General features: G+C 44.0%; 3 protein-coding genes and 1 non-coding gene across 5 annotated transcripts in view; 3 read left to right on the top strand and 1 right to left on the bottom strand.

The window, feature by feature from the left end:
- Positions 1-8,899, top strand: part of HEATR9 (HEAT repeat containing 9) — a 16,503-nt gene extending 7,604 nt beyond the window's left edge. Inside the window, exons 9-15 of the mRNA XM_075559624.1 lie at positions 4,908-5,090; positions 5,401-5,493; positions 5,590-5,709; positions 7,051-7,124; positions 7,508-7,559; positions 8,187-8,273; positions 8,450-8,899. Of these exons, the coding sequence (XP_075415739.1) occupies positions 4,908-5,090; positions 5,401-5,493; positions 5,590-5,709; positions 7,051-7,124; positions 7,508-7,559; positions 8,187-8,273; positions 8,450-8,899 (1,059 nt within the window). The remainder of the gene's footprint in view (positions 1-4,907; positions 5,091-5,400; positions 5,494-5,589; positions 5,710-7,050; positions 7,125-7,507; positions 7,560-8,186; positions 8,274-8,449) is intronic.
- Positions 8,900-12,607: 3,708 nt separating this feature from the next.
- On the bottom strand, positions 12,608-44,590 carry TAF15 (TATA-box binding protein associated factor 15). Of its 2 annotated transcripts, XM_075561419.1 has the most exons (16): positions 44,490-44,590; positions 38,040-38,079; positions 36,592-36,643; positions 36,421-36,505; positions 36,235-36,337; positions 33,390-33,577; positions 32,416-32,536; positions 26,208-26,242; positions 25,582-25,614; positions 24,273-24,382; positions 20,859-20,988; positions 16,017-16,109; positions 15,313-15,394; positions 15,114-15,202; positions 14,441-15,005; positions 12,608-12,936 (listed from the first exon to the last, which is right to left on the bottom strand). In XM_075561419.1, the coding sequence occupies exons 1-16, from the start codon at positions 44,494-44,496 to the stop codon at positions 12,897-12,899; spliced, it is 1,773 nt and encodes a 590-aa protein (XP_075417534.1). In that variant the 5' UTR covers positions 44,497-44,590; the 3' UTR covers positions 12,608-12,896. The 2 variants fall into 2 exon arrangements, with proteins under 2 accessions (XP_075417534.1, XP_075417535.1); XM_075561420.1 differs by lacking the exons at positions 36,235-36,337; positions 36,421-36,505 and having other exon boundaries at positions 44,490-44,537.
- LOC142460564 (small nucleolar RNA SNORA9) lies at positions 17,175-17,309 on the top strand. Its single transcript, XR_012786744.1, has one exon. It is a non-coding gene; the product is annotated as a small nucleolar RNA SNORA9 (small nucleolar RNA).
- Positions 44,591-62,508: 17,918 nt separating the features above from the next.
- MMP28 (matrix metallopeptidase 28) overlaps positions 62,509-71,697 on the top strand; it is a 31,209-nt gene continuing 22,020 nt past the window's right edge. The window contains exon 1 of the mRNA XM_075561418.1: positions 62,509-62,834. Within this exon, the coding sequence (XP_075417533.1) occupies positions 62,721-62,834 (114 nt within the window). The 5' untranslated portion in view covers positions 62,509-62,720. The remainder of the gene's footprint in view (positions 62,835-71,697) is intronic.

Raw genomic sequence — 71,697 nt, 5'->3', positions numbered from 1 at the left:
CGTATTAACCACCTTCAATACGCAGATGGCACAGCTTGCTGAAAGTGAGGAGGACATGGATTCCCTGCGGATGGCGATCAAGGACTGTAGCCTTCAGTGTGGATGACAAGTCAATGTAAAGAAAACCAAAGTCCTCACAACAGGACCACTAGGTAACACCATGATAAATGGAGAAAAGGAGGCTGGAGTTGTTTTGGATTTTTATCTTGCTTAGATCCACAATCAATGCTCATGGAGGCAGCAGTCAAGAGATCAAAATCGATGTATTGCACTAGGTCAATCTGCTGCAAGACCTCCTTAGAGTACTGAAGAGCAGGGACAGTACTTTGAGGCCTAAGGTGTGCCTGACCCAAGCCATGGTATGATCCACTGCACCGTATTGCATGTGAAAGTTGGACATTGAACCAGGAAGACCATAGAAGAACAGTGTATTTGAATCGTGGTGCTGGAGAAGAACATTGAAAGCACCAGGGACTGCTAAAAGGACAAGCCGATCTGTGTTGGAAGAAGTAAGGCCAGAGTGCTCCTTCGAGGCCAGGATGACAAGACCTCACCTTACCTACTTTGGACATGTCGTCTGGAGAGACCAGTCCCTGGAGAAGGGCATCATGCTTGGTAAAGTGGAAGGCACTCAGAAAGATGGATTGACACAGTGACTGCATCAGCGAGGACCAATTGTGAGGATGGTGCAGGGCCGGGTGTTGTGCACAGGGTCACTATGGGTCGGAGCCAGTTCAATGGCACCTCACAACATCATCTGTCCAGTACTGTTAGAGACCTTTGGGGTCTATCAGTGCAAAGACAAAGCGCCTGCCCTGCGGGGCTTATATTGTAATGGAGGAAACACACAATACCAAGTAAGAATAAACACATCGGATCAGTCATGTCTACAGAGAAATCTGTGAGAGCTGGAACTTGTTGGCGCTGCCTTGCTTTTCTGGGTCTCACAAGTTGTCTGCTTTTGACAAGGCGCAGCCTGACCATTGTTCAAGTGCTCCTTCTAGTTGACTATATGTGAGTTTCCCTTCTTTGGCATGCGTCTACCTTATACAGGTTGCGGCTTTTGCGAGTCTCGCTGCAACGTTAGAAGTGAGACGTGGCACCTGCAATGGGAGAAACTAGGTAGCAAAGTGAGTGCCGAGCAACAGGGGCTAACATCAGGAAGGGTCAAGGGGAGGGTCATCAGGAAGGCTGCGTGCGGATGGGAATGGACTGCAACTTTTAACCATGGTGGTGCCACTTTAAACCAAGAAGGCTCCCTTCAGAGAGTGACAACTGAGCAAGAGCAGATGCGTGCTGGGCCTGGTCCAGGAACAGCAGGAAGACCAGTGCTCCTACAGGGGAGTGGGGCCAGAAGCCTGGGGACACGCAGCCAAATCCAAGAAGCTCACGGTGGACTTCTGGGTGGTTTTCAACATCGGGGCTTTTAGTTGGAGTGGAACAGGGAGCTGCTAGAGCAGTGGGTCTCAATCTGTGGGTCATGACCCCTTTGGGGGGGTGTTGAACGACCCTTTCACAGGGGTCACCCGATTCATCACAGTAGCAAAATGACAGTGATGAAGTATCAACGAAAATATTTTTATGGTTGGGGGTCACCATCACATAAGGAGCTGTATTCAAGGGTTGAGGCATGAAGGTTGAGAACCACTGCGCTAGAGGTTCTTGAGCAGAACAGTGGCATGATCGAACTTGTATTTCAAAAGGTTCTCTCTGAGGGCTGAGTTGGTGGGGAATGGAGTGGGGTGATGGCCAAGAGTAGCAGCAAGGAGGTCAATTAGGGGCTCCTGAAACAACGTGGGGAGAAACGGCGAGGCTTCCCCAGAGGGGAGCTGTGCGAGGTGACTCCGTGCTGGAAGACTCTCCTCGGAGAGAGGGCTGGAAAAGGACGTGTTGAAGCGCGATGACACCGCGGGGCTTTGTTTGTTTTGTCTTGTTGACAACAGAGAAGACGAAGTTGTCATCAACGAACATGGAAACCGAAGGTCTAAGTGGAATTGGTTTGGAGGTCATGTCAGAAGTTCAACTCCAGACAAGTTATGTGTGAGCTCTCTATTGGGCTTCCCTGGAGATGAACAAGGAAGTCATCGGATACACAATCCATGGCCTAGGAGGGATGTCCAAACGAGAAATCGCAATTTGGAAGTTGTCAGACTACCGACGGGCTGTACGGTCATGTCTCTGGACAGCATCGCAAGAAGAAGACTCAAGCTTGGGGACCCCAGTGTGCAGAGAGCGGGCAGAAGCGGCAGCGACAAACACTTCCTTTCTGACCGCAGCCCAGGCATGGGACTAGCTCTGCTCTCGTGCAGAGGGCATTGGAAAGCGGAGTACTGCAGGTGCAGTCAGGTGAACGTTTAACGCCTATCATTTGCTCTCCTTTCGATCCATTTTAAACGTGTCCTAGTTTTTCATATTGTCTGCTTTTTCGGGTTTTTTTCTCTGTTTTATTGTGCTATTGCTCTTGTTGCTTGGTTTTGGTTTTTTACAGGTTTTTGTTACGTTTGGAGGAGGGTCCTATGTTTTCTGCATATGAAATCCAAGTTGGGTCAATCTAGAAAGACAGTAACTGGAGTAATGGTTTCTTGGGCACAGCAAGGGAGGGGGAGGAAACATGTAGTTAATAAAAATAAGCACAATAAAGAAGATGTTCTAAGTGTCTGTGGTAATGCCACTTCTTCCTGATCTGACTGAACTGTTGAATTGCATGATATATGGATTAGATGCCAATGAAATTGTTTTTTGGTCTTTTTTGTTTTTAAATCATTTTATTGGGGGTTCCTACAAGTCTTATCACAATCCATACATATATCCATTCTGTAAAGCACATTTGTACATTTGTTGCCCTCATCATTCTCAAAACATTTGCTCTCCACTTAAGCCCTTGGCAGCAGCTCATTTTCCCCCCTCCCTCATGAACCCTTGATAATTTATAAATTATTTTATCATAACTTATACTGTCTGACATGACCCTTCACCCACTTTTCTGTTGTCCATTCCCCAGAGAGGAGGCTTTATGTAGATCCTTGTAATTGGTTCCCCCTTTCCACCCCACCCTCCCAGTATCACCACTCTCACCACTGCTCCTGAAGGGATCGTCTGTCCTGGATTCCCCGTGATTCCAGTTCCTATCTGTACCAGTGTACATCCTCTGGTCTAGCCAGATTTGTAAGGTAGAATTGGGATCCTGATAGTGGGGAGGAGGAAGCATTTAGGAACTAGAGGAAAGTTGTATGTTTCATCATTGCTACACTGTACCCAGCCTGGCTCATCTCCTCCCCGCAGCCAATGAAATTGTTTAAAAAAGAGACACTAAAGCAATTCTTTAAAAAAAAAACAAAAAAAGCCAGCAAATACTGTGTAGTGGCCCAGGAGGAAGGAAAGCAACCAAGAATGTGGTAGTCTGAAAATCAAGTGAAGAAAATATCCAGAGAGGAATGAACTGTATCAAATAATACAAGGGCTGATCCTTGCTAAGTGGATTTAACAACATGGAAATCATCGATTGCTTTAACAAGATCACATTCATTGGGTATTGGGATGCAGGCATGTTTGGAGTTGGAGACTTCAAGGATGGATAGCTTTTCAAGGGGGGTTTCTTGGAACGGGTAGCAACTGGCAGCCACGGTGATTCTGAGAGTGAAAAAGTACGTGTGTTGTGATGCTAGGGACCAATGATTGTGAAGAGTGGGAAGCGTTGCTGTCGTAATGTGCTGAGTCACTGAGGGGTGGGGGGAGATCTGATGTGCACGTGGGCAGGCTCGCCTTAGCCAGATAGGTGGCCAGAGCCCACAACAGCCACTGGACAAGCAGCTCGTATGAACGCAGGTGTTCATATTGCTAGAGATGGTGATGTCTGTGGGATTTCTTTCCTAGCGGCTTTTATTTTCTTGGTGAACAAGGTGATCAACTGTCCTTGGGAGCCTCTCCGAGGGAGAGGAGAGGAAAGAGTGGGCCGGGGAGAGGGACAGAGATTTGCTCTGGGCGCACAGGATGAATGCCAGGCAGCAGCAGGGAGGGTCTGCAGAAGCTTGGTGCTCAAGTATGTAAAGCAAAAGCGATTGCCACGCCTGTAGGTGTTTTTTCCCAGGAGTCCGGTCACAGAGTTGGATGTAACCCAGATTGTGGTTTGGTCAAGGGGACAACGATGAAGCAAGAGGGGGTAAAGGCACTGAGAGTGAGGCAAGGGGGGAGTCCTAGCAGGACCTGGGAACTGAAGCTAGGCGAAGAGGGAAAGAAGGTGAGGAGCGCTGGAAAGGTGGAAGGACCCTCAGAATGTCAAACAATTGTTAGTGTCCAGATACTGCAGGTGACCTGCACAGATAAGCCCTGAAGGTCAAAAACTAAGGTCCATGAAATGGGGATTAGGGAGAACTGGCAGTTAGAAGTTCTCTCTGTGAAAATTAATGGCTGAAATCAGTCATTTGAGAAGCGTTGAATCAATTTCTCATGTGTGTGTGTGAGTGTGTGTGTGTGTGTGTGTGAGTGAGTGTGTGTGAGTGTGTGTGAGTGTATGTGTGTGTGAGTGTGTGAGTGTGTGTGTGAGTGTGTGTGTGTGAGTGTGTGTGTGAGTGTGTGTGTGTGTGAGTGTGTGTGAGTGTGTGAGTGTGAGTGTGTGAGTGTGTGAGTGTGTGTGTGTGTGTGTGTGTGTGTGTAAGTACCTGGAATTAAAACAGGGCCCTAAAGAATAACAGGAGATAAAATCATAGCGAAATGAGGAGTTGTGGGCTGAGGAGCCAGGAGGTGTCAGCAAAAATAAGGGGGTGGATGGAATCAAGCAATGATATGAGATTGTTTAGGGAGGAAGGAAAAGGGTCAGAGGCAAGTGAATGGCCCTTTTGTCAAGTACAAAGCCTGGCTGGGGGCAGAGCCCGCATCCCGCCGCTGTTTCTCCTCTGTCTCTCCTTCAGAGGACTCCTGTGGGGGATGAAGGGAAGCTGGTGTGTCTGCTGCAGATGCTGATGAGAAGGTTGCCCAACGAGGCGGCTCTGGAAGCAGCCCTGTGCTTGGGCTTCCTGAGGCCCTGCAACACGGAAGTCCAGGAGTTCTTGCTCCGGTGCCTGGGCCAAGGACCTAAGACCCAGCGGATGAAGGTGGGTAAACGGAGCTCAGTGCTGCCCTAGATAGGTCCAGACCCTGCCATCCTCACTTCAAGGGGAGCACACTGTGTGTGTCCATATAAGCAAGCAGGAGTAGGAAGTCGTGTGGACAAGTGTCTGTGTTTATCTGAAACGTATGGAGGCTCCTTTGTCTATGTGCCCCTCTGGGCACACCAAGCCTGTGCTCGCCCTCAAAAGCCCAAGAGGCAAGAGAAAGACCCCCCACCTGCTCCTCCCACCAGCTCTCAGCTTAGCCCTCAAGGCCCTTCTCTTGGCCCTGCCCGCCCTCGTGCTGCCCCCACAGGCACTGACCATGCTGGTCTGGAAGCTGCATGTGCACTCAGCCGAAGTCATCAGGGCCATCCTGGAGCAGCTGTGTTCTTCCAGTGTCCTGGAGGTAAGCTCTGGGCTGCCCTGTGACCTCCTTCCTCCAGCACTCGGGCAGGGTTGAGGAGTAAGCAAGGGCCTACCCCTTTCCCACCCCGGCCCTCAGCACCGCTTGGAAGCCACCAAGATGCTCAGGATGATTGGGCTGGAAAAGATCCAGGCACAGGGGCTGCAAAGACTCACCTTCGACCTGCTCAGGAAGAAGATACATAATGAACCCTTCGTGGTGAGTGCCCCAGGCCTGCCTCCGCTCCCTCCCCGGCTGAGCTCTCCTCCCCACAGTACCACATTCATCCTGATGCAGAGGCGCTGCTTCCCATGTTACATGGGAGCCACTCCTCCCTCCTCTGCAAGGTAAAAACCTCCCGCAGGATTGCACCCGTCCTGGGTGGTAACCCTCTCTCCTCCTGTTAAGATACCATTGCTCCTTGGAGACCTATCCAAATGCCACCTCCTCTGGGCAGCCTTCCCGAATTGACAGTCAGAATGGGGTTCCTTTTGGTTCCTGAGCCTTGACCTTTATTAGAACTTGTTACAGAACCAGTCACAGCCCTTCCAGAGACATCCTTCTGAAACTTCCATCAGAATGTGCCTCAGCCCTGCATGAAACTTTTCAGTGGCTCCCTAATACCTGCTCACCATCTTACACTTAGGGCAGCTATGTCCTGACAGGCACCTCTTCTTGAATTTACGTATTGACCTGCTAACCACAAGGTCAACCATTTGAACTCACCAACCACGCTGCAGGGTAAACACGACACTTTCTGCTCCCGTGAAGATTTAGTCTTGGAACCTCCACGAGGACAGTTCCACTCTGCTCTGTAGGAGATTGCTCTGAGTCAGAATTGACTCAATGGCGATGATTGAGTTTGCTGCACAATTTTGTCCCTCTCTGCCCCCTGGTGGTGGTGTCAGGAAGTGTTGGACAGCTCACTGCAAGGTCAGCAGTTCAAACACTCCGGCTGCTCAGAGCAGGCAAAAATCTGAAGATTTACAGCCTCTTTGCGGGGTTTGAGAAGTTGTTTAAATTGAATATAACGATGATCTGAAATGTAAACCCTCACCAAATTCACAAGGAAACTTTTTTTAGGGGAAAAAATCCAAAGGCTCAGAAACATTAGGTAGGGCCGACATGGGTCGGCTCGGAATCAGCTCATTGGCGGTGGGTTTGGTTTAGGATTGGTTTTATTTTATGCTGCCTCTCAGCTCCAGACTTTTGCTCATGCTTTCTCCCACCCCCACCCCTAAAGCCCTCCACCTGGTTAACTTGCACTCACTCTTCAAGATGCAGCTGTAGGGCCCCCTTTTCCAGGAAACCTCCCTGGTTCCCAAAGCTGAGTCACAAGACGCTCCGACGCTCCAACACTCCATCGCTCCCCCTGCCCCTGCTTTAGCTGCAACACTCACACAGTACTCTAACGCTGTACTGATCTGTTTCCTCACCCGCACCATCAGCACCAGTCCAGTCAAGGCAGGGACCGCATGCCCACCAAGTCTTCAAAATAGGTTTGGGACACACACTTCATGCGCTCTCACTCTGTCGTCACGCGCCTTGCTCCCCCTGCAGGCTATGAGGCAGACTGTGGCTGAGACGGTGGAGCAGCTCAAGATGAAGCCTATGATGATGAACTTGGTTGAGGAGTGAGTGGCCTGGGTTTGGGAACTGCCAGGGCCAAACCCCCAGCTGTGGGAAAGGAGGAGTGCCAGGAGTGCTGAGAGCCTGCTGCCTATGTCCCTGGGCAAGTGACCCTTTATCCCTGGGCTTTTCTTCGTCCACCAAACAGGTTTGCTCATGAGGCCCTCCACTCACGGTTGCTATACACTGAGGTCATGAAAAGGGTTCGTAAACGGACAGATGGGAATCCTGATTATCATTCAGTGCCTCCTCCTGCAGGGCCCCCTTCCAGACCCAAGAAACAAGAGGGGGAGATGAGTGACATGAGCATCCCTCACTGCCACTGTGCTTGTGAGAAGTAGCAATCAGCCATGCAACCTTTAATTGGACGGCACTCTCTTCTGCACAGGCAACTGAAAAGCCACAGTGTCGCTGCACGCCAGGAAGCTGTCGTCTCCTTGGTAAGAACTGCCAGCACGCTCTCTCTGACGGGCTGATGGCAGGGGGCAGAGAGCTGGGCAGAGTTCTAGGGAAAAGCAAGGGCTGCGATGTGGAGGGAGGGTGTTCACCTGGGCTTTCTGTTTAGTTGCCAACCCTGCCAAGGATTCCTAGTCACCTTTTCTTCAGGATTGGGGTGGGGGGTAGGATGAAAGGCAGGGGCGGGCGGGTGGCGTCTTGCCATTGACATTACAGAAATGATCTTGCAGAGGCCTAGCAAGGAAGGCGATTGCATGTAGGAGCAGGGAAAGGTAGTGGGTGCTCTCCTAAGGGTCTCCAGGCTGCAGGGTCTCTGCCACGGAACAGGAACGACCAGGCACAGGAACGACCAGGCACAGGCAGGGCATCTTCCTGGAGCTGGCTGCTAAGGCACTCTTCCGGTGTGCCTGCACATGGCCAGGCGGCCTTGAAGTTAGCAGGATGTTCTTTGCATCTTAGTTTTCCACCAAGTTTTGGGAGCCCCCTGGCCAGTGCACACACACATGAACCTGAGCTCCCACTCAGGAGGCCAGGAAGTGGAACCCCACCAACTCCCTCACCACTTCTAAGCTCATCTCTCAGAAGTCTGCCTCTCTGCCTGCCTCTGCCAGGGTGTGCTGGGGGTCCGCAGCCCACGGGTGTACCACTTACTCCTGGACATGCTTGATGCAGAAAAGAGCCAGGAGATGAGAGAGAATGTAAGCCATGCCTCTTCCTCCTCTCCCACCACTAGCTCCTTGCCATGAGTGAAGTGGGGAATGAACTCCCAGACGCTGGCCCTTGGCCTCATCCCTGGGAGCTCTTCTTCCGGTGAGCCCTGCTCTCCCATCCTAACCCTGAAATACGTCAACCAAGGGCCTTTGATTCACTGCAGCTAAAGAAGACATTAATCCTTTTGGCCTCGACTAACCCCTGGGTCCGAAAAAGACTGAAGAACAAGGTTCTCTTTGTACATGAGGAGCCTCCGACCAATGTGAAGCCAGAGCCTATGAGGTTCTGGGCAGAGCCCGAGAGCCCTGAAGAGTTAACTACCCAAGACTTGCAACATGTGCAGCTGAGACCCTTTTTTATTGCCCAGTGCAGCACCAAGATGGACCAACAGACCAAGCTGACGGCCCACGACAGATCTGACTCACACTTCCCCATCAGCCCCCATGCTGCCCCATCCCGTTTCTCTAAAGCAGTAAAAGCTCTACTACAGGCTAATGGGCCCTGTGAGCCGGAGCTCAGGAGACAACCCAAGAGCCTTGTCAAAACCTCCAAACAGATCATATCTGCATGCCGAACTTTCACTGATAAAGCAATCCATACCCTTTTCCCCTGAATAAACATGCTGCTCCACCCCGCCCCCACTCCTCTGAATCACTGTCTCGGCTGTGTCCTGCATCTTGTCACACTGCAGGGGCGTCGCTGAACACATCTCCTCGCTCCCAGTGGGGTGATCTTTCCACCCAACCACAAGGCCTTTCACCAAGGAAAACAGGGAAGGCCAGAGCCAGCCACCCTAAATCAAGTAGTTGTCTAGGCCCAGAATTGGATGACAAGCTAGATGGAGCTGCTGATAGAAAATTAGGAGGAAATCCTGTGAAACTTGGCTTTGAACCCCACCCCTACCCAGTTCCCTGTCAGCCAAATCAGTATCCAGTCTGGAACTAATGAAGCAATAACCAGGACCAACTCTCCTCTCTGCAGCCTCTTCTCACACACCTTTCTACTTGAAGGATCTTACTCCACAGTGCAGTGCTGTTCAGGGCTTCCTTCATCCGGCTCTGCTAGCCACAGCTTTAAAAGGAGCCCTGCTAAGCTCAACAGCAGCTCCACGTGAGGTTTTCTACTCGAGGCTCAGAAACCCCCAAGGGCACTTTTACTGCCCTACAGGGTTGCTGAGTCAGACAGTGAGGTTTTGAGCCATAGACTGTAAATCCAACCAACAGGGTGGAACCATGCAGCTTGGGTGTATTTCCTGTTCCCGATGGCTGTAGGGAAATGGCCAGGTGGGGAAATATCAATGACTCGGTTGTGAATGAAGCCTATGGTGGAGCAGCTGTTGGGCAGCACCCCAGAGCTCCGTAACACGTGGGTTCAAACATGGTCACTGTAGGGATGGCACAGGGCCCGGGCAGTGGTTGGTTCTGTGGTCAGAACCCACTGGATGGCACATAGCTAACATACACAATACATGCAAACTGAAAAATTAACAATACAACCTAGGTTGTGTATCTCATCTAATCTGAATGGAGGGTGGAGACACTGAAGTGGGTAAAATAAGTGGCAGAGGATGGATCAAAAGTTCTACTCATCCTCAAAACACCATCACTGAGTGGACTCGGACTCACAGCAGCCCTACAAGAGTGCAACCACTTGGTAGTGTTTCAGGAAGCAGACTGCCTGCCTCACCTTTCTCCCGCGGAGCAGCTGGTGCAGTCCAACCACCAACCTTCCCAATAACAACACACACCTAATTCACACTAAAACTCAGACAGTCACTGCCCTGAGTTTCCTAGGCTATAAATCTTTGAGTAGAAAACATCTTTCTCCAGAGGAGCAACTGGTGGTTTAGAACTGCTAACTGTATAGTTACCAGCCACAGGAGTAACACACTGCCACCAGGCCTCCTACCACACCCCTAGGACTCCTTAAATGCACTGCCATTGGAGTCCATTTGGACTCGAGTGGCAGTCTCAAGGCAAGGCTGTCTTTATGGAAGCAGATGACCTCATCTTTATCCTTTGAAGGTGCTAGTGACTTTGAACTGCCAACCTTACAGACCCAATGCCTAACCCACAGTGCTACCAGGGTTCCTTACTAACCCAACCAAAGCCATTGCCATCAAACTGATACTCACAGTGACCATATCTAAGATTTCTGCTAACACTCTATATGGGATGGACTTTTTAAAAAAATATATTTAAACTATTGGGGGAGTGGATCTTTACAGGAGCAGTCTCATCTCGGGGTGAGTGGTGGGTTTGAACCTTCAATCTTACAGCTAGCAGTCTAGGGCTTACCCAACAGGGTCACCACAGCTTTCTAATGAAAGATGAGGCTGTCCCCTAAAGACTGACATGCTTCAGAAACCCTATTCAGGGTCACTCCGAGTCAAAACCAACTTAGTGGCACTAGCAACTGGATATAATCCAAACCTAAGGATAGGTCAGGGACTAGGCACAAAGATGTGGTAGTCATCACTTACAGTAAACGATATTCAAAGCCATAGTCTGAATGAGATCACGGGGGAGGGGGAGAGGATCTGAGCTCAGGCTAATGTCATCTCGCACATGACTTACCATTCTGTCCGTCCTCTCAATTTCACTATCCACAAAGGAACCATACGTCTTCCAGCCATGCCACTCAAATCAGAGCAGGCCTCTCCCTGCTAACAATCTTATAGCGACTCAAAAGGCTGGTGGTTCAAATTCACTGCGGCAACAACAATCTGCTTCTCAAAGACAAGTTATTGAAGCCTATAGAGCACTTTTTTTCTTAACTTTCATTAGTTTTAATTTTAAGTTTAATTTACTCCTGAGTCATGTTTTTGCTGCTTCGGTTTCTTCTGAGATAATTTTTCTTCTGTGCAAGCTCCTCTGGTTTAGGAACAAGTGGCTCCTTTCCCATCAGGCTCACCTCAATGTGGCAGGGTGAGCTCACTAAAGAGTTGATCGGACTGCAAGTTCTCCAAGTCCAGGGCTTTTTCTCCTGGGATTTGCTCACTGATCTGGGAATCTGAATTCTTAGATTCAACATTAGTTTCTGCATTTTTAAGCATGTGCAGCAAAAGTTCCACTTTTGGGTCCATCGATCCTGGGCCCAACCCGTTTGGCCTGGGTACAGTACACCTCCCAACTCTCCCACCCCTAATACTGGGATGGTACATTTCCTCTTGAGAGACATCTTTCAAGTACTTGGTGGCTTTCTGGATATGCATACCCTTAATGGCCTGGGCTGTTTCACAAGTGTTCTTAAAATGGCCCTACCGCTTTGACTCGCTTGACTTGCACGATCCTAGATTCGACTCTCTTGACTTGCACGATTTTGTGGGGGTTTTCTGAGTAGAGTAACAAAACGTTTTAGGAGTCCACCACGGGCCATTCCAGCAAGAGTGCAGTTCTATTCTGAAGCACATGGGCTTGCCATGAGTCAGGATTAACTAACTCCATGACAACTGGTTTACTGAGTTCGGAGGGAGGGTAAAAATAAGACCATATATGACTGCTCACTTCTCCATTTCTTTTACATGCAAACCTCTGAATCCTTTCCAGTAACTGACCTCTATGCAGTCTTCCAACCGTGCAGAGCCCGCTCCCCACTCCTGATCTAGTCAGGTCATTCCTTTCCTGCTGCAAGCAGCATTTCCTTAGCCCAGCCCCCTTTGTTTGGCGAATTCTTACCTAGTCTTCCCTCAAGACTCAGTGATCCCAAAGTGACCAGAGAAAGTGCTCTCAAAGCACCTTATACTTCTCCTTATTGGAGCATGTATCAAACGATTTTATTATCTATTTACTTTATCAGTAATGTACCAGCATCTGGTCTTGTGCCTTACTCACAAGAAAAGGTTATGTAGTTTTTTAATGACACGAAGTACAATGCTACCTTAACCCTGGCTTGTGGAATCCTTACCTTTCCTATCTAGCCCTTAGACCTTCATTCTCTCAGCATCTAGGACAGTGACCTGAATAAATGGCTCTCAAAGTAAACCAGTACTAAACTGACTGTGTTGTAATCCCCTGGCCAGCTTGCCATAAATAACAGGTCTCATCAGCCCTCCCTCTCCACCTCCCACGAGGATTCTGACTCCACACACCTGAGGTGACGCCCAGGACTGCATCAGTTAGCAAACAAGTGATTCTGATTTGCAGTAATTCTTCAGAATAATCTAAACATAGTAGGAGCTCAATAAACAACGCCAAGAGTAACAGTTCCATGTACTGGATTGGCACATTACTGGGCTCATTTCCTAATTCATCAGGGTTAGGGCTTGTACTATCCGAGTCCCGAGTATGACAGAACAATGCACTCATGTGTAGCTAGGAAGTCCACAAAAACAAGCAGCCTTTATTGCAGTATTACAAAACACTTTCCATTTTGGCAATATTTTACAACGCACTCAGCTTTTCAAGGAGTGGGAAGGAAAAGATTTAAAACTAAGAGGAAATTCCAACGGACATTTCTAAAAGAAAAACCGCCCCAACCCTCCCGCCCAAATAAAAATCCAAGTGTCACTTAATTTTACTACCCAAGAAGAGGCCACGAGGAAAGCAGCAGGCAAAACTCTGGCAGTTTCACTATGGATGTCAGAGACAAAGGGACATTCAAAACAGTCATCAGTACGGTCGATTGCGCTGATCATTTCTGTAGTCGTTTCTAGGAATGAAAAATAAAGAGCCCAGCTAAATTCTACTTTTCTATCAAAGAAGCATTAGACCTTTCTTCAGGGTGCCTAATGATTGGCATCCACGAGACAATGAATTACTTTAAGGTTAAGCCCATGCCTTTAAATTACTATCATTAACTCAACGTTTTCCCACCTAGAATAGGAACGACAACCCACGGAGGTGTTACAGAAAGTCAAAGATGGTGGCCATTCGAGCAGTGTGAATAGTAGGATGAGCAAGAATACACTCGCGTGTGTAAACTCTGAATCTACCACTACCTATGTAACCTGGGGAAGATTATTTAGCACGTATGAGTCTGTAAACTGGGAAGTCCCATCTACCTCATAGAGTTAATAGAATACTAAACGGATATACACATTATTTGCCACACAGTAAGTGTTCAATAGATGGTAGGCTATTTAATAGTTAATAATAGCTAACAATCACATAGTGCTAATTACAGGCCAGCAAAACTGATAGCAATTTAACTTCCAAAGGTTTTACTATTATTAGTGGCCTCATTTTTCAAGTGAGAATACTGATGCTCTGAGGGATTAAGTTACTTGCCTAAAGTCACTCAGTTAATATGTTATGGAACCAGAAATGAACAGTCTAGCTCTCGATACCATGCTCTCAAGCATATGCGATACAAATTCTCACTGTCCTACAATGTATGCAATGTTTACTTCCATAACTGAAGTGCTTTTACATTTTTCTCTTTTACAGAAAAGTTGGTTCTTCAACTTTGTCTGCCTCTATATCGTGTGCACAACACACCAGTATCATCAGTGATTTTTATCAGGAAAGGTACTACTACACTCTCCAAAACACCTCTGGGCTAGCACACATCATTTAATGGAGAACCCCTATGGAAGATGTCTCCTTCCCTCATTTTGAATACTGATCCCTGATTTAAACAGTTTTTATTTTTTTTTATTTTAACAATTTATTGGGGGCTCATACAATTCTTATCACAGTTCATACATATACATACATCAATTGTATACAGCACATCTGTACAGTCTTTGCCCTAATCATTTTTTTCTCTTTTCTTCTTTTACATTCCATTAGGGACTCAAACAACTCTTATCACAATCCATACATATACATACATCAATTGTATAAAGCACATCCATACATTCCCTGCCCCAATCATTCTCAAGGCATTTGCGCTCCACTTAAGCCCCTTGCACCAGGTCCTCTTATTTCCCCCCCCTCCCTCCTCATTCCCCCCTCCCTCAGATTTAAACAGTTTTATAAAGTTATTTCATCTCAAATACTTCTAGCTTTGAGGGAAAATCATACATACAGACACCTAAATATAAATATTTATGAATAAGAATTTTCACACAAAAATTTGCTACCTTCTCCATCCTAACTAAGGCAGTTGGATTCAAGTTCCAAAGAGTCAGACAGAAATAACCATGACAAATAAGGCACAGACCCTAAAATCTAAGAGCAGTAATATAAAAAAATTACCAAGTTAGACTCACCTTCCTCCCATTTTGCCTCCGTAGCCTCCTCGGTCTCCTCCATAGCCCCCACCTCGATCTCCTCCATAGCCACCACCTCGGTCTCCTCCATAGCCTCCACCTCGGTCTCCTCCATAGCCTCCACTTCGGTCTCCTCCATAGCCCCCCCCACTGCGGTCTCCACCATAGCCGCCTCGGTCTCCACCATAGCCACCTCCTCTGTCTCCTCCATAGCCTCCTCGGTCTCCACCATAGCCTCCTCGGTCTCCTCCATAGCCGCCACCTCTGTCTCCGCCATAGCCACCTCCACCTCGATGGTCTCCACCATAACCACCTCCTCTGTCCCCGCCATAGCCTCCACCTCTGTCCCCACCATAACCACCGCCTCTGTCCCCACCATAGCCACCCCCACTTCTGTCCCCGCCATAGCCACCCCCACTTCTATCTCCTCCATAGCCACCACCACCACTTCTGTCTCCACCATATCCGGCCCCACTTCTGTCTCCGCCGTAGCCGCCTCGGTCTCCACCTCTGCCCCCACGACCTCTGTAGCCCCGCTCTCCACCATAGCCTCTCCCCCGGAAATCTGCAAAGGAGAAATGCAAATGGATGAGCGCCACAGAACATTGTAAAACCCCCTGAGTGGCGGCAGCAGACCAGCACCAGGTGGGTGCTGTTCAGAGAGCTAACCCACCTCCTCCAGAGGGGCGAGAGTCCTCTGGCCTGGGCTCATTGCACTGATTGCAGGAATTCCTTCGAGCAAAGTTCATATTTCCACATGCCCTAAGAAGAAAAAGAATGCTCGTAGAGTTTACAAAGATACAGAACCCAGTCTTTCACCCCTCCAAGCCCAATCACCACCCAGCTCCTACCAAAGTCAGTGGTATGCTTACGGATTAGGGCAAACCCAGTCCCCACTTTTAGGGTCTCCTCCTCTTCCTTGAAAGCCTCCACGACCTCTATATCCTCCACGGCCTTGGGGGAAGGGAAGGGAAAGTGGAAAAGGTGGGAATATCAGCAGCAGATATGAAAGCAGAGGAAAAGCTCAAATGGAAAAAGTACCAAATAATAATTAGGAAGCTCTGAAAAACACTTTATGATGAAAGTTTATAATTCTTTGATGGGAGGCTTTACTTAGTAAATGGAGGAAAAAGCCCCCGTTATAGTACAAATTATGCACTTTAAAAAACAAAAGTCCATTCTATCTACTCAGTGTGTGAATAAATGATAGAAGATATATCCCAAATTGTAGGAACTAGGACCAAAAGAAATAAGCTAGCAGTAACCCTGATTAGGGCATTTACAAGCTGGTCAGGCTAAGGCAGGAAAGTAGGTATCATTCAAACAACAGACTCCTGATTTCCAGGTGAACAACAAATTGTTCATATGTAGCTTTCCAAATAAACTTCTGGGACCATCTCCCAATACTTCCTCATATACCTGACTATTCAGTACCCCAAAACATCTGTTCATGGAAGACTTAAAAAGACCTAGAGAGAACAGGGGATAGGATAGAATTGCACACAAGCAAGTGCAGGACATGCACTCAAACTGAAGCAGCCCTGTGAAGGACGCAGGCCTGTGACACACGTCTTACCTCGCCGTCCACCTCCACTTCCCCCACCTCTTAGGAACTCAGGTCTCCTGGTGGCAAAAGACACTTTAATGATATTGCCATGGAATTCTTTTCCTAAGAAAACAGAAACGGTTTTGAAGAAATGTTGTTGAAATTCCTACTCCACACCCCTTCATCCCAATAAGACATCTTGGAAATTTTAAGTTTCAAAGAATTAAGGCATACTGACATTTCCTCAAAGAAATGCCAAATATGCTAGTGCTCAAGGAGTCAAAGTAGCAGTATAAAAAATGGCATCTATCAAAAAAAGCAGGTAATTCCCTGGAAAAGCCACTTCTTCCTAGACTTACATATTTCCTTCAAAAGGAAAGCTAAGGATATTGCGTGTACTGTTAACACTTATTTTTCAAAGGTAGCATGCGTACAACTTCCAGTATCTGTTAATTCCACTTTTCTACAACTTCATTTATTTAATTATTTGTCATAAGGGAGAGCAAGAATAGTTGAGGACTTATCAAGGAAGACTGACCCACATCCATCAAAATTTGCTTCCATCCACAGTCCTTTTTGAAGCCCTTTTGTGTATTAATGTTGTATGTGGCCTGCCCTACCACTGTCCTTACTTCTGAGGGGAACTGAAATCCTTGACGGTCAAAGGCGGAAAGGACCCGTAAGTAAAGTTAAGAAGGCAGAGAGAGGAAGGAAAACTAAGTGAGCAGAAAAAAGTCAAGGTGGAAATGGGGATTACAACCAATATGGCGGAATAGCTGTTTAAAACAGTTGAACGGGAGACAAATTTGCTCCACAAAATTCCACCTAAACCACAACAAAGCTTTTTTTCCCCCCAAAGGTAGAAAGAAAACTCGTTCATTTTATCTTTCATACCATTTCAATTGTTTATCAAGCAAATATCTGAAATATGTATATAATTAAATACATGCACACACATATACCCTATTAACAAAAGGAATTCTTTTCACTTTATTAAACAAGAGAACCGATATACTAGTATAAGGAAAAGGTGCCCAAGTATTTGTAAAATAATTATAAATCCAGGAGCATTAGCTCCTAACCAAAACCCTAAATGCCCTTGGCTGGCAACGTCTCATGATGCAGATGGGATGGCAAGCACTTTGACATAGGAAACAACTCAGAGATAACAACAAAAACAAACTTGTGCTGCAAGCCTCCAGCATGTCTGGGTCTGGAGTGACCCTGTGCATTCCTACAGTGCTTGCAAGAACAGTGTTGAAACGGTTTGAGGCCTTGCTCTGCACCCTCTCCAGAGCAAGGTTATAGAAATTTCAGACAAACGGAAAAAAAAAACAAAAAAACTTGCTCCCACTGAGTCAATATCAATGGGCATAGTGACCCTTTAAGACAGGGTAGAATTGCCCCTGTAAGCTTCCAAGCTCTTCTTGCTCCCGGGCTCATGGGTAAGTACCCTAAAAACTGTAAGAACTGGAAATAACTATGAAGTTTAAGAGGCTCATTTATTTATAACCTGTGGGCAAATGCCACAAATTTTTTAACTTCTTACTGTGCTTTGGATGAGAATTTGAGCAAATCGGTTTTCCATTCAATGATTTATACTCATCTTATTTCATGACAGTAGTTACAATCCCCATAATGTAACAGCACACTTCCCACTTCTTCCCTGTGTTCCCCATTTCCACTCATCTTTCTTTCCTGCCTTCCGAGTTTGTACCTCAGATGGCTTAGTGTTCTAAACAATCCGCACACCTCCCTAGGCTAACTGTTAACTTTATAACCTTGTTTACTGTTTGCCTAAAAGTTGACCCCATAGCAGGGTTCAATTCCAGGCTTGAAAGATATCTAATGGCCAGTCCTGGAGACACAATACTGTAACATTCTGTGAGCAAAAGGAGTATTTATGATTCACAAAAACTATGACAGAAAAGTACACATCAGTCTTCAAGAACAAAGTGAGGGGGTTTAATCTTAGTACGAACAAGTAAAGAAAACCGGGAGGACAGACAAGGCATCACTACACATCTCTGAAGAAGTAAACAACCGTACTTGTTTTGGGAAGACACATGCACAACCATCTTCTACATGGAAGAATCCACAAACCCTGTCAACCCAGCAGTTATTTACTTTAGAGCCACTGGAGCTACCCAGCCGGAGTTCCGAGTCTGACTGCTATTGACTCTGCAATCTTGGAAGGTTTTCTAAGCCTGTTTCATCATCCGTAAAATGAGGATCAATAGGGCACACAACTCGGGGTTACGGTCAAGACTGAGTTAGCATATGTAACACTTAGAAACCTGCTGTAATATAGTGTTAGTTATTATGAAATTAGGGTATAAAATATTTTTAGGATGTAACAAAAATGACATGTAATAGCACTGGAATTCCCTGCATTAAAATGTTTAGTAAAAAAAAGCACAAAACCAGCGCAAAGAAGCCCCGAAGGAGTACCAAAAATAGACTTTGGCACCATAACACTCCTAAAGGCCAACAAACACACCTTGAACTATTTACAGGCTTTTCTTTTTTGTGTCATTGGTTTTTTTGTTGTTGTTTTCTTTTGTTGCTTTGTTTTGCTGTCTTCTTTTGTGCACATTATTATCTCTGCAGGTCTATCTAAATAAGATAGGCCGGATAAATAATCTAGAGGAGAAAACAATGGGACTGAAAGTTCAGGGGGGGAAATGGGAGAGGGGGAGGTGGGGAAAGGAAGTGGTGTAAACAACCCCAGGGAGAGGGAACAACAAATGATCCAAAAGAAGTGGCCAGGAGGGTGTAAGAGGCCTGGTGGGGATTGATCAAGGGCAATGTACTGAAACCCAAATGAAGGAAGAGCATGATAGTGGGACAAGAGGAAAGCAAAAGGAAATAGAAGAAAGAACTGGGAGGCAAAGGGCATTTATATATAGGTTTAAATATAGGTATGTATATATGTAAATATATTTATATATGAGGATGGGGAAATAGATCTATGTGCATATATTTATAGGTTTAGTAAAGTAACAGATGGATATTGGGTCTCCACTCAAGTACTCCCTCAATGCAAGAACACTTTGTTGTATTAAACTGGCATTCCATGATGCTCACCTTCCTGACACAATTGCTGAAGACAAAGCGGGTGCATAAGCAAATGTGGAAGAAACTTGATGGTGCCCGGCTATTAAACGGTATAGCGTTGGGGTCTTAAAGACTTGAAGGTAAATAAGCGGCCATTTAGCTCAGAAGCAATAAAACCCACATGGAAGAAGCACACCAGCCTGTGTGATCACGAGGTGTCGAAGGGATCAGGTACCAGGCATCAAAGAACAAAAATCCTATCATTGTGAATGAGGGGGAGTGCAGAATGAGGACCCAAAGCCCATCTGTAGGCAACTGGACATCTCCTTACAGAAGGGTCGCAGTCAAGAGGAAACGAGACAGTCAGGGTATAGGGTAGCAACAATGAAACACACAACTTTCCTCTAGTTCCTAAATGCTTCCTCCCTACCCCACCCCCACTATCATGATCTCAATTCTACCTTACAAATCTGGCTAGACAAGAGCATGTACACTGGTACAGATAGGAAATGGAAACAAAGGGAATCCAGGACAGATGAACCCCTAAGGCCCAGTGGTGAGAGTGGCAATACTGGGAGGGTGGGGTAGAATGGGAGAACCAATTACAAGGATCTACATATAACCCCAGCCCTGGTAGACGGACAACACCAAACTGGGTGAAGGGAGATGTCGGACAGTGTAAGACATGGCAAAATAATAATTTATATATTATCAAGGGTTCATGGGCTGGGGGGGTGCAGGGAAGAAGGGGAAAATGAGGAGCTGATACCAAGGGCTCAAGTAGAAAGAAAATGTTTTGAGAACTACGATGGCAACAAATGTGCAAATGTGCTTGACACATGGATGATGTATGGATTGTGATGAGTTGTACGAGCCCCCAATAAAATGAATAAAAGAAAAAAGCACAAAACAGAACTGTGTTTGTAAAGTATAAACCATATTAAAATACATTTTAAAGGCTGAAGGAAAAGTTAATGAACTATTAACAGTGGCTATCTCTGAGTAGAGGACTAGGGATACTTTACCCCTTTCTTCAACTTAAGTCTCCTTATTTCTTCTAAGAATGCATTAACTTATTTGAAAAAAATTCATCTAGATCTTAAAAGACTAGAATTACTGGAGGGGCCTGCTCCACTTGCCAGAGAGGGACCCAGGACCCTTTCCTCCCCCATTTTGGCTTAGGAAAGAGGAGCACAGACCAGCCTTCCCTACCCCCACCTTCCCTAAACTGTAACTGCTCAGGGCCTTCCATTGCCCAGGTGTGTGCTGCCACCTGCAGGTTTGAGTCCTCCATTGCCGAGGGGAGTTGGGAACAGAACCAGGAAACATCTGTCTTCGTTTGCTCTTACTGCCTTTTAAAATTTCTATCCTTTGTGTTCTCCCCCAAGCCCGATTCGCCACTTTAGATTTCTATTTGTGTTGAACTTGCTGCTTTTTTTCATATTGAAAAGATGACATTACCCCAAGAGCCAAAAATAAAACAGGCATTGAAAAATGGGGGGAAAAAAAAAGACTAGAATTAAACATGCCAACCCTCTACACCTATGCTAAGAACCTCATGCAACAGATATGATATTGGGGAGTATTCTAGGGTAGAGTTAAAATAATTTCTAATGGTACAGAAAAACTTAGGCCTAAAAAGACAAACCAAATAGAAAAAATAAAGAAGAGAAAAACTTGGGCCTGTACACATAGCAGAAGTACTGCAAAGCAACTTGGAGAACCAACCCCCTAGAGTCCAGAACACACTCTGACCGCAGCCCTCGAGAACGTATTAACTGACTCGTATCTTGCAGACTAGATGGTAAGGCGTACCGTCAAACCAGTCAATGGCTGCCTTCGCTGAAGGAGGGTCATCAAATGACACTGTGGCCTCCCCTTTTGGCTTCCCTGTGTCCTTGTCTGTGTAAAGATTTATCATAGGTTTTCCAGTCTTCTTGTTTGTCTGAGGAAAAAAACAAGTTGGTGTCAGACAGCACTGTACAGGTGTATGATTATATACCATTTAGGTAACTTGTAATTAAAAATATTATGCCCCTAATATAAAAATAATCTATAGGGGTTGACGAGGAAAATTCCCCAAGCTATCTGAAAACCCCAGCTATAAAAATAATACAGTGACTATCTTAACTGTGTATCATTCAAACACATACACAAAATGATTTTTTTAAATAACCATCTATCCTGTAAACGACATCGAAGGTCCGGAAGGATTTTGACTAATAAGCAAACCAACAAGTAACCACTAGAGACACTGGAATTTGGCTGGGATGGGAGTAGAGGGAGAATTTTTACTAAAAGACCTATGTGAACTTTTATATTATTTCTTATGTAATTGATATTTTCAGACATTATAACTCAAGAAAGAAAAATAATAAATAGCACAGACACCAAAACAAGGAAAATTGCAATCTGATCTGACAACTCCTACAATCTACTAATCCTGCTCTGATGCTTTCTAATGAAGAGCTGAAAACGTATACCTATCAGAGACTGTGTACAACAGTTTTATTGTGCGGTGCCATCAAACTGGTTCCAATAGAGAGCAACTGAGTACAACAGAACAAAGCACTGCCCAGTCCTGTGCCAACCTCACAATCACCATTATGTCTGAGCCTATTGTTGCAGCCACTCTGTCAACCCATGTCCTTGTCCTTGACAGTCTTTCTCTTTTTCACTGACTTTCTACTTCACCCAACCTTGCTGTCCTTTTCCAGGGACTGGTCTCTCCTGATTAACATGTCCAATTCCAGGTCTGTTAGGACAGTCTCGATCTCCTTGCTTCGCAGAGGGATTCAGACTATACTTCTACCGAGACACATCTGTTTGTTCTCCTAGCACTTCCCGGTAATTTGAACATTCTTCACCTACACTCCACAATTCAAATGAATGGACTGATTCTTCTGTGGTCTTCGTCTTCCTTATTCCCTTCATGCACACGAAGCTATTGAAGATATCATGGTTTAGCGATGGAAAGTGGCTGCTGCAGATGCAGTTAGCACCTTTATTACATGATCTCCCTTATGATCCATTTAAATTTGTTCTGGTTTTTAGTATTTTCAAACTTTCCTTTTGATTTCGGTTTTTATCAGTTTTACTTTGTTATTATTAAAATGTTTTTCTGTATATGAAACTCATGCTACATAATCTGGATTCATGGCTCCTTGGGGATATGGCAGGGAAAGTTGAGGGCTAATAATGAGCATAAGGATAGAGACACTCTTTTAAATTGACCGTGGTGATGCTTGTACAGCTCTTGATGTGATTGAATTAATTGTAGGTTTCCAAAATACACAAAGAGACGGCAAACTCCCCAAATCAGTTTATGAAGTCAAAATTGATGTGCATATGTGAATTATATATCAATAAAACTGTGGGGGTGAAGGGACACATTTGATGGTGAACAAAAAAATATTGCTACCCCAAACAGAAAAATACCACGGTTTAAGTCAGGTGTACCGTAGTCTTCAAAGTGATATCATTACTACTCAATACTTTAACGAGATCTTGTACAACATACTGGCCCAATACAGCACCTTGTTTGACTTCTTGACGGCTGTTCCCATAAGAACTGATAGTTGATCCAGTAAAATGAAAGCCTTTACAACGTCAATCTTTTCTCCATTTAGTACAGTATTATCTATTGGTCCAGTTGTGAAGAATCGTTTTCTTTACATTGACTTACAATTCCTATTAAAGGCTGTAGTCCTTGATCGTCATCAGCAAGTGCTTCAATACTGTTATCACTTGCAGCAAGCCAAGGGTGGGTCAACTGCACAATACAGGTTGTGGATACGCCTTCCTCCCATCTTGATGCCGTGCTCCTCATATACCCCGGTTTCTTAAGAGTATTTGCTCTGCATAGACTGAATGACTATGGTGAATGGGCAGTCATTTCCTGGTTTTTAAACTATGCACTATTCCCTGCACTATGCACTGCTTCTTGTTCCAGGTACACATTCTGCATGTGCACAATTAAGTATTCTACACTGCGATTATCTTAATGTTCTCCATAGTTCTGATCTACAATCAAATGCTTTTGCACAGTGAATAAAACACAAGTAAACATTGTCTATCGTTCTGCTTTCACCCAGATCCATTTGACACCAACAATATTCCCTTGTCCCATCCACAGCCTCTTCTGAATCTGGCCGAAATGACTGGCAGACCTCAAGGAGTCAGGGTACTGCTGCAACCATTGTTGAATGGTCATAAGCAAAACTTTACTTGCTTGTGATGGTATTTTTGATAACTTGTCATATTATCTTTGGAAGAGACAAATGGGGATCTTTCCAGTCAGTTGACCAGGTAGGTGTGCTCTGAACTTCTTGGCATTGAAGAGCGCTTCATTAGATGCTGTCACACTTTGAGTGTGTTTTTTTTGTTTTGGACAAGTGTCATCAGTGCAGCTTGGGCACCTTCCTTCAATACCGTCAGTGCTTCATGGTATGCTACTTGACATGGTTGAAGGTCAGTTACTTTGCTACAACGGCCTTAATCTATTTCTTCCATTGTCTTTTTTTTTGTGGGTTTTTTTCTTTCTTTTTTTCCTTCCATTATCTTTTAAAACTTCCTGCATCATTCAATATTTAACCCATAGAATCCTTTAGTATTACAACCAAGGCCTGAATTTTGTCTGCTCTTTCACTCTGAGATATGCTGAGTGGCTGAGCATATTATTTCTCTTTTCTTTCTAACACTAGGTCTTTGTAATTTCAATATAAAACTTGTTTTCTCAAGCTGCGCACTGAAATTTTCTACTCAGCTCTTTTATTTCATCATTTCTTCCATTTGCATAAGTAACCACCCCAAAAAATTAGGAAATAAAACATGTATTATGCTAATGTATAGCATAGTGTAATTTTTAAATATCCCCCCCACCCCACTAAAAAAGGTTTGTAGTAACAATCTGAGTTTATACATATGGTTTGGCACAAAATATGCTTATAACTTCATTTGCTTTTGCACAATTCTAGCAGATGGGAAAAGACTATATTTAGGATCTCGGATAGAAAGCTAAAGAGTAAGGCTATAGGCAAGTAAACAAAAGCAAGGGGGAAATTTGTTAGCAAATTAACACGGTCTATTGACATGGGTAAGCATGTACATTAAACAATTTTAAGAGACAAGTCTTCCATATTATATACAGTATAGGTTTATTATGTAATCTATGTATTTTAACAAGAATATGACAATAATTATGAGCTTTTCAACAAAAGCCACTCTTACCTTGATAATTCCTATTTGCTTAAAGAACTCCCCCACTTGATCAGTAGATACACCCTCCCCAAGTCCTTGCACAAAGATTGTGTTGTTATCTGAATTATCAGATTCTGAATCTAAAAGGAAAACAAGTTAGGGTTAATTTTACATATTCCTTGGCTTTACTACATCCTGTTCGGTACTCAAGAACAATGATTTAGACACTCAACTGTTCCCATAACCATAAGGAATATAAAGACTAATATCAGAGCCTTAACAAGACATGCAAAGTAGTCAACAGTTATTTGGTAGTAAATCAGTTCTTAACAGCTAAACTTTGGGTAAAGTGGATCCAGTCCACCACTGTGTGAAATACACAAACCAATGAAAGAGAGCTTGTACATCTCACTCTTCAGATCAGACACAAGACCTAAGGCTCATGAAGAGATGAAGAGTTAGTATAACATTAGTATTATTTTCTCTGTGGCTCATCAGGACTTTCAAGGCTCTCTAGGGAAAATTCCCAAGTCTGATCATTTGGACTTTCAAGCAAAATTGCTGGTTTCTCGTTCATTGAAATAAGCTTTGTATATACCAGAGGGTAGGAGCACCTTGTACACACACCTTACCTTACACGCACACTTTTGGATTAGTACAACAAAGTAATAAAGATGTATAAAAATTCAGTCCATCAAGGGATAATTCAGAAATTGCCATCCATATAGAATACTTTGGCATCTTAATAAAAACAAAAGTTCTGATTTCAATATATATTAAAATTTTGGGGCTCATAGATTTTTAACTTCTAAATCATATTAACTTTCAAAAGGCTCCTTGAGTAAATGTAAGGCCCTGGTTTCACTTAAAAGTAAAAAGCTACATGAAATCAGTGACCTGTGCTGAGAAGAAGCACATTCTCTGAGGTATGAACTCTGGCTTCTCTGACCCACTAAGAGACTACCCACCAGCGGAACACTTGCTTGACACAACTTTTCTACTTCTAATTTCCTAACAATAAAAATTCTCTCATTAAATCTGATGTGTTGCAATTAAATGATTAATGCTAATTAGCAGCCAAAAAAATCAAGCATTTCTTCAAAAAGGAAAAGGTGGAATGGGAAAACACAAAGAGCAGTTATCCCCAGCAAACCATCCCATGGATCCCCCTGAATTTTGATTGTTGTCTGTAAAATGACGTTCCCTAGGTTCTGGGGCCACTGTCAAATTAATTCCTCCTGTACTGATTCCACCAAACACACACTTTTCCCTTCCAAAAAATGCAACCATAACTAACATCCTCTCAAGTGCAAAATCATAAAACTTCTATAAGCCTTACCAGCATCTGGTCTGGGACCATAATCCCTGTGACCTAGGGGGAAAAGAAAGGGGAAAATAAGCTATTTAAGGGCGCTCATTTGAAAGCATTAAAAAAATAGTAATAACCAAAGCATGAAAAGTTAATACTTCCAAAATCCTTGAAGGTCAATCATCACAGATTTACAAAAAGTATATACTCTTTAATAAAAGCTTAAGAAATAAGATGAATTTCAACATTTCTTTAAACTTGTCCCAGACAGCACCCGCCACTCTGGCATTATGCTAGTAACACTTTAAGTTCTGGTTGTGAAGGCTGTTTGGAAAACCCTACTAATTACGAACACCATGTCAACCACCTTTACACAAAAACATTTTGTCAAAATCCAGTGAAGGTCTCATTGGTCACCACAGACTCTCATGCAAATTCACGGTTTCAGAAACCCATTGGACTGTTTTAAGAGACTGACTTTGCCTTTTTAATGTTTGCTTTGATAAATATGTATATATATTTAATTTTTAAAAGCACACAACACACACCAGCCTCAACAGAGTAAGAAAGGGCTTAGACTGCGTCTGCGGGATATTGGTGGCTCTTAGATTTAGATAGCATTTCCACTGAAACATTTTGGGATACTCAGCACTTACCACCAAAATTTTTGAAGCCACCGCGGTCACCACCACTGCAGAGGAAAAATTGAAGAAATGATTTCTTCCTTAAGTCTCTAATGTGCTGAGCCCTGGGCTCAATCTACACTTAACTGTCACAAGTAGAGAGCCTAGGGAAACAGTAGCACCTCTAACTTTCCAGTTAAGTTCCATTGCATAGACTTCAAAATGTTGTTTCCATTTAGGAGTATTACCCAGGATCTATACCTGCATGGGTACCTTTTTTAAGCTCACTACATCACATAGCTAATATACTCCTATTTTAAAATATTCCCAACCCCAAGTCAAAGGGCTACTACGCAAACCCTAATATTAAACTGGATTTAAGTTAAACCAGAGCAAATATTGTTTCCAACAAGATATTTGTTAAGTATTTTTTAAAGGTAAGAGATAAGAATAATATAAAGATTCTGATAACAGAATGGGAGAGGTAAAAATTTGAGTATTACGTTCTACTGTGGTATCAAAGAGTGGGTTTTATGAGATGAAGGGGAAAAGTGAGGTACATATACATACAAAAGCCTGAATGAAAACATTCCTAAATTTTCAAATCTTTCAGCAATCTGAGAAAATGAGGACTGAAAGAGGGTACAATTATAAATTCCCCCCTACATGTTGTGAGATGCTGTCAGGTCACTCCCGAATCTCAGTGACCCATGTACAACAAACTAAGCCCCGCCGGGTCCCGCGTCGTCTTCACATCGGGGCTCTGCTGGAGCCACTGCTGCAGCCATGGTGGCAATGCATGCTGTTGAGGGCCCTCCTCTGGTTGCCGGCCCGCCCTCCTGTACCACACACGATGCTCTTCTCCAGGACCAGTCCGCCGGATAGCGTGGCTAAAGTATGCACGATGAAGTCTCAGCACCCTCGATTCAAGCGAGCTTTCTAGTCGGATTTCTTCCAACAGAGATGTTCTTTCTTCTGGTAGTCAACGCATTAGTCAATATTCTTTGCAAACACCTTAATTCAAATGCATCAATGCTTCTTTGGTCTTCCTTATTCTCACCCTACTCCATATCCACTATAAAATACATCTCACATCAGAACAACTGAAGTGTAAAGAGATGAATAGAAAATGCAACATACTATAATATTACCATTCCCCACAAGACAATGACTTGATTTGCCAAATCATTCACTGCCAGATAGTCAATAGTGCTCATACACATAACTTTAAGCAAAAAGCTAAGGTTTCTCTTTAAGTAGTCATCAATTAAAAACGTGTTTCTTCTGATTGACGTAGGTATTTCTCCAAGATTCCAACCAAGATGTGACAAGGGAACAAAGATCTAATCTGCTACTACTAATGTTCTACAACCAAAGAAACAAAAATCTCTACTTTTATTATCACACTATATTCTAGGCAGCTCTTCTGAACTAATCTGAGAGGAGAAAAAAAATCATTCTTCTGTAAAAAAGCATTTTCTCTTTATAAAGTTATTCTACTACTGTGATGCCAAAGTTTTTTCCCCTTGCAATCACCTTAAGCATACATTCTAACTGGCTTTCTAAGTTGTAAAAGGCAAGAGAATAAGGCTCTTCCATGGTTGCCTAGACAATGTAAAACACATCTATATATTATAGCTTTGTTTACATACAGCTTTCTTATTAAGTCTCTAAGCTCCCTTTTGTAAGACTACCCCAAAACTCAAACTCAACGCTGACTCAACCCTACAGAACAGGGAAGACCTACCTGTCCCTGTGAGTTTCTGAGGCTGCAACTCTTTACAGGAGTATTTAATCCTGTCTTTTCTCCTGAGCGGCTGGTAGTTTCAAACGGCTGACCTTGTGGATCGCAGCCTACTGTGAACCACTACACCACCAGGGCCTCCTGCTGGAGCACTCCTGAATGAGTAGTCAAATCCTCCCTGAACTACATGACATGTTTAACTCCTTAAGAAATACAGGCTTCTTGAGTTCAAACTGCTGAAAATCTCATTAATAGACACTAAAACACCTCACACTTCTTCAAACATGATCATTAGAGCTCAAAAAACAAGGAGAAAAAGGAAAGAACTAGTAAAAATCTTAAGCCATATTCTTATGTCAGGAAGTTATGGTCCTCAGAAGAGACTTTTTAAATAGGAAACTGAGGTCACTATTTTCAAAAGTGTAAGAATAGATGGCTTTGTTGCCATTTTAATGGAATATCAAGTTGTTTACCTGGCCAAAGGAAGGGAAAATTTTTAAAATATAATTTATGTTAAGCTAGTTCCTAAAATTTCCTTTGGCCACAGAGCAGCCAGAGCAGACAGGAAGTGCGAGTAAATGCACCATACATTGTTGTACATGGAACTAATGGTGCTAACAAGAAATTCTTGATACTGTAGGATTCAGTTTGACTGGTTATGCTGGTTTGTGATGACAACTACTCCCGTACCGTATACAGGTAATAAATTTCCTCTTATTTTGTTCAACAATAAATGTGTACCATATTTTTCTTCATGGAAAAATAAGACATCCCCTGGAAATAAGACCTAGCGCGTTTTAGGGAGCAAAAATTAATATAAAAGTCTTATTTTGGGGGAAACAGGGTAATTCACCCTGGGCTTCAGTTTCCTTCTTAAACATCTACATCTTTGGCAATCTATTCAAAAGGAACAACAGTGTGGACATCACCCAGGGAACTTCCCAGAAAGATCCAAACCCTTGGATCAAAAGCTGTATTTTAACACTCCCCAAGTAATTAATACACACTACAATTTTGTGAATCAGTAGTGTAGATAATCTGTAATTCTATGTGAAGCTTTATTTAAAGTTCAAATATTCCACATCATTTTTTATTAAAAACCCAACAGTTCTTCAAAGGCTATAGTTATAGAATCTTTCTTCCAACCCCTGCAAAGTTAGTTCTTTTTCCAAATACTGAGTACATTAGCAGATTCAGACACAAAGGTAATAAAAAATAAAACATCTCTGAGTCACGATGTGGCTACTAACAAATTTTTCATTCCCATAAAAAGCAAATGTGTAAACAGAAAAGAGTCCTGATATAAAGACATTTTATGATGAACAGTAAAAATTTTAAGAGACAAAATACAGGCATACTCAACTTTATGGCTAAGTGCTCCTGCATAAAAAATCAGTTATGTGTCTGATTCAAGCAGGAAGATAAGTTCTCCAAGATCAAAACCACTGACTGAGATCAGTCTACCCTATGGTAGACTCATGAATTCTTTGTTATAGAATTACATATTGAAAAGCAACAGATTCTGTGTTTCAGAATTTCTAGTACAAACATTAATTTTTTAACATCTAAATTTTAAAATATCTGCAAGAATTAGAACTGCCCTCAAGAAATAAGAGGATAATCCTAGAATCTTTATTCCTAGAAAACTTATCTAGACAAAAAAAAACTAATCTAAAAATTATGAGATTAATTTTTTTATATGTGCCAGGGTTGAATTTTCATACTAGTAAATCTAGATATAATTGGAATGTGAGGAAAAGACCAACATTAATCCAAAGGTAAATGACGCACTGGATTCAAATGCCATCTCCAACGGTAGGTGTACTTATGTTTTCTTTGCCCTCATAGCATGTATATGTGGCACAATGCTGTTCTAGTCAACATTTACCAACGTTTTAGGCAGCCAAGATTCTATCGTTCTAGAACTGCCCACTAGCCATATATCCCTAATGAACATTTGATATGCGGCTCGTCAAAATTAAGATGTACTGTAAATTTGAAACAGAAACCAAATTCTAGGTATTAGTTTAAAAGGAAACAAAATAACAGTGTTTTAAAAATTTTTTAATTAAAAAAAAAGAATGTTTAATATCTCATTTTTTATATTGACTATAAATCTAAATATCCTAGCTGGATAAAGTTCAATAGGAGATTACAATTAGCTTTACCTGTTTAAAATTTATTTCAATTGTGGCTATTAGAAAATGTTATAATACATGTGATTTACATTATATAAATTAAAAAGTATTGTTATCGGAGTTCTAGTTCATATGTGTACCAGTTTATTCAAAACAAAACATGCCCCTGTGGTCACTAGAGAGCTACAGACATGTTCACTAATATACTCGAGTCTCACCGTATTATACTTTTTGTGTCAAGGAAACGATATTGAGATCAGACCTATTATCAATTTTTTTCTTGTCCGCTATTATCAAATTTTTAACAAAACTCAAATGGACATCTTCCCAATTCATAGAATTTTTGCAACAAGTTTATGGAACTGCTGACCCACACACAGTTTTTAGACAGATCAAACATTTTAAGGGAGGTTGGGAAAATTTCCAAGATGAGCCGAGAGGAAACACCATCAACCTCTAGAATTTAGGACACATGACTAACGTCCAGAAGCCAAGTGGAAGAAGACCACAGAATCACCACTGTTCCAACAGCTACTGACTGAAGTTGGGATCTCACAAGGCTCGGCATTTTTAATTTTACACAAACCTAGTCTCAATGAGCTTTTGGCTCAGCAGGTGCCAAAATTGTTGCACAAAGACCAGCTAACTCCAGATCATTTTTTCAATTACTGTATATACTCGAGTATTAGCTGACCTGAACATTAGCCAGGCATTAAAAAATGTGCTGGAAAAACTTGACTTATACACGAGTGTATACGAATCTTAGGTTTAACAATGCAATCCAAAGCGCATGGTTCAATCAAAACAGTGGCTTCTGAAGGGCTCGTCTAATACGGTTAAAATCAAGACAGAGGTCAGCCCAGAAGGGCCTTGTCAGCTCCCCAACTCTTAAGAGTAGATAAAATTTATTTTTAAAGTTTTCTCTACCCTTTTCCACCCTCTCCAAGAACTGGGATCCCACCATTAACAGAAGGCAAAGACATAGTTTAATAGATAATCTATTTGGATACAACTTTCTTGTTTAAAAAATGAAATTCATAACAAACTATAAAACATATACCATTCCAAAGTTATAAATAATTATGTAAAACTCACTAACGGGAAAACTTATGGACGAGTTACCTAGTTAGGGGCTTCAGGTGAAGTGACAGGAAGGACATAGAGTTAAGCGCCATGGTATTTTACATTGCTCATTTCATTCATATCCATGTGATAGGAAACTGTGCTTTGATAACAAAAAGGCTCTTATTTTTTTACCTTATTAACTTTAGTTATGAATCAAAAGACTTCTGTCCATGTGTTACAAAATATATTATATTAAGTAGGTTTAGACTTTAGTCTATACACACAGTATCACTATGCCCTAAACACTTTACGCTCAACAAAAATGCAAGTTGGCGAAATCAAATTACTGGCTCGCTTAAGAAACAACAGTGCTGTATCTAGTTGGCTTTATTTCTCAGATCACCCAAGTGACACACATTCAGTGTCTAGGAGCAAAAGATGAACTGGTTGGCACAGATATCAGTTAACGAGACACTCACAATTTCTATTCCCAAGATACATAAGTATCCTTAGGCCTGCGTATTTTACACACAAATTTACAACCTGCAAACCTCATCTTAGGACACTGAATGCCAATTACTTTTTCATTTTTCTCTTTACAGCCAAAGTGCTAGGTTTACAGATATATTTGATAAATAATTTTAAAATCCATTTCAAAATACATACTCTAAATACTTATCATAACAATGGAAAGGGGAAAAAAGCTGAATCGAAGGCCTTTTTTCCTTCCAACAGTTTAGACAAAATACACAACAGTAGGTGATATTATACTATATTAACTTAAGAAGGGGGACAAAATCGTTTTCTTACATTTAATCTTTAAAATCCCAATCCTACCTTTATACTCTGCTATTGCCTACCACACTTTGCTTTCCCAAGGGGATTCAAAATTCGGGACAGCCTCTCTTTCAGTTGGGAATTCACTTACCTGTTATTTTTTACATACAAAAAGCTTGGATTTCCCAAAATCATCATTTAAAGGAGTTTAGATTCTAACTTTGGCCAAAAAGACACAGTCAAGTGGTTTAACCCCAATTATAGTATGAGACTTTGTTCTACTGGTGTTTAAGACACACCACACCGATTAACTACTGACATAGCCTGTTCTAAGGTAATTTATGTGCCATCTTAAGACTGACAATATATTTTGAATCTTTATTCTCTTGTCTATAATATAATCAATCTCCTTTTTAAAAGTCTCTTTAACTAAATCAGATGCTGGGATCAAACCAACTAAGTTAACAAAGTAAAAACAGGAGAGAAGAAATGTAGGTATTTACACGTAAATGCTTACCTTGATCCTGTCATAGGACCTCTTCCATCCTTGTCATATCCCCCACGCCCTCTACCTCCTCCCTGTGACCCGCCATATCCTCTATTATCTTCTCCATACCTACTCATATCACGACGGTCATCTACAAAAATGAAAACACATGCATTAGTAAACAACCATTGCCATGTCTGACAAAAGCTTCACGGAACAAGCTTAAATGGCTCTTTAAGTCACACAATGCATTCTTTAAGAAATGCCACATGTGCACAAAACTCAAATGCAAGTTTCATAAAACTACCTGTGTCATATTCCACTCTGCTAAAGCCAGGTAGCAAAATAATTTGGAACAATCTGAATTAAAGTATTCTTTTAGTAAATTTTAAGCATTAAGGTCTTAGTTTCTTTTATCTCCAAGCATTTAAATGTAAGCCAAAATTGGTAAGGGTAACTGAATTTTCAAAATTCAAGGAGATAGCTGTTGAATGTATCATCAATTATTCATTAAGTATCTACTGAGCATTTACTATGTACTAAGTCATATGCTAGGCGCAGAAGGTACAAAAAGAACAAAACAAAATTCTTGCCTTTTAAGTACAGATAATTGTACAATGAAAAAACAAAAGGGAAGAATGACTTTCCCTTGTTAGGTGAGGTTAAATAAGGCTAATATAATAAAGATCATTATCACCCCAAACCTAAGACACCACTGTCAATCGAAGGGTCTGGTAGCCGCTGCACTGTCCAATGCATGAACTCATGGAGACATTTAGTTCACACAGTCAGCCATCAAAATGTTACAGATCACTTAGGAGCCTCTATAAAAGCCAGAAATAAAAATCTATCAAAAGCTAATTTTAATGGCCATAAAAGAGGGAAAAAGGTTCAATGCCACCTGAAATTTTTATAAATTTTTAAAATAAAATTCTTGTGTGAACATTTTAATAGAAAATATAACAGTTCTATGAAGGGGGGGATGTAAAAAAAGTATATTTTACCTTGTGTGTGGTGGCTGTAATTTTCCCTTTGTGAATGATAGGACTGCTGATTTTGATTATAGGAATCATGATCATAATTTGACTGTTCGTCATATGAGCCTTGATGTTGATCATAACCTGACTGTTGATCATATGAATCTTGTTGACCATAGTCTGATTGGTCATATGAAGGCGCTCTTCCACCTTGGCTAAACAGAAATCAAGAACTTGAGAGATTTTGTAGGAGGAATTTGTTTAGCAAAGCTAGTCCATTGAAAGTGATTTAAGAGGTCTGACCACATAAACTTCAGTCATATTAATAATTACTATCTCCTCATGAAAATGATATAGCTCTTTTAACAAAGTCTCCTTTTTGCCAATAATGTCTATCAAATGACAATTTCACTATTTTTGAAGAGGTGCCACATTATGTGAAAAATTATGCACTTTTAAGTAGAGGAAGTTTAAAATGCTAGTACAATAATGAGTCTGATTCTGTAAGAAACAAGACATAATGAGTACTGAGTCTTAGCAGAAAGTGCTATCTAGTCTATTTGGATTCATAGTGACCCTACAGAGCAGACTAGAAATGATCCACGTGGTTTCCAAGGCTGTAGATCTTAACTGAAATGCAAAACTCATGAGCTCATGGTTTGGAACCACCAACCTGGGGTTAGCAGTCCACTGCTTTATCTAGTGTCACCAAGGCTGCTTGAGTCCTCCTAACACTCACATTGAAAAGCTCTACATAAAGCAGGTCAGATGTTCGTGAAAAAGAGAATTAAAAGATAACCTGATTTTTCCACAAATGTATTGAAGCTCCTTCATATATGCTACTTTTTAATGTCACCTCAAGATATTTTTGCCATTTTCCTTTTAAATATTTTCTTTAGACCCACAGAAGAAATCTATCTTACATCGTACAAAGTACATCTCTGATACATCTTCAAACAATACATTTTGGAAAATGGTTTACATTTATATTTAAATTTAATAAGAGGAAGGAATTTGCTTTGGGATCCCATTATGCTTTTAAGTCTTAAAAAAAGGAGCTGATAAGGTAATGAGATTGCTTTATTATTTCTTGAAGTTCAAAAAGCCTATGCATATTCTGAGCAACATGACTAAATTAATTACCTGCTCCCAAGGATGGACTGTTGAATGGCAATTTGACTGGATGAGTTCTTATATGCTTACTTAAAATATTTAAGAGGAACTAAAAAGGATTCCTAATCGGTAAAAAATAAAAGTTGCCATTTGCACACATAATTTAATCTTTTTTGTTGTTTTTAGTTGCTTAAATGATCTGTTTATTAAGTCTCATTTCTAAGAACTCAAAAATTAGAGGACTATGGAATTGACTTCCTCATTAAATTGACTTCCTCATTTAATTTTGTTTTTATCCACATTTTTATTCTGCATCAAAACAATCTAACAATGATCAGTAACGACAAATGTCCATCTGTCCTTGGGCACATAACAGTGGTATATTTGGCATATTTCACTTTAAAATGGCTGTCAAAGCCCAATCTCTGGGCATTTATATGTCATGTTTTCAGAAACCTACTGACCAAAACAATTCTCTTTAAAGCGAAAGTGACCCTTTTTTAGGAAAAGGCAGGAAGGACAAATGGAAATGGGGAACTCAAGGTAGACGTGGTTAGGAGCGCTGTTCCATTGAGGACACTACAATGTCACAAAATAAAAATGTGCAGGAAATGCTGAGTGGAAAACGAATTTGCTCTTTAAACTTTCACCTAAACCACAAAAATAAGCACAATAAAATAAAGTGAACCTTTCTTTACTTCATAAAATGAAGATAAATTACTAAAACTATCTCAAAGTGGTATCTGAGGATTAATTAGGTTAAGAAACACTAAAGTATTTCATAGAAGGTAAAAGGCAGTTTAAAAGTTCAGTTGATTAAAAAACAAGTTCAGTTGATCTTATCAAAATTAAGTACAGGGGGGCACAAGAGGGGGGAGCTGATACCAACGGCTCAATAGAAAGTAAATGTCTAGAAAAGAATGAGGGCAACGTATGCACAAACATGCTTGATTCAATTGATGGATGGATCGTGGTAACAGTTGTATGAGCCCCCCAAAAAATGATTTTTTAAAATAACTAAGTGTAGGCTTTTGAAATCTGGGGGTATTATAGAATTTATGAACCTTGTAAACATTCACCCAGCTGTATTACTGAAACACATTTTAAGGGATCTGACATATACGAAGGAAGATATTTTGATATTTTGGGGTTTTGTCCCTAAAAAAATACCCAAATAGTTCAAAAATAAAAGTTGAAATAAAAAAGTGTACACTATGAAATCCAGAATAGGTAGATCCATAGAGACAATAACTGGATCAATGGTTTCTCAGGGTTATGGCAAGGGAGGTTGGAAAGAAATGGGGCGCTAATAATGAGTACAAGATTGCGGAAAATGTTCGAAAGCTGATTAAGGTGATGACTGTACAACTATTCTTGATGAGACTGAACTACTGAATTGTATAATATATGAATCATATGCCAATAAACCTATTAAAAAGAAAAGGGTAAACACTGTTTCATCTTATAAATTTTAATTTAATCGGACAGAACATGTCCAGAAAAGAACATGTGCAAATCTAACATTTAACGTCATGTGTGTGCATTTACAGCTAAACAATTTTGTAAGACACAAATTATAAGAATCAAATTACAATATTGTGTCAATCTGCAGATTCCCCACATATAAAATTGTAAAATCTGTATACTATCAAAACTTATTCAAAAAACTAAAGGAAGTTTGCTGGTGAAAACTGTTTAATACCTAAAGTGTTATTTCCACTGTCCAACACAATGTCCACACTTTGGACTGTTTCCTTACCCTCCTGATGATTCCGAGTTTTGCTGTCCCTGGTTATTATAAGAGTGCTGGCCATAAGAGCTCTGCTTTTGATTCTCATAACCACCGTAGGACTGTGAGTAACCTGAAGATTGGATGGGTACATCATTTAGTGAGGGTTCTGATTTTTAAATCTCCAAAATAGCAAATTTAACAAACCAGTCCAACCTGATTGGCTTTGTCCATAACTGGAGTAGCCGCCATAGTTCTGTCCATATGAGGAATCAGTCGTTTGCCCATAGCCAGAATAACTCTGAAATTTAGGTAAATACTCAAATTTCATCACCTACTTAAGATAAAAATAACTACTAATGATGGTTAATTTCCATTTCCACCTACTTGTGATGTTTGTCCATAGCCTTGGTTGCCTTGATTTCCATAGGAAGAGTAACTGTAAAAGATACATGCCATACTTTAAAGAAGTATGTAATAATTTGAGAATATCAATTAAGAATTCTATCTTCATTTGCAACTTTCTACTCATATATAACCTTTTCTAAAATATTATCAATCTGTCTCAAAGAACAAATTGAAAGATGACTACTACAGAAATAAGTCACTTTCACACCCCTTGAATGCCAAATATCTAAAGTTTTCCATTAGCAACTCCCTAAAAATAAAACACTTGAACTAGAAAAATCCCAAGAGAATTGTGCTTACAACACGCCCGAGCTCATAAGACAATATCTAAAGCAGAAAAAGTGGCTTTTCAAGTTAAGACTTTAATCAATTTAGCATCCTATTTTGACAAATTACTTATATCATTTACCCTTAGTTACATCTGTCTTTAATTTCCTATAAAAAGCATTGTGATTTTAAAAGTCCAGTTTAATGCCTCAGCAATCATAGGTATATACCAACTTTTAACAGAATGGAATTATATTGTATTCCCAGTGTTGCAGCAGACCCTGGCACATAGTTCAATTACAAGTATTTACTAACTGAATTAATAAATGCACCTTCCTAAGATTTGATTTTTTTATATATACCAAGCATGTTTTAAATCAGAAACAAACTTTCTGGATATATACCATGATGGTCTAAAACCCAAATAAAAATAAGCCATTTATTTGCAAAAAGTAAAATAAAATTTATAATTTTAGTCATCGGACATTATAAGAATTAACTTTAAACAATTTCAATGAACACATCTGATAGAAGTCTACTATGGTTAGCACTAGTATATGAGAATAAAAACAGTGAAATCAATTTTGTTTTCATTAAACTTAAAAATCTTAAAACAGAGGTTATTTAAGGTGCTATATTCTGAATACTTCCCAGAGTTACAAAACATATCCATTAGATAAAGATTAAATTTCTGGTAAGCAAGAAGCACAATTTTTACTGTGAATATGGTGAAATTTTCCTAAAGACATTATTTCAATGTATAGTGCTTTAAAAAAACCTGCTCTAAAAAAAAACCCATTCTAAAGCACGTTAGCACCTTATTATATCCCACGAAAATATGAAACTTTTTAAAAGTATTTGTTAATAGCTGAACTACCTAAATTGCTCTTATAATTTTATTTCTTCTAAGGAGTCTCTTAAAGAAAACAAGCTTTATATTACTTACAAGATTTTTTAATGCCTAGGGAGCACCTGTATTTATTGATGCAGTTTTCAAAGAAAGAAAAAAAATTTCAGCACATTTATATGGACCAGCTGCTTTCTCCGTTAAGAAATACTCTCATAAGGCATCCAGACACTAAGTCTAAAGAGGAAAGAGGAACTAAATTCACTTTCTTTCAGCTCTACCTATTAATGGTATTAAAATGTTTGTACATTACCTTTGCTGCTCACCCCCAGACTGACCGTAACTTCCAGAATCTAAAACACATAAAAAGAAATTTTAATTTATTTAAAATTAGACTTCCCAAAGGCTATCTTTTACCTCTTCTACATGAAACGCAAGAACACATCACAAAATTTAGAGAAACGCCAAGAATTGAAAACTACAGAGAAATCTGGTTTATGCTACTTACAGTAGTTAAGCTTAAGAATACAAATGTGCCAAGAATCATAAGAACTTAATGAACTGTGAAAACAATTAGTGAAATCCCTCTTTTTAAGAAAATTACAAAGCTCAAGGTGTATAATCTTTATATGTAAAAATTAAGTTGACTATCCAAAGTGTAGCCCTAAAGTTAAAGTCTACCCCCCAAAAAAACCAAACTACCCAGAACAGGAGAATGAAAGTATAACAAGACAAATTCCAGAATTGCATTTCCTTGCATGCTTCCAGACCCAGCCCAACCAATTCCTCTACAATGGACTGCTTTGATTGACAGGATGCCAGAGATTTACAAAGAATTGGTGAAAGCAGCTGAGTTGTTTAGTTTTACCAAGTTTTCAGGGACATGCGTAGAAAGTCAGCAATGCCAACTTGTACAGTTCATTTGTGCAATGAAACCTATCAATGAAGATATAAAGTGATTGCTATATGCATAAAAATAAAAGAACTAATGTAAACAATGATTTGCAAAATTTCAAAATGCTAGTCCTATCAATTTTTAGTAATGTTCTATTTTTTCAGACTTATGTAAATGAATGTTTATTCATGAGGATGAGTACTTTCATACGACGTACTCCTGCAGTTATACACAATGAATGCCTTCTGAGCCTCAAGCTGACCATTAGACCCAGCCACCTCATCCAATCTGAAACAAAATGCTGTTGACAGTTCTGAAAGCCCACTAAGATCAATTAAATCAGTGACTTTTTTTATTCAGTTAAGGCAACAAGAACATTGCCAGGGGTATAATAAAAAAATTCTCCATTCAGACTGAGTATTTAAGACAAGTTCTTAATTTTTAGATAAAACTGAGACAAAGTACTATTCCTATGAGGAAGGCATAAAAGTGACCCAAAAAGAAGAGAGCTGTGTATATACTGCCATGTTCAGTAAAATCACAACAGAATTGTAACATAATTTGGAACAGATGCTGAGTTTAGACCATAGATTAGTTGCATCCATCAAATTTTTTTAAATTATATTCACCAACTTAGAAACATAAAGCACTTGGGAGGGACTGCCGAAGGATAAAACTTAAGATAGCAGAGGTGAACCTAAAAGTAGGGGCAGATACCAGCTTTCCCATCGGCAGCGATCTACACAATCTCTGCAAAATTCCCCCTTTTCAAAAAACAAACCAACCCTGAGGGTTTCCAAGATTCTAAATCTCTGCGGGGCAGCTGGTGGGTTCAAATTCATTCATTATGCCCAACCAGGCGCATCCGGATGCCTTCAGCTTAGGTAAAGCTAACCTAGAATCAAATCTGACATAGGTACAAGCAAGGGTTCGTAACTCAGAGCTCTAGCAGCACAGTGTCTAAGGGCTCTTCTGCTAACCAAAAGGCCCCAGGTTCGAACTCATCTAGGCAGTATCATGGGAGAAAAGACTGGCCATGTTTCCACAGATTTTTCAGCCTAGACTACACTATGGAGTAGTTCAGTTGGAACCAACTGACAGTGCACGACCACTACCTAAACCAGTCCTCCAGAATTGAGAATTTGGCTCCTTCAGCTTGCCAACTTTAAAATTGTCAAAGGTGAAACACTTTCGAGGCTTGTAAAAGGTAGTCCGGTAAGAGTTCCATCTCTAATTGGTTTCACTGTACTCTTAAAAATGTCACCTAAGTGCTTAGAAAGACAGTCTAAACCCAACTGTGACTGGTAACATTAACTTAATAATCCCCCTCTTGGTCGGCATTCCTGGTTATCTTTCTCCATCTTATTGTTAAGTTTTTGTCGACGTTAGATATCCCCCATGTGAAAACCTGATTTCAGTGCTCACTTTTACTTCTATTTCCATCTCCTTCTAAAGGACTTTTCACTTACAATGTTTTTCCTGCTTCCAATCCTTTTCCTACTTTCTGTTGGAATTTTACTCCCTTTTCCAACTTTTAAAGTTATACATTCCATTTTTGCTTGTCATAAATACTCCACTTTTAAAAAGCATCAACGAAGTTCAGAGCTACTTTTAACCTTCCGATCATGTCCTTCCCTATTAATTTGGTTCCACCTTTTTTAACCTCTAGATTTCACTTTTATCTTCATTGTTCTATGCAGTACCTCATTATTTCCCTCCTCTATATTGATTTTATATTCCCCTTAGTGGTCCTTTCAGTAAGGCCCAAGTCGTAGTCTTTTTTGCACCACATATGTAGTGTTTAGATATATAATTCCACATCAATATTTACTCTCTAAATACTAAGGATCATTTGTTATCTGGCTACTTATAATTATGAGACATCTGTTCATCCCTTTCCCTTTAACATGTTATTGGTATATTACTCTAGTTTCGCAGCATCTCATAAACTATTTGTTGTGATTCACGCTTGATTAAAATGATTCCTAATTCAATAACTCTAGAAAATTCTCACCTACCTCTTTTGACTACTGATTTCACCAATTTGTCCTTCTGGAACTCATTAAGTGACAGACTTTCCAATATTCCCCAATTGTCTTAATCTTTCTGAATTGACTCTGGAAAATTAGATCACATTATCTTCTGCTTCACTTGCTTCTGCTGTCTATCTGCTGTTAAATCAACTTACCCACTTTTTCCAATTTTATAAGTTATTATTGGTTCTTTTTCAAATCCAGAGAGTAATTTTTTAAAACAAAATCCTAAGTCTTAAGGTTGATTCCTTTTCTCAGGCATTTTCATTTTTTAAGCACATAATATTCTCTTTAGAATTATCTACTGGGGGTTCCAATTCTCTTTGTCATTTTCATCTTGGTAAATTGATTCCTAACTCATTCACTTCGAGTCGATACCTACAGCAGTCCTATAGGACAGGTTAAAACTGCTCCTGTGGGTTTCAGAGACTAACTCCTTACAGGTGTAGAAAGCCTTACCATGAATTCATCTTTTGTCTTGAGTTTATTTTTTTAATGATATTCTTGTGTCCAAGGTTGTAAGAACTTCCTCAGAAAAAGTTTTTCATTCATTTCTTCCAGGAACCCAAGAGTAGTACCAGCCCAGACCAAATTTTAGATTAATTTCTTAGCTTTAATGTTTGCTGGACGGCGTAAGTAACCTAAATTCATACTCAATTTGATAAGTATAGGTTCAGGAAAAACTTTATTTTAATACATCATTTTATTGGGGGCTCTTACAGCTCTTATAACAATCTGTACATCAATTCTATCAAGCACATTTGTACATGTTGCCATCATCACTTCCAAAACATTTTCTTTCTACTACAACTTTTTTCTTTTGAGAGTTTCTTGTTACTTCTCATGGTGACATAAGTACTGGGGTTTTTGTTTTTTCTAGTGCATTTTTTGACTGAAGGTACAGTAACTTCGAACACCCAGGTTTTACATAAGGATTTGTTTCCATTACCAAGTTGTAATGGTCTCAGGGCATCCTTATCTCCTGGCCCTACACGAGTCTCTACATCCCCTAACTAAGCATGCTGCCTACTTTATTTTTGTCACCTGAGGCATTCCTTTCCTTGCTGTAATTTCTTGCCATTTTTAGGTGTTTGTGATAGATTTATCCAGTTACCATTGCCTGCCATCTTTGAATGAAAAGCATCTTGATTGGTGAGTTTTGTTATAACTGATATTAGACTTGTGATTTTAATTTGAAAGGTGTTTGCTAATTCACCTGGATAAACAATATTTGACTGTCTAAAAGTCTGATTTACTATATTTACAATTTTGATTTATGTATGATTACTTAGTCTTACAATAACTCTACCTGTTGGGTTTTGGAAATGTGAGTCAGTTTGACAGATTAAATTTATAAATGTAGTATGGAATGTTTAAAGAACTTTTACTAAGCTTGTAAATGGTATTAGTTTACTGTTAAATTTATTAATTTAATTAAACATTCACCAAACAAAGCACTGTACATGCAAAAATAACATTTTTACACATATTACAAATGCATAGTAGAACCAGACTAAGCGCAGAATGTAAAAGATTCTAGCTTTAATAAAATGTTAATTTGAAAACAAAAATTAGTAGTTTTTACACATGAAAGTCTACTGCAATTTTTTTTTAAGCTCAAATTACAAGATGACTACTATCTGGTGTGGTAATTTAAAGACCAAGATACTAATGGGTAAACCAACTCACAGGATAAAACCAATCAAATCCACCGCCATCTAGTTGATTCTAACTCAGTGACTCTAGGTGTAGAACTGCTCTACTGAGCTTCTAAGGCTGTAGCCTGTACAGAAGCAAACTAACTGCCTCATCTTTCTCCCATGGAGCAGCTGGTGGATTCCAATCATTATATTAAAAATCAAAATAGGGTCAAAGTGTTTAATAACCAGTTATTAAATTCACCACTGACACTTGGTGAATTTCTTCATGAAGCATGGTTCGTTTAACATTCTCCTGATAATGTTACTTCTATGAGGTGTACCATGGTTTTCATTCCAAAGTATGTACAAATTTTTTAAAAGTGCGCAACTCTGGCAGTGTAGTGGGTTATATGCTGGGCTGTAACCACAGGGTCAGCCAATCAAAGCCATCAGCTACTCGTGGGAGAGAGGCTTTCTATTCCTTTCTCCCAGGACTTGGTAAAGATTTAGTCTTGAAAATCCACAGGGCCAATTCTACTTGGTCCTACAGGGAAGCTGAGGCAAATTAACTCTGATGGCAGTGAGTTTGGTTTAGTTTTGGTAATAAAAGGTGTTGTACTACTATTATTGGGGTAAGGAAAATTAATCCTCATAGAGGCAAGGATTAATCGGAGGTAAATTCAGTGGAACTACATAGTCTCTTAGGAGCCCTGGTGGTGCTGTCAAGCAAGTGCTGGACTGCTAACCACAGGGCTAGGGGTTCAAATCCACTAGCTGTTCCACAGGAGAAATCCGCGGCTATTTACCCTCATAAAGATTTCCGATCTCAGAAATGAGTCAGAATAGACTTGACGGCAGTGGGATATAGCTTCTTACACCAGATAGATGAGCTCCCAAGAGAGCAATAGTCTGGTTCCTTACATTAACATTCCTCTAAAGAATGTATCTTGTGTATCATTCTTCTCTCCAATCATTCTTGTTCACTTCGACTCCTCAGATTGCAGTTTTACCATACCTTTCCATCCTTATTCTAGGCTGGATTGCTAGTTTTTAAATGCACTTTGTAAAAAGAAAACGTACAGGTTCACCCTTTAAATGAAAAAAAAAAACACGTGATTCTGCCAGGAGACACCGACATACTCCCCCTAACCGTAAGGCTTCTGGGTGTTGCTGTTTTCCACCTGAAATGTGGCATCTCAACTCACGATGGTGTCTTCCACGCAGGTAGGTACCTGGCTTCTGGCAGCCTGTGGCGTAATACAGCCCCACAATCGACGGTGTTCGATCCGTGTGCTGGGCTAAGACCGCTAGGACCCAGGCAGGCCCGGTCCGGACTTTTGTTTTAGCCGGATCTGAACAACCAGCGCGTCCTGAAGAAGCAGTCATTGTCTTACACGGCGGGTGGCCCCAGCCTATCTCCACGTCTCCGGGAAGAGCGAGCCTGCTTTCCCTCGGCCTGCAAGTCGCAAGGGAACGACCCCGTGCACCTGCAGCGGCCTATCGACAATAGAAAAGGTTCGCTTTCACGCTCCGTGAATGGAAGCGGGACTGGCGGCAAGGACGTGCATGTGAACAGGAAGCTGAATGGGAAACACCTCCCCCCGCCCACAACTCGAATCCAGTCGGCTAGCGCCCAGCGAGTAGCGAGAAGTACGATTTCGCACAAAGCAACGTCCTCTGGGAGGGCTTCCAGAACGTCGAGGCCCCCACCTGATGAATGGGTGCGTCGGGGAGGGCCCGCTCCACTTCACGCGTGGGGACACAGAGGGACGAGGCGATGAGACGACTGGCCCGAGGCCTCGCTGAAAGGCCGGAGGCGGAGCGGAGAACCTGACGCCCCGAAGCTCTCCCGCTGATGCTTGCTTTCATCACGGCTCCCCCTCCCCCGCCCCCACGATGGCGTCGTCGGCCTCCGCCCCCAACTCACACAACCCTCCCCCGAGAGCCGCTCCGGGTCCCAGGGCAGGGCCAAGAGAAGGGGCCCGCAGCGCTCCCGCCGGGATCTGCAGACCGTGAGCGTTGGGATCGCGCGTCCCTCCGGTCCAACATGGCGGCGGCGGCGGCGGCCGCCCCCCCACCCAAGCCTCCCTCAGGGCCGGGGGCTTTCCCTCGGGGCCCTCCGGAGGGCGGGAAAAAGACTCCACCCCACCGGGCCCCCTCTCGCCGCTGCCGCTGCTCACTGAGGAATCACCTACCCGACATGACTAACGGCCGCGGCGCGAAGCTCACGGAGCCCGCCGAGAACAAGGAATACGAGAGCCAGGCGGCGCGGCGGCCGGAGCGGTACTGAGGGCGGCGCGGCGGGCGGAGCCCGGCTGCGGGGCCTCGGCAGCCAATAGGAGGGCAGTGGGCGGTACCACCGCGCCGAGGTAGCAGGGGTGGACGGCTCTGCTCGCATCCACCTCCGAACGCGGAGGACTCCTACCCCTTCTCGATTCGCCCCTCCGCGAGCCGTACCATTATTGAGAGGGAATTGAGAAGAGAGCGTACCAATGCGGCTACTCGAGCGGGGGAGGAATCCGAGCCTCCTCGCGCTGCCTTCCTTGCCACATCCTCGCCCTCACTTCATTGAGTTTGATCGAGTTGGAAGTTAGAAAGCGACAAAGAAGGGACCTTATAAAAGCGGGACAGTGCTTAGGAAAGACCTTTCTCCCCCCCCCCCAGTGCTTGAATGGTGTGCCCTAGTTCCCTCCGCTTTCGCTGCAGAGAGCTTGGCAAAGCCACCTGGGGGCGGTAGGAGGCGACGAGGTCTGGGACTGAGAGTCGTGACGCGCTTGGGTACCCTCGCGTCTCCCGATTCGTTACAAGGAGGAAACAAGGATTACAAGGTGATGCTGGGACAAGAGTCTGCATTAAAACGAAAAGCAGACACAATACCCAAGGGCTGCGTGCGGCCAGCTCTCGTTGTCAGCGCTGGAATATGCTAGAATAATAGTTAACGCTGTCGGGCGCCTTACATCATCTCACTTAATTCTCACAATAGACTGATGAAATGTTACTCCACGTTAAAGAAAGCAGACGCACTTGCCCTGGGTCACCCAGCTAGTGAATGGCCAGGGTAGATGCAAACCGTGCGAGCCTGAAACCATTGCCTGTGTGCTGTACCGTCTGCCACCAACTGAACCGAGCCCACTGCAGTGGAGTTGATTTCGATGCGCGGCGGCCGTATGTGTTACAGAGTAAAATTTGGCCATAGGGTTTTCTTGGCTGTGATGTTTATGGAAGCAGATCACCAGGCCTTTCTTCCACCTCAAAACTTACTGCCACCGAGTCGATTCTGACTAAACTCTAGAATCTAAAGTCTAGATTATGAGATGAGGCTGTGAACATTTTCTGAAGAGTGTTCTGTGACATCTGAGCCAAACCCTAGGTCGTGAGCAGAAGCCGTACAAGGCAGTAGTTGAGGCAGTGCTTTCCAGACTCCTGTAGATCCGATAAGTGAGAGTTTGTCTGGTAGGTGGCAATGGTGGTTGGAGCTGAAGCCAGAAAAGTAGGGAGATAAAGGTGAGGCTGTATGAAGTACATCTGAGTTTGTTGTGAGGGTACTCCCCCAGAGAATTTTGAAAGACACGCGAGATTTGCATTTCCAGGCTGCAGTAGGACAAATGCATCGTGGTAAAAAGCAGAGACACCCCAAAAATGGCCAAGTACTAGTACTGGAGAAAGTCTGCAGTGGCCGAGACAGGCCTCCATAGGAGTCACGGAGATGGACATAAGTAGAGATCCCAGGTATACTCAGTCTGCAGACTGTGACCACTTATGGTGGAAGGAGGTAGGGAAGAGAGCAGACTCTGGAGTGACTTCTGGGTTTCCCACGTACACACCTGAGAGATGGTGGTCCCATTCACAGGGATAAGAGGAGGAACCAGTTAGGGGGAGGTGGGGGGGGGAGTTCCTAATTGATATCTTCAGGTCATCAAAAATCATGGGGTCACCTTGTCTGGTTATCCCAGCAGTTACTATGACCTCAGCTTTAGGTCAGAAGGTCACAGAGCCCCCTAACAGTTAAAACTGTTTAGAACCAAACAAGGTTAAAGGAATAGAAATTCTTTCAGGACTAAAAAAACATTTAACCTTTTAGTATATCCTTATACAGAGGAAGGAGCCTTGGTGGGGTAGTGGTTATGCACTGGGCTGCTAACCACAAGGTTAGCAGTTCAAAGCCGTCAGCTACTCCTTGCATTCTACTCCCATAAGGAATTACACAGCAAACTCACAGGGGCAGTTCTACCCTGTCCCATAAGGTCACTGTGAGTCATGAGTCGGCCACGGCTCCATGGCAGTGAATTTGATCTGGTACACAGAGGAAGGCAACCCAGGAGAATATTGGGTTAGAAAGGAAGGTCCATGGATCTTTTAAGACAACAGAGTTATATAGTTTTTTTAGTTATATAGTTTTTAAAGGAGGTATGGAAAGTGTGGCTTATCATCATCTTCTTAAGTTTGTACCTCCTTAAAAAAATACAAGTTTTTACCTCCATCCATTCATTCATTCATTCATTCAACTGCCGTCTCCTGAAGTCTGTGTGTGAGGAGCTGGAAGTGCAATAGGACGCCTAGCCCCTTCCCCACAGGAACTGCCATGTGTCAGAACAAACCTGTGATTCAAATCAACTGCCAAATGTATATGCATATGATTAGATTCCCTGGACACCTGGAACACAGAGGAAGGGCACCTCACCCACAGGAAAGGTGGGCAGGGATGGGTTAAGGAAAGCTTCTGGCAAGAGTTTGCATGCTGAACTGTGCTTTGGAGGGAAAAGCAGGAATTAGCCAGAGGGTGTATGTCTAGAATGGTATGCTCAGGTCACAGAGGAAAGTTCTGTAAGTGCTTCCCTCTGTGAAGTTGGGAGGGTGGGGAATGATGAAAAATGGAATGAAAGAAGTCAGCAGAAACAAGAGCCTAAAAAGCCTTATTTGCCCGTCTGCAGAGTTTAGAACTTACATGAAAAACAAGGGGGCATTTCTGAGGCTCTAATCAAGGTAGTGACATCTATTCTCTCTATCTGTCACCTCCCTTAATCTTCTGGACAGTCCTGTGAAAGAGGTACTACACTTGATCTTAGCCAAAAGGCCAAGAAGCAATGTGAAAGAGGTACTGATGTTGTCTACATTTTATTATAGAGGAGAACACCAAGGGCCAAAGAAATTACATTCTTTACCAAGTACACATAGCCAAGTAGAGACAGAAGCAGACTTCACATCCATGTCTTGTGGTTTCACAAACTAAAAGGACAATCCTGCCAGGGCTGCACTGCTCTGGGGCTTCTTTCCAAGGGTCCTTCTGTTCCACATCTGTCTCACAAATTGGCCCCTTCCAGGCTCTTAAGCCAGTTGCTCATAGAGTCGATTCCAAGCAGAACTGCGCCCAGTAGAGTTGCCAACGGCTGATTTTTCAGAAGCAGATCACCAGAACGTTCTTGAGGCACCTCATATGCGGGCTCCACCTTTTGGGTGCGCAGCCAAGGGTGCGAGCGCTTGCACCACTCAAAGACCCCTTTCAGGTGTGTCCATGGGGATCCATCTCTTTCGCATCTTTCCTGCAAAGAATGAAAGTGCAATCTTCCTGTCATTCTTCATGCAAGCTCATCTTCCGCCCTGGGCCCCACTCTCTTAGCCTCGGTCTGTGCATGTAAGGGAGTCGGCAGGTACATCTTACATAGCAGCTTTAGTGGAATGTACCGCTTGGTGCTGGGTTTGTTTACCCCTGACCTACTCTGCGCTTTCTCATATGGGGAACCGATCCCTTGGTCCGTGTTTCCGTACTCCAACTCGCTGCCATCCAGTCCACACTGACTCAGAGCCACCCTGTAGGACAGGGTAGAACTGTGCCTGTGTGTTTCAGAGACTAATTCTTTGCAGGAGCAGAAAGCCCTGTCTATCTGCTGCTGAGCAGCAGGTAGTTTCGAACTGCTGAGCAAGCCCAACATGTAGCTACTAGCCACCAGGGGTCCTTGTGTTTCAGTATCAGAGATTGCTGTATCAGGTAGTTTCTTGGTTGAATGGCTAATTCAAGGACTGGGTAGCTCTGTCATTTAGGTCACTTGCAAACAGCTCCCGCCCCATATCAGAGCCTCAGCTTGCTTGCTCCCAAGGAAGAGGAGAAACAGGATAGCTCTCAGGACACTTGGGGTTCTTTTCTTCCTCTGGCAGGGGAGAAGAGGGAACCACAGGATGGGGTGCTGGTGGCTGCCTTCTCTCTGTCCCAGCTTCCACTGGTAACCTTGGCACCTGGGTTGCAATAATGTCCGTCCTGCCTTTGTCCTTACAGTCTGTGGCTTCTTGCTCTTATTTCTGGGTTGCTTCTCTCCCCTTCACAACCCTTGCAGCACAGAAGGACCTTCAAAGACAGTGTAACGACCGTGAGTTTACTCTGTGTGAAACCATTGCAACCAGTTGCCTTCAAGTCAGTGCCAACTCATGGTGACCCTGTATGTGTCAGAATAGAATTGTGTTCCGTATATTTGTTTTATGAGTGTGTTAGGGTTCTCTAGAGAAACAAAACCAGGACACTTATGATTATATATACTATATTTATACATATATATAGAGAGAGAGATTTATGCAGCGAGAAGGAATGTAACAGCTAATTGGTCCACACCACAGTACAGAGGGCTCAGTTCAACTCACTTTTGTGGAACAATTAATACACTGAAGGTCCTTCAACTCATGAGGACTGCCAGTCCAAGGTCAAGGAAGCAGAAATCATAGTCTTCCCTTGGGCAAGACAGGCAGAGTCTGCCTGCAGTCATCAGACAGCAGGGTAGAACACCAACAGTATCACTGAGCGCTTAGGGAAGCAGGCCCCACGGGATATCGAACTCAAGAAATGAATAAACAGCGCAGAGCAGGTCCCGAAGGAGCCGCAAGCTCTAATGACATGATCCGTGTGTTGGCTCTGCCCACAAGTAGTGCAGCACACGGTTGAGGCAAAGAACTAGCTCCAGCAACAGCAAACTGGTCTGATCACCAGGGAGGATGCCAGATTACCAAAATATTTATCTTGGTCATCCTCCAATCAAGCTTCGACCTAATTAAACTCTACCCACGTGTTCCTACGAAAGCCTAGTTGTCACATTAAGCCTAACTATCTCAATGAGCATACGACAATCTGTTTATTTCTATTCATAGACATTTGGATTGCTTTCAGAGTTTGCATATTTGTCTTAGAATAATACTTCTATTTTCTATGTATTTTTTAAATGAATGTTTCATTGTCAATTAGGTGTGTGTGTGAGAGCGTGTTACCTTTCAGACCGTCAACTCTGCATTCAACAGTTCAAAGTACTCATCAGTCCTCTCCCCGCCCCTGCCCCAGCCCCAATGGATTTTTCAATGGCTGATTTTTCAAGTAGATTGCCAGGCCTTTCTTCCGAGTTGTCTCTGGGTGGACAGACTCCAGGTGGATTGCTGTTGTTATTGTTGTGTACCCAAGTTGACTCTAACTCATCATGACCCTATAGGACAGAATACCACTGCCCCCATAGGATTCCCTGTGCCATAGTCTTTATGAACGCTATCATTTTTATCAAGTGGCTGTAGGTTCAAACTGCTGACCTTTCACTTAGCAGCTAAGCTCTTAATCACTGCATCACCGGGGTTCTTTTTTGGTAATTATTCGAGGGAGCCATTTGAGCAGAGGCCTTACATGATCCAACTTGTTTTACCAAGTTACTCTGACTGCTGTCTGGAGACGAGACCTTAGGGCAAAAGTAACAGCTGGGTGAGGTCATTGCTCAGCCCAGACTAAAAACCGACTGCAAGTTGGGTTACATAATTCATCTTCTGAATCCCCAGTACCCAGTATAGAGCTTGAAATAGTGGGCACTAAAAAAAAAAACAAAAACAGAAAAATAAAAAATTTACAAAAAAGAAAAAATGAAAGCAAACCCTCCTTATAGTGAACAAAAGCAATAAATCAATTGAGGGGATGCCTTGTCTCTCTAGCGCAGTGGTTCTCACCCTTCCTCATGCTGCGACCCTTTCATACAGTTCCTCATGTGGTGGTGACCCCCCAACCATAAAATTATTTTCGTTGCTACTTCATCACTGTCATTTTGCTACTGTTAGGAATCGGGGGACCCCTGTGAAAGGGTCGTTCAAACCCACCCCCACCCCCGCAAGGGGTCGCGACCCACAGGTGGAGAACCACTGCTCTAGGCAGTCTCAGGGGACGCCAAGGCTGACTGGCATAGCATGGCCGCCAAAGACAATGGTCCACATCCTACTCTAGTTAGTAGCAACTGGGTCCTAAAAGCTCGTGAGTGGCCATCTGAAGTACAGTTTCCAGCTGTCAGTCTCTCCCTGTATGGAGCAGAGTCAAAAAGCAAAACAAAGATGTAAGGAAACAATGAGTCCAAAGGATGAATGGACCACCAGAACCCCAGCCCCACACCCTGAGACCGAAAGAACTAGATGGTGCCTGCCGACCTCTGCGAACCATTCTGAAAGGACTCACAGTAGTGGTTATGGGTAGAGTGGAATGAAACGCAAAGTCATAAAAAATACCAGGTTTCCGGTGTGACAGAGACAGGTGGGACCCCTGAAACTGGTCCCGAGACACCCCCGGAACTGAACTCACCACCATGGCTCAACTTTCAGCCCAACCACAGACAGTCCCGTGGGTGAATGACCACAGTAGGGAAGTGCAGGCCTTCGGGAACCTCAGGGCAGCATTGGAGCAGGGGGAAAGCCCCAGAGGCAGGAGAGAAGGGACAGGAGGGAGGGGTCCCTCGGGAGTGGGAATAGTGCTGCTAGTGGTTCTGTGATAATAAAAAGGTCAAAGGAATTTTAAAGAACGGATCATTAAAGACAATTATTTTGTTCTGGAGACCTAACGGCCCAATTTGTGTCAGGTACCCAAAACAGCATGTGGCCAGTGTCCAGATCCCCACCCCACCCTCCCCCAGCACACACACAGGCATCCCAGGGGCCAAGCTCCTCCTCCCTCCAGCCTTCCTAGAGAGCAAGCCTCCAGTTCTCTGAGGCTCTGCCACAGGGGGAGGCTACTTGTCAGTGGCCAGGAGAGCCGGTCCCCCTGTCGTCGGCTTCCTCCCAACAGTGGCAGGCATTTCCTGTTTGGGGTGGAAAGGAACCAGACACTTTCCTGTTAAGCAAAGCAGCAGATGCTGAGCAGGTCCTGGCCCTGCCGCCGCCCCTGGGGCCAGATGCCTGGCAGTTTAGACGGCCTTTATGTGAAAGGGAAGTGGGGCACAGCGCCAGATTGGCCAGGCTTTTATTGTGCTCCTTGGGAGTCCCTTGGGTCTTGGTGTGAGTAAAAACACAAAGCAGAAGGGGGCCTGCAAAACTGTGAAGAGCGTTGAGGGAGAAGGAGGTGCTGGTGTGATTGTCCCAGGGTAGGGCGTCTGGATGTGAGCTTGTGAACGTTTGTGCGCAGCCTCCGGCTGTGTCTGCGCACCCAACAGCCAGCCTTTATCGGATGTACGAGTTATCCTTGGCCTAGAGTACTCTCTTTAGCCAAATGGCCGAGTAGAATGGACTGTGGGATAGGTAGGGAGGGGGATGAATGGTTGTTCCTCCACTTTTAAACCGACAGAAACGCAGAGAGGTTAGGTGGCTTGCCAGGGGAGCCCACAGAATGAGTGAGTTCAAATTCACGTCCATTTTTGTTGCAAATGGCTTGCCTCTTCCAGTCCCTGACGTGTACAGAAGGCAGGTAGAGGGCTCAAGCAGAAAGCAAATGTCCTGAGAAGGATGAGGACAACAAATGCACAAATGTGCTGGACCCAATGGGTGTATGCATGGATCGTGATAAGGGTTGTACGAGCCCCCAATAAAATGATTTAAAATAAATTAATTAATTTTAAAAAGAAGAAGAGGAAGGCAGGTAGGTAGGTGCACTTGGGAAAAGGACCCGTATAGGTGAGACGTGCGCGCACATGCGTGCTGGGAAAGAGAAGCTTCTTTTCCAATTGCTGGAAAGTCAGAGCTTCTGAAATTGAACCACAGCGAAAGAGCACAGAGACTGCAGTCCAGGAAGAATGCACACGACCCATCGCAGCGAATGGCTCCGCCGTCCTCAGGAAAGCCTCCTGCTCACCTAAGCAAATTTCATGTCCTGGTGCTTCTTCTTCTTCGTATGATTGCGGCTTTTTCCAGTTGGCCATCCCATGAGCGCCTCTCTCTGAGGCCCACGGTTCCCTCTGACAGCATCTGCTTTGTGTTCTGCGCACTTGCTAGGGAGGAAGAAGGGTCAGAAACGGAGCTCGCTGCTCCTCATATTATGAAGAGAGAAACTGAGGCCAACAGGGGCTTGTCCAGACTCCTGCCTGATGAAAGGGGTTCTGGGCAGGAAAATGACTGCTTGGTCAGCTTCTGCCCTCTCTCAGAGCAAGAGGACTGAGTGACCCAGGCAGCTTTCAGCCACGCCCCCTGAGCAGGCAACCTGCCCAGGTCCTGGCTGAGTTCTTCACCACTCTTATCCACTCTTAGGGAGATGGGGGGGAGAGGGGGAAGGAGGTCCTGAGGATCTGAGCCTAGCCCCAGCGCAGGGAGGGGCACAGAGGTGAAGCTCTCTTTGAAGAGGTGTAGGGAGAAGTGCCAGGGGGAGGTGGGTCAGGCAAACTGGGAAGGGAAGAATAGTTGATCCTTGGGGAACCTGGCAGCATCATCTTCCTCTTGGGCAGTGGTACTTCGTATTAAATGGCTCAGTAGGTCTGGAGTGGGGCGTGTGTGGTCCAGCGGTAATATTTTCACCTTTCACAGGGAAGACCTGTGTTCAACTCCGGACAACACCCCTTACCTGTAGCCACTACCCATCTGTCCACGGGGACTCGTATGTTGCTGTAATGCTGAATAAGTTTCATTGAGGCTTCTAGATTTCACAGATTGAAAGACCTCGCAATTTTTTCTGTGAAGAAACAAAACCCAGCCAATAAAAACCCTAAGGATCTGAAAATGATGAAGGCAAAGAATGTACAGATGTGCTTTATACAATTGATGTATGTATGGATTGTGATAAGACTTGTATGAGTCCCTAATAAAATGTTTAAAAAAAACACCCTAAGGACCGTAGAACTCTGACCCAGTTGTGCTATGAGTCACAGGCTGGCTTGTGTTTTTAAGAGTACAAAAGAAGCTCCAAATCTCAAAATATTTTGAGAACATTTATTAAGTCTTAAATAAGAAAAGACAAGACAAAGAGACATCAAGGGTCTTCATGACATCCAAGGGTTTGCAGCGATTCATATTTAAAATGACATGGGAGGGCAAGGGAAACTCTAACAAAGCATGACTGATGGCCGATCAATACATCACAGTTACAGGTGGGCCTACTGAAGTGGGAGTGAGACCATGAGCAGGACACAAGTATTACTTTAGACAGAAGAGCTTATAAGATTGGTTTAGTACCTTCAGAGCAAGGCAGTCAGGATGTGACTCTAGACCAAGAGACTCTAGCTTGTTAATGTCCATTAAGGACAAACCCTGGTGAATTCTCAAAGGCTAGAGGGCTTCTCTCCAGGGATTCTCCCCAGGGGGGTGACAGCAATTCACTCTAAAACACTCTCCCAGAGGATAAAGCTATCCACCTTCAGGTTAAAGGTCAGAAGGAATTAAAAAGAGACTGAATTTACGTAGAGACTGGGTGCTCAGAAACATAGACTCTACGACACTGGACAGATGCTAACAACAACCACCACAGCTGTGGAGAGAGTATGCTTTAAGATCCGGATTGCTGACAGATCACTTCAACTGATTCCATGCCGGTGACTCAGGGAGCAAAGTTTATAAATTTCATTTGAATCAAGATCTGGATTTCGGCCATCCAGGTTCGTATCCTGCCTCCACCATGGTTTGTGATCTTGGATAACTGATACATTCATAATCTGTCTGTGCTTCAGTTTCCCCATTTTTTAAAGGAGGAGACTTGTAGCGCTTTTTATCATGAGGAAGTAACAAAGATTCAGCGAGAGGTGCCAACCTTTTTGTGGCCCAGGGGACCCACCTACATTTCCACTTCGGCGATTAGAGGGAAGCTGCTATCCCATTTTTACTGAATGCTGCCATCTCGGGGTGGGGTGGGGCTACAACTGCTTAAATCTGAAGAAACAGGCCTCATCCCCTCAACCCATGCATTTAGGGGCATATGTATTCCATTAATTATATAAAAACCCATTGTACCTGTTTTAGTATTCAATAGCGATCTCGGATCTTTTTATAATTTAAGGAGAACATCATTAAGTCTTAAACAAGGAAAGATGAGACAGACACACATCATCTGGATCAGGTTAGCAGGAGGTTCATGATGGTATCCGTGGGTTTACAAAGAACCAATGCCTTAAATAGGACATGGGAGGACGAAGGAAAAAGGTCACAAAGCATGACTGGCAGCAGCCCAATCCATCCCACTTGTAGCCAGGACTACCATGCTTTAACCAAACCAAACCAAACTCTGCCATCTAGTCAATCCTGACTCATGACATCCTATAGGGCAGGGTAGAACTCTCTTTCTCCCAGGGAGGACATGGTGGTTTTGAACTTCAGACCTTATGGATCGCAGCCCAACTCGTAACCACTATGCCCCTCGGGCTCTTATACCATAATTAGGAAACATGTATTATGCTAAAGAGCTTATGAGCTAGCTCCCGACCAAGGCAGTCAGGGCATGACTCATGATTATATAGTACTCCACTCTCCACCAAGGAAGGGAGGCTGCCTCAGTCAGAGCTGGTCAGGGGGATGGCAGTAATCCCCTATGAAACACATCCTGCCTGAAGGCAAGACTGTTCATATTACAAAATGAGTGGTCTGAAGGAATTCAATGGGGGCTTAATCTCCAAGGAGACTGCAAATAAATTTGGGGCTTACACTGGTGTACAGTCTTTGGCAAACCTGGTGCCCAGATTTTAAGCTCTAAAACACCTCAAAAATGTTTTTTCACCTCATTCAAAATCCCTTCCATTACTGAAAACATGTGGTTTCAAAAGCAACAACAACAAAAGTAATGATAAAAAAATAATTTGGTCTTGAAAGCATAGAGCACATATATGTCCATTGCTAAAATAAGTTATCTTTATAATTTGTTCTAACTCCCATTCTTGTTTTTTATTTTATTAGGGACTCATACAGCTCTTATCACAATCCATACATACATCAATTGTGTAAAGCACATTTGTACATTCATTGCCCTCATCATTCTTAAAACATTTGCTCTCCACTTAAGCCCCTGGCATCAGCTCCTCATTTTTTCCCCTCTCTCCCCAATTCCCCCACCTTCATGAACGCTTGATAATCTATAAATTATTATTTTGTCATATCTTGCCCTGTCCGATGTCTCCCTTCACCCACTCCTCTGTTGTCAGTCCCCAGGGAGAAGGTCACACGTAGATCCTTGTAATCGGTTCCCCCTTTCCAACCCACTCTCCCTCTACGCTCCCAGTATCGCCACTCACACCAGTGGTCCTGAAGGGATCATCCGCCCTGGACTCCCTACGTTTCCAGTTCCCATCTGTACCAGTGTACATCCTCTGGTCTAGCCAGACCTGCAAGGGAGAATTTGGATCATGATAGTGGGAGGGTGGGGGTGGGAAGTATTTAGGAAATGGAGGAAAGTTGCATTTTTCATCGTTACTACATCACACCCTGACTGGCTATTTCCGCCCCGAGACCCCTCTGCCAGGGGATCTCCAGTGGCCGACAAATGGGCTTTGGGTCTCCACTCCACACTCCACCCCCTCATTCACTATGGTAAAATTTTTCTTCTGATGATGCCTGATACCTGATCCCTTTGACGCCTCATGATGGCACGGGCTGGTGTGCTTCTTCCATGTGGGCTTTGTTGCTTCTGAGCTAGATGGCCGCTTATTTACCTTCAAGCCTTTAATACCCCAGACGCTGTATCTTTTGCTAGCTGGGCACCATCAGCTTTCTTCACCACATTTGCTTATTTACCTGCTTTGTCTTCAGCGGTTGTGTCGGGAGGGTGAGCATCATAGAATGCCAGTTTAATAGAACAAAGTATTCTTGCATTGAGGGAGTACTTGAGTGGAGGCCAAATGTCCTTCTGCTACCTTAATACTAAACCCTAAATATGTGCACATAGATCTATTTCCCCATCCTCATATATAAATATATTTGCATATATACATATATTTATCTAGACCTCTATAAATGCCCTTTGCCTCCCAGCTCTTTCCTCTATTTCCCTTGACCTTCCTCCTGTCCCACTATCATGCTCAGTCCCCACCAGGGTTTCAGCAATTCCTCTTGGTTACATTACCCTTGATCATGCCCAACCAGGCCTCCCACACCCTCCTCACCACCAATTTGGATCACTTGTTCCCTTGTCCCTAGGTTTGTTAACATCACTTCCTTTTCCCGCCTCCCCTTCTCCCATGTCTCCCCGGAACTGTTGGTCCCCTTGTTTTCTCCTCCAGATTGTTCATCCAGCCTGTCTTATTTAGACAGACCTGTGAAGATAATAACATGCACAAAAACAAGACAGAGCAAAACCAAGTAACAATATACAACAAACCAATGATCAAAAAACAAAACAAGAAAAGCTTGTAGTTAGTTCAGGGATCATTTATTGGTCTTTAGGAGTGTTTTCCAGTCCAGTCTGTTGGGGCACCACACCCTGGCCCCAAAGTCCACCTTAAGCATTCCCTGCGGACCTCAGGGCTCCATTCCCTTGCCATTCTGTTTCACCCTGTTAGTGTTTTGCCTCGGTGTGGCAGGATCAGATGGAGTTCAATTCCCACAGTGTCTCCGGTGTTGTCCCCTGTAGGGCTATGGGTCAGTGAGAGGCTTCATGTCTCATCGTGGGGCTGGTCATGTGGTCCTCTCTGTGGACTGGCTGCTCCAATTGGGATCATCATCCTCAAGGCCTGGTGGGCCAGGACGCACGCCACTCTCTCCTCCTTCCCCGCATCTGCTCCTGTGTGCTCCAATCAGATAAGTCCCTCTCTGGGAGCTGCAGATTCAATGCCATCTTTTGAAATAAATTCTTTTTGGTGGAGGGGCAGGTGTCCACTTAGTAGTTGGGATCGGGGCTAGCCCCAGACCTCTCCACTGGTTCCCTACCTAAGTCCCATTCTTATCCTCACGCCTACTCCCGCGGTGGAAGGAATAATGGCGTTGCATTGCTACAAGAGCATGTTGCTGCAGCAGTGTTGGGATGTAGGTAATCTTTGGGAATCCCTACTCCAAAGCCCTTCTCCTCCCCTTACTTTCCTGATTTCCCTGTTGTAGACCGAGTCTCTTTCCAGTAAATCGCCCTGCCTTCCTCTTTTTCCCTTCTTCTCCCCTTTCCCTCCACTCCCCAGCATGCACATAGTAACCTGCCCTCCTTCCCACCTCATGCACAGTGGTTTGGCTCAGACTGTGACCTGGGTAATAAAAGCATATATGGTAAGTGAGTTGTACAGCTGAATAGACCCCTGGATTCTTGAGGAATGTCACAACATTTAGGGCTCCGACTTGGGAGCAAGTGTGCGAAGAGTAGGGAACTGAGGCCTCCTGCTACCCACCCTCTCATCCTGGAAACATGCCAGGTGTCTTCCCTGGGCCATGGAGACCTCAGGTGCAAAGGCAAGGCTGAAGAGGGACGGTGCCAAAAATGAGGGCTGTTGACCACTCTGGAAGGGATCATAATAGTTGGTACTGGAAAGAGTTAGAGCATCGTGTAGAACAAAACAAAACAAAAAATCATCCCTGTCACCAACCCATGTCTGTGTAAATAGCATCCAGTCACTTAAGAGTTTCATCCGTGCTAATCAACAGTTCGTGTTTTGTGGTTCATAGATGGCCTACACCCGCACAACTTCCTTTGATCAATAGTACTTTAAATTCTATACCATTGGTTAACCTAATGACACTATCCATGCATAGTGGTTATCCATTGGGCTGCTAGCCACAAGGTCAGCAGTTCAAATCCACCAGCCAGCTCCGCAGGGGAAGGATGAGGCTTTCTACTCTTGTGAAGATTTGCAAGCTCAGAAACACTCAAGGGCAGCTCCATCCTGCCCTATAGGGGCACTATAAGCCAACACTGACTTGATGACAGTGTAAGTGATGTCCCAGGGGAAGATGGATCAAGTTCTCTAATGTAAAGAGACAATGTTGTCTCTAAGGTGAACCATATTTAAACCATAGATACATGAATGGATTTGGAGTTTGCACTTAATGCTAGCCCCAATCTAAGAATAATTAGTTCTTGTGACATGACCCTGCTTGATCTTTGCCCTCATGAAGAGATTACTGAAGATCTGGGTGCTAAAGCAAACTGTGGTGAAGAAACTAGATGGTGCTTGACTATCAGGAAGAATAGCAGCTAGGGTCTTAAAGGCTTGCTTTCAAACAAATCTAAGTAAGGTGTTGTGTTAGTCTGGGTAGAGTAAAGAAACAAATCCAGGGAGACTCACATGTGTGTAAGCAAGAGGTTTATATACGAGAGCAATTAAATATTGAGAAAACTTCCCAGCCCAGTCCAGATCAAGTCCATAGTCTGATATTAGCCCATATGTCTGATACCAATCTATAAAGTCCTCTTCAGACTCATGAAACACATGCAATTATGCCGAGTGCAGGAAGATCACAGGCCAGTGGGTTGGAAGTCTTCAGGATCCAGTGGCGGTGTAAGCATCTCAGTGCTGGCAGGGGTCTCCATGTGGTTCCTTCAGCTCTGAAACTCTGACTGCTCAGGGTAGCTTCATGTGGTTTCCCTTCAGAAATGTCTCGCAGGGAGTGGGCCGAAAAAGAGTGTCTCCTGATCTCCAAGGAGGAAACACAGGAATTCCCAGAATCCTCAGATGAAGGCCATGCCCAAACAGAGGCCTCTTTGGCTATACAATGACTGACAGGCTAGATTTGTAATCCTTCACTTGAAACCCTCGCAAATTGACAACAGATTATATAGCTACCACAGGCATCAACTAAATCCACATGGAAGAAGCACACCAGCCTGTATGATCCGAAGAGCGTAAACAACATAATCCAAGTCTAAAGGAGGGGCAGGAATCAGAGCTTAAATTGTGAACACCCAATTTGCAGAAAGTTATGGATGACAGCAGAAGCCCAAAATTCATTTTCAAGGCCCATACCTTAATTTAGCTTCTGGTGAATCCCCTCCAAGCATAGTGAATCACCCTGTTGTCAGACAGAGAGCATTGTAAAGTAGATTATGGCAGACATAGTTAAGTCAAAATGTAATATTATTTGATCTCCCTTTAGACCAGCGGTTCTCAACCTGTGGTTCAAGAGCCCTTTGGGGGTTGAAGGACCCTTTCACAGGGTCCTTTCACAGTCGCAAAATGACAGTTATGAAGTAGCAACGAAATAATTTTATGGTTGGAGGGTCACCACTGTTTTCAGACTTTTTTTTTTGCTTTCGACCCATTTTAAAGCAGTTTCTCTTTTTCTTTCTCTTCCCTGAAGTGAAGAGGAAATACAGGCAGATTAATTCCCTGGGAAATCCCATCTGATTATGGACCAGGAATGCCACTAGGCTTGCTAACATACAGAACACATTGGAAAGTGCATTGTTACAGATAGAGTTAGGTTAAAACTTAGGACCCTATTTGATTGTCCTTCGGGTCCCATTTAAATTTGTTCTAGTTTTTATTATTTTCTGTTTTCTTTTTTAACTGAAGTTTTTATCCGTTTTACTTTGTTATTCTTGTTAGTTAAAAAACATTTTTTCCTATATATGAAACTCAGAATACTTAACTCTATAAAGACAGTAACTTAATTCATGGTCTCTTGGAAGTATAGCAGGGGAGAGATGGGGGTGGGGTATGGATGGAAAGCTAGTAAAGATGAGTATGAGATTGAAGGAAATTATCTAAAACTGATTGTGATGATGATTGTACAACTCTTCTTGATGTGGGTGAACTATGGAATTATATGTTATGTGAGTCATAAGACCAGGCTGACTGGTCAAATTGTGACTAAAGATTTGGGCCTTTAGTCACCCTTCAGATCTGCAACTGAACACCCATACACACATTAGAAAAACCAACCATTTAAGATCAAAAGAGCAGCAGTGCAGACTCAAGGTCAAAGGTTACAAAAGCAGGAGGCATGGAAACAGGAAGTCCCGCCCCCCCCCAGGAAGTGGGATAAAGGAGATCCATTGAGGGGATTGTAATGGGTGACGATGCAAAATGGGCATGAATTACTGAATGTAAAGATGATTACCGGCTTTGTAAGCTTTTACCCAATTCACAGGAAAAAGTTATACAACGAAACTGACGAGGCAATGGAAGGAGAACAAGAGTCAAAGACAACAGAACACAATCCTGCGATGCTGGTGTGCTGGTAGTAGATGTGTGTGTGTGTGGGGGGGGGGTGTCATCACCAGAGACCAGTCACTGGAGAAGGACCGCATGCTTGGTAAAGTAGAAGGATCTCAGAAGAGAGGAACACCCTTCCTCCACAAGGTGCATTGACACAATGGGCAACAATGGGCGCAAACCTAACAATTGTGAGGCTATCAGGGTGCAGGACCACAGCGTGTTTCCTGCGTTGTACACAGCGACAATATGCATTGAAACCAACTTGATGGCATCGAACAGCAACAAGAATAGATCATAATCACTTGTGCATTGTAAATACCTTTTTTCAACAGCATAAATGGTGACTCTATGCACGGGCTTTGCCAGAAATCAAATTAACTGCATTTGTGGGACGAGATGATGGGGGAACTCAATGTCATCAGCCAAAGGTCAGGGGCCAACTGTAAAACAGGCCCTTAATTACTCATATGCAAATTCAAGTTGAAGCTGAAGAAAATTGAAACAAGTCCATAAGAGCCAAATTGAATATGTAGAACCTTCTGAATTTTGGGCACTTCTCAAAAACTGATTGGATGCACTGAACACTAATGACAGAAGACTTGGCCAGCTGTGGATGACACCAAGAGCGTCCTACACCGAAAAAGCAAAGGGTCATTTGGAAAGACAAGAAAGACAGAAAAGATGAGTGGATTTCAGAAGAGACTTTGAACCTTACTCTTGAATGTAGAGTGACTAAACTGGATGGAAGAAATGAGGAATTAAAAGCTGAACAGGAAATTTCTTTTTTAGGCCTTCCTAAGGCTCTTTTATTTATTTATTTATTTTAAAATCATTTTATTGGGGGCTCGTACAACTCTTATAACAATCCATCCATCTATCCATTGTGTCCAGCACTTTTGTACATTTGTTTCCCTCATCATTCTCAAAACATTTGCTTTCTACTTGAGCCCTTGGTATCAGCTCCTCATGTTTTCTCCTCCCTCCCTGAACAGGAAATTTCAAAGGGTACCTCCAGAAGACAAAATAAAAAGTTACATGAATGAAATGTGCAAAGACCTGGAGTTACAAAGCCCAAAAGGGAGAACACACTAAGCATATCTCAAGCTGAAAGAAAGAAAGAAAAAAAGCCTCAAGTTTCAATATTGAAGAACTCTATGGGCAAATACTGAAGGATGCAGGAAGCATCCACACACACACAAAAAAGACAGACGGAAGGAATCCGCTAAGTCACTACCAAAAAGGACTGGTCAACGTGCAACCATTTCAAGAGGTAGGTACCATATGAGCAAGAAGTGATAGTACTGAAGGGAAGAGTCCCAGCTGCACTGGAGGCAAAACCAAGGCTCCGGGAATGTTTCAGCAAGCTGTGCAGCGCTGGAAGCACTTATCCATCTATCTATGTCAAGAAATGTGAAAGACAGCTAGCTCCCTGGGCAAGTCCACCACATCGATACGCCACATCCATTTGCTGATGAGAAAAAAAACGAGATCAGAGGGATCGGTGACTCCTTTGAGACCACCAAGCCAGCAGGGAACTAAGCAGAATGCATATGGCTATTGAGAAAGCTTATCTGGAACTCAAGCCCAGTATGCGGACCCCGGGCCAGGCCTCCTCTCGCATCCCGGAGCCTGGCTCCCTGCAGCGAAGCTGAAACCATGCGAGGCGCTCACTCTGGGAGCCCTCCGGAGTCCTTGGTAGCCTCGAGCGCCAGGGAAGGCCCTTCGTGTCAAGCCCCCCCTGCTCCCCCCCCTATAGATCCAGAGCCCCCGAAGCGGCAGGCGAAAGATCGGGTCTCCGCGGAGGCCGCCAGCGCTGGGCCGGGGGGTGCAGCCCCAGCCACAAGCTGCAGCACCCCGCGCCCCCGCCGGTGGGTGGAGCCGGGGAGTCAGGCCCCGCCCCGCCCGCCCCGCGGCTCCCCCCGCGGCTGGCTCCCCAGCCCGCGGAGCTGCGGGCCGGCGCTGGCCCCGCTGCACGTCCCCGCCGGCTCGCGGAGAAGCGCCCGGGAGGAGCAGCCCGGCGGGCGGAGCTCGGGCGCCCGCGGCACCCGGACCTTCCTCGGAGGGCGCGCGCTGGGCGCAGAGCCGGCGCCTCCCCGGGGTCCCCCGCTCCGCTGACGTCCAGCAGGGTTCCGGGAGCGCCGCAGCCCCCCACGTCCCGGGCTCCGCGGCGAGATGCCGGTCCGCGTCGGCCTGCTGCTGCCGCTGCTGCTGCTGCCGCTGCCGCGGGGCGCCCTGGGCGCGGAGCCCGCGGAGCCGGGAGGCCAGGAGCTGCGCCGAGAGGCCGAGGTACCGGTGGGCGCGGGCGGAGGGCGTCCGCGGGCTGGAACGTCGCCGCTTGGCGGGCGGGCTGCCCGGCCCGTTCCCCTTGGCAGCTGACCGTCTGCGCCCACTTCCCCGGGCCCGCCGGCCCTTACTGCCCACCGGACTCCCGAGGACCCGGACGGCAGCCCCCCGCCCCGGTCCCCAGGACCACCCTCGGGGATCCGCCTTGACGGTCGGAGGGGCTGGGATGGAAGGGACCTCCCCGCTAGAGCTGCGAGGGAACCCGGCGCCCCCCAGTTTGGCACGGAGCCACTGCCCCCCCTCCCCTGGCGCCTAACTGGGGCGCTGGGCACTCATTCACCTCCGGGGCCGGCGGGGACCTCCCGGAGCGTTAGACCCGACGCGATGGGCGCTCCTCGCCGTGCGCTTGAGAGGGTGCTGCTGGGTGGCCCGGCACGCACGCGGGACAGAGGGTTGGTCTGGGTTTCTAGCCAGCTTGGCAGGTCGTTTGAACTACTTAGAGCTCATCTCTTCCTTCACCTGTAAATAATAGCCTCCAGACTTGCTTTCCGGCGCTGCACTCCGGCAAAGGTGTGCCGGTGAACCTTACACACTTCCCAGGTAGTTGTCCTCCTTTGAACCCTCGCATGGGTTACCCGAGGGGGACTTTTTGCGAGGTAGACAGGGTCAGAGTCTGGGGTGGTGCGAACATACCATCGCTAGGTTGTTAACAAGGAGGTTGGGGGTTCAAATCCACCCAAAACCCTACGGGGTGCAGGGAGTAGTGGTTTCCCGTTGGACTGCGAGCCTCCTGGTCGGCAGTTCAAAACCAGCAGAAGCTGCCCTGGAGAAAGAAGGGGCTTTCCACTCCTGTAAACAGTCTCGGAACACACACACCCGACGGCGCGGGAGTGGGGATAGCTATGAATCAGCATCGACTCAATGGCAGTGAGTTTTGCTTTGTGTTGTTTTGAATGGGGTGCAGTTGTTCTGTTGACACACACGGGGAATAGGATCACTGTGAGTCAGAGGGCAACTGGTCTGGTGGGTTTTGGTTTTGTTGCTTTTAAAATTTTGCATAGTCTTGTATTAATATCACCCTCCTCCATAAAAATGAACACATCTTTCCTTTATTCCCAGCTTTCTCCCCTCCCCCCAACAGTTTTATTGGCATATAATTCACATATCATACAATTCAATAATGCAATCACAATAAGATATTTTGTACTGAAGAGAGATGGCTTAACGGGGTGCTGCCAGCACAGGCTTGGAGGGCTAGCCTCAAGGTTGACTGCCATCCATGAGAAAAGAGGCGGCTGTCTGCCGCTGCCGACAGCCTCACAGAAACCCCGTGGACTTGATAGCAATGGGTGGGGTCCATGTTGATAGTGGATTTTCTAGATAAAGATGATGGTAGTAGTAGTAGTATATCACAATTGCTTTCTCTCGCAATGAAGCACCTTATTTTGTGTTCTTTCCCCGTAGGCCTGGGGTCTGCACTATTTTATGGAGAAGGGATATGAACAAGCTTTAATTTACTGAGCCCAGGGCTCTGCCCTAACTCCCCTGTTCCCAAAGAGCTCCTTTACTGCCCCAAAACTGCCCGTGGAGATCGCCCCACCGTCACTGTGCACATTCCTTGCCAAGTTCATCAGGAGGGAAACCTGCCGCATGAGGAGGGTCCTCTCTGTCAGGCAGTGCCCATCACCCCTGGGGATCCTCTGTCTCCCCACTCTCCTTCGCAAGCACTGGTCCCTTGCTCTGTGCTCTCAACTTGGGCCCAGGCAGGGAGTCACTTTGTTCCTCCGGATTTAGACTCTTACAACATCCAGTTCAGAGTTCCCATGGCCCCAGGAGGCAGCTCCGTCTACCAAGCCAAGCCTTGTTAAGAGTCCCACCCAACCTCCCCCAGCCCCCACCCCCAAGCCCGGTTGCAGGCAACCCTTGGCAAGGGAACACAGACAATATCCCTGCCGCCGTCCATGCCTGTGGTGGCCCCAGATGGAGAGAATTTGGGGTGTGCTTGGGAAACTTAATATCTAGCAGACTGAGTCTCGTTCAGTCTACTTTACATAATTGGGGGAAGGGGATTTTTCAGTCTGAGAAGAAGAGATATTTCAAAAGGACAAAACACTCTGGTCGTGTGTCATGGGTGGGTGGGTACACTTGCTTGGCTCGGTAAGCCTGTGCATGCATGTGTGCATGCATGCAAATTGGTGTGGGCTTATATGTAGGTATTTCTGTACATGGCTCAATCTATGGGCTTTGACGTCAGACAAATGTAAGTTCTAACCATGGACAAATCGTTTAACCTCTGTGAATTTCAGCTGTTTTTTGGTCTGTAAAATGGGGGCTCATGCCTCTCTCACAGGAGAAAAGGTGTACAAGATGCTCAGCACAGCACTTCGCACAAAGAAAGCCGGCTGTAAGAGGCAGCAGCTCTCAAGGTGGTTGATATCGTTATCCTCATCGTTATTTTATCATGAATGTCACCATTATCCTGATCATGAACTTCAAGTTCAGGTTCTGGTTTGAAGACTGGCTTTCCCACCACAAACAACAACACATGGCAAGATGTGCCTCACTGAAGGGCACCACGAGACTGCATTTTGAAAGTGGAGACTGAAGCCACTAAGGTCCCAGCACACATGACTTGAAAACAAAGTGAGGTGAAAACAACCATTAGTTATATTCACAGCTTCTGAGGTCAGGCTCTTGAAAGGACATCTTCGGGCAGCTTGATTTCCTCCCTAAAGCCCGGGGCCGGAATCAGCAGAAGTCTGTTTATCTGGAAGTTGATGCTGGCTGTTGCGGGGGGGGGGGGGGGGGGGCCTCAGTTCTTTTCCCTCTGGATCTTTTTACCTGGTCAGTCCTTAGGGCGAGTTTGGGCTTCCTCACAGCGTGGTGGCCGAGTCCCAAGGACGAGTGTTCCATAGGCAGACTTTCATCCTTTGGGCAGTTTAGCTTTGGAAGTCATATAGTGTCACAGCCAAGGGACCCTCCATAGGCTGAGGCCGTCACAAGCCTGCACCCCGGCTCAAGGGAAATGAATGTAGATAGCACCTTTGGGCAGGAAGTGTATTAAAGTAACAATGTGAGTTATTGTTGTGGTCATTTAAGGAAGTACAATCGCGCATAGATGAGAAACTCACAGAGTAAGGCCCACACTCATGGCCGTACTCAACAGCATTTCCGTGAAAATGGTACAGGGAGTTAAAAAACTCATTGGCATCAAGTTGATTCCAACTCATTACGAACCTATAGGGCAAGGTAGAACTGCCCCTGTTGACTTCTGAAACCATAATTGTTTGTGGGAGTAGAAAGTCTCTTGTCTTTCTCCAGAGGACCCGCTGCTGGTTTCAAACTGCTGACCTTGTGGTTAGCAACCCACTATGCTACCAGGGCAAGACTCCAGCAAAGCACAATAGTCCTGCTGCCTAGCTGAAATGTCAGCAGAAGTGGAGCAGTGCACCAAAGAAGAAGTTCCACAAAAGGAGGTTTTCGGACGTCTGGCCCCTGAAGTCCTTGGCCAAGGACCATCCTGGCATGCGTAGGGCCTTGCTACTCCACGGATCTTACTCCTAAATCGTGACATTGTTGATACCTGGGATGTCCATGGGTTGTTGGGATTTTTCCCATTCTATTTGGCCCAAACCCCAGCTATTCTCCTGAACCGCTCACCTTCTAGACTAAGACCTATGTTTGTAAAACTTAAACGTGGGTCAACATAAAACAGGTTTTCTCCATTTATCCCCATTTCCTTAACAGACAAGTGAATGTCGAAAGCAAAATAACAGCATTGTAGCTTGAGCTTGACATGTAAAAGTATTTGATTAAACCAAAAGAATTTGATTGACCCAACAGTAAAAGAGTGGACCAAGCTAAAAGTTCACTGCGTTTAAGTTGATCCCTGCTCCGAGAGACCCTGAAAGACATACTGGAGTCCACTGGGCTTCCACGGCTGTCAATCTTCATCGAAGCAGACGGCCGCATTTTTCTCCCAGGGAGCATGTGTGGGTTTGAACCACGAACTTGGCTAGCAGCCGAGCTCTTTAACCACTGAACTGTTGCACCACCAGGGCTTCACAAAAGAAATTAAAAGCAGAAACGGGACTCCAAAATAAAGGGCAAATAGAAAGTGAATACGAAGATATTACACTTAACCTACAGCATATTGTTACATTAAAGGTAAATGAGTAAGTCCTCCCATTAAAAAAGTTGGGATTCACACTAAATCCCACCTCCAGCTTCAAGAAAAAAACAGTTGTTATAACATGGCCCTGCTTGTTACTCACCTTCATGAAATGATCACTGAAGATAAAGGTGTTAAAGCAAAGTGTGGAGAAGAAAGCAGATGGTGTCCGGCTATCAATCAGAATAGTGTCTGGGTCTTAAAGGATTGTATTCAAACAAGCAGCCATCTCAGTGAGGAGTGAACTAAATCCACAAGGAAGAAGCACACCAGCTTGTGTGATCCAAGATGACAATGACAACATTCGAATATGGTGAGAAAGGCATCAGAGCAAAAATTATGAGCACCCAATGTGTGGAGGCCTATGGAGGACAGTGGGAGCCCCTAAATCCTTTGCAGAGTATCTAGTCAGACTGAGCCACTGGCAGATGCTCTTGCTTATGATGGTGGATCAAACTCCATACTTGGTCAGTTGACCAGCCTATAGACTTGACCTGAATCTGTTTTGTGGGCAAATATCTCTTACTGATTGTGTTAGTCTGGGTTGGCTAGAGAAACAAATCCATAGAAACTCTTATGTGCATAAGAGAGTTTTATATAAAGGGTAATTGTACATTAAGAAAGTATCCCAACCCAGTCTAGTCCAAGCCCATATGTCTGATGTGAGCCCATATGTCTGATACCAGTCTATAAAGTCCTCTTCAGACTCACAAAACACATGCAATGACGCCAAGTGCAGGATGATCACAGGCCAGTGGGTAGAAAGTCTTTGGATCCAGTGGCGTTGTAAGCATCCAGTGCTGGCAGGGGTCTCCGCGTGGCTTCTCTGGCTTCAGAGGTCTGCTTGCATCAGGGTAGGTCCACGTGGCTTCTCCAGCTCCGGGCACTAGTGTAGTTCCATGTCTTGTCAGCTGCAATGTCTCCCAGAGAGTGAGCAGAGAGAGAAGTGTCTCCCTCCTCCAAGGAGGAAAAATACTGGAGTTCCCAGAATTCTCAGGAGAATGTGTAGGCCATGCCCACACAGAGGCCTCATTGGTTATATTTTGATTGACAGGCTGGACTTCACCCCTTCGCTCTTAATCCTCAAATTGACGAATGATTGTATAACTACCACACTGATTCCATGACAGAAATTTCCCCCTGGCTCTTCGAATGTCATTGGGGTGTTTTCCTTTTTACATATTACTTTGTGTTTTTGTCTGTATACTATTATATATTTTTAATTTTCTTTTTACTATTATGGTTTTTAACCATACCACCTTAGCATGATTTTGTCTGTTATTGTTTTCTGTTGGGTCTCCCAGCTGTGAAGCACAGGAATGGATGCAGAATCATCATCACTGATACGAGGGGTTATAGGGAAAATGGGTGGGGGTAGGAACAGGGAGGGGGATTTGGGGAGTAAATAATAAAGGTGGGAGGGGGGAAGCACTAGAATGGATTGTGATTACACAACTCATTTTAAAAGCAATTTAACCATTGGGAGGGGGGATCCTCTAAAATTAATGTGATGACGATTATACAATTCTTCTTGATGTGATTGAATGGTTGAACTATTCAATTGTATGATATGTAAATTACGTGCCAATAAAACTGAAAAAAGAGCAGAGGTTGGCAGGCTAGAGTAAGCAAATCTATGCTGTGTACAAGAGACACCATTATATATAAAGTCACAAAAAGTAGAAGGTAGACGAGAGGAAAAAATATATATTACAAAATAATCACAAGAAGATAGCATAGGTATATTCATATCAAATCAGAGAGACAAAAGACAAAGATTATTACTACAACTAAGAGGGACATTTCATAATTACCAAAAGGAAATGCAACAGAAAGACATAGCAGGCACACGTGTGTGTAATTTGATTTCAGCGATCCAAACATGTGAAGCAAAAGTGGCACAATGACAGGAAGAAAGAAAACTTCTTAATTGGAGGGGTTTTTTTGTGTGTGTGTGTAATAGCTTTATAGTCTACCCACAATCCAAGGGGGGGGGGTAGGCTATTCAAAGTTATGCAACCTTAAGCACAATGAGTTTTAGAACTTTTTCATCGCCTCAAAAAGAAACTTAATATTCTTCACTTATGACCCACAAGTTCCCCAGGTCTCCTTACTTAAGCAACCTAAGCAACCACGAACCTACTTTCTGCCTCCCTATATTGATTCTCCGCATTGTAGACAGATGGATCATCAAATATGTGGTATTTTGTGACTGAGCACAAGTGCACATTTCCCCAGGTCAATCATAAGTCTCAACACGTTTTAAAATTTAAAACTTTCACGGATTATCGTCTCTGCTCCCACTGCAGTAAATTAGAGTTAGCAATAACAAAATATCTCTCACATCCCCAAATATTGCGAAATCCACTTCTCAACTACCTAGGAGTGAATGAAGAAATCACAGCAGATGTTACAAAACATTGGAAAGTTAAAAATAATAAAGACAAGTTATCCTCTTTTGAGTTTTCAGCTAAAGCAGTGCTTAGACGGAAGCTTACAGGTTGAACTGCATGTTGATGTGCCATGTCAATGTCTGCCATGTCCGTGTATGGGTGTGTCTGTGTTCCCATCCTCCTGTGTAATATATTCGTGTCTTCTGTGTGCCTGGCTCCATGTGTCCCTTGTGCGCACACAAAGGGATAAAGTTGAGGGACTTGCAGGCTGGGCTTTGTCTGAGAAGAGACGTGCTGCTTACAAGACTACACTATGAGCAAGCTCATTGTGACCCACTGAGGAAAACCAGAGCAATTTGTACTACATAAGTAGGAGGCAGCTCGACTGATGAGTTGCATGCTCGAGAGTTGAATGAAATCATCCCATCCCCAGCCAGACCGTGTTGGTCTCTGGTGACACAGACGTCCCAGAAGAACCATCTTCTGTGCTTCGTTTGGACCTTTTTTAGAACTAGGCAGCTTCCCAAGGCCTGCTTCACACTTGGCAGTCTGTCTGTACCTGCACAACCAACCCCAGGGGCCAGTACAGAAAGGAGCAGAGCAGCCCATTGCCTCCGAGAGACGGTGGAGCCTCAGTGGAGTGTGCACCCCCAGACGCAGTGCCTGTTTCTCACTCCCTAGAGCCATTCCTTGGAAGTCTTGTGAGTCAGAAACCTGGGTGTGGAAACTGTTCCTACCAGCTCAGCTCGGTGACTCATGGGTCTTGGGTGAACAACTGTGCAGAGACTCTGGGCAGACCTGCCGTTGTGAGGTACCTTTGACTCCGTTCCAATCACAGTGAGCGACCTTGGGCTTCATCGCTAGAGCACTGCCTGCTCTGGCGTCATGGTTGCCGCCGCTGTGTCAGGCTGCCTCCCTAACGGCCCAAGGCTGGCCTCACCATCCTTGCTTCCAAGGAGCATTCTGGGTGTGCTTCCTCAAGACCGAGTGGCCTGTCCCTCTAGCCATCCTTGGGTTTTTCAGTGTTCTTCCACCAACACCGTGATCCAAAGGCAGCAGTCCTTCCTTAGTCATTGTTAAGTTTTCTTCATTCATGGCCGGCTTTCACGGGCCTATGAGGCAATTAAAAATATCCCATGGCTTGGGTCACACCCACCTTAGCTCCCAAAGTGACATCCGTGTGTTGTGACACTTTAAAGGAGGTCTCATGCAGCAGATTCCCCCAATACAATACGTCCTTCGATTTCCCTTGGCCGCTGCTTCCATGAGCTTTGGTTGTGAATCCGAGTAAATTGAAATCCCTGACACCTCCAGTCTTCTCTGCATTTATCATGACGTTATCCATTGATTCAATGGTGAGCATTTTTGTTTTCTTCACATTGAGTGGCAATCCATACCGAAGGCTGCAGTCTTGTATTTCCCTCGGCCCATGCTTCACGTCCTCTTGGCTGTCTGCAAGCACGCTGGCTTCATCTATACGTCTCAGGTTGTTAATAAGCCTGACGACACATGCTTCTTCAAATCGCCCAACTTCAAAGATTCCTTGCTTAGCATACAAATTGAGTAAGGACACTGAAAGGCAGCCACCTGGACTCCTACCGTCCCTGATTTTAAACCACACGGGATGCCCTTGTTCTGATGGTCCATGTACAGGTTCCACGTGAGCACAGTGAAGTGTTCTGGAATTCCCATTCTTCCCAGTGTTGGTGGGAAAGTTGCCGCCAAACCAGTTGGAGAACCTGCAAAGTTGGCAAGAGCTGGGTGATCGAAACGTGGGCATGGCAGGAAGGACGGCTAGAGAGCACATCCCCAATCCCAGGCTGAGTCAAGGTTTTAGTCTATGCTCTGAATGTAGACCCAAAAGCCTAGTGAGGCCCCTACCGATATATAAAGACAAGTGTTTGCAGTATGGTTATTTGGCCTTAGAAAAACCACACGAGGAGTCTGGATAGAGACTGGTCAGCTAATATTTTCTATCTTCCTTAGAGACTGAAAATGAAAGAAGGTGCAGGCATTACAGCGGCAGGTTAGTGATGGTCCATTCAGACTCATTCACTGCCACCAAGTCCATGGCCGACTCACAGTGACCCTAGAGGACAGGGTAGAACTGCCCTCGAGAGTTTCCCAGACTGTAACTGTTGACAGGAGGAGAAAGCCCCGTCTTTCTCCCTTAGAGCAGCTGGTGGTTTCAAACTGCTGACCTTGCAGTTAGCAGCCCCATGCCTAACAACGATGCCACCAGGGCTCAACTTTGTAAATCCTAGGAACAAGGAACAAGAAGAGAGGAGAAAAGGAGTCAGAC

This window comes from Tenrec ecaudatus, chromosome 10, assembly GCF_050624435.1.
Source record: "Tenrec ecaudatus isolate mTenEca1 chromosome 10, mTenEca1.hap1, whole genome shotgun sequence".
NCBI lineage: Eukaryota > Metazoa > Chordata > Mammalia > Afrosoricida > Tenrecidae > Tenrec > Tenrec ecaudatus.
Note: the sequence above shows the minus strand (reverse complement) of the source record. Positions and strands in the feature narration are given on the sequence as shown.

Excerpts from the sequence above, each read along its gene's own strand:
- TAF15 (XM_075561419.1), bottom strand. Across the intron at positions 36,506-36,591 it reads GCTATGGACAAACATCACAA|AGTTATTCTGGCTATGGGCA; the intron begins GTAGGTGGAAAT and ends CCTAAATTTCAG. Across the intron at positions 12,937-14,440 it reads GGAGGCAAAATGGGAGGAAG|AAACGACTACAGAAATGATC; the intron begins GTGAGTCTAACT and ends TTTCATTCCTAG.